This window comes from Chiloscyllium punctatum, chromosome 26 (assembly GCF_047496795.1).
Source record: "Chiloscyllium punctatum isolate Juve2018m chromosome 26, sChiPun1.3, whole genome shotgun sequence".
Lineage (NCBI taxonomy): Eukaryota > Metazoa > Chordata > Chondrichthyes > Orectolobiformes > Hemiscylliidae > Chiloscyllium > Chiloscyllium punctatum.
In genome coordinates, this window is record NC_092764.1 from 56,965,459 (window position 1) to 57,022,662 (window position 57,204).

Consider the following 57,204-nt stretch of genomic DNA (forward strand, 5'->3'; position numbering starts at 1 on the left):
TAGCTGGCATTAAATTGAACTGCGAGCAAGTTGGGATTACAAAGAAATATCTTGATGCATGCGTAATTTGATTAGCCTATTATTTAATTGAAGTAAAACGAAGATAAAAGATAACAGACAAATGAATTTATATGTTTCTTGTTTTAGTCAAAGTTAAAAATCACACAACATAGGTTATAGTCCAACAGGTTTAATTGGAAGCACTAGCTTTCGGAACACTGCTCCATCAGGTGGTTGTGGAGTATACAATTGTAAGACACAGAATTTATAACAAAAATTTAGTGTGATGTAACTGAAATTATACATTGAAAAATACCTTGATTGTTTGTTGTCTCTCATCTATTAGAGTGACCATGTTAGTTTCACTACTTTCATATGTAAATCACAAAATATTTTTTAAAAGTTACATTCTCAGGTTGACTTTAACAATTGATGTCAGCCCAGATAATGTGTTGAAGGTGTTAGCCCTTCTGTGTGCTGTTGTCTGTGCCATAATATTTAGATTGATTCGAATCTAAAAAAGTGAGTTAACAGAGTCTTACATGGATTCATGCAGTTTTTGAGCAAAGTACAATGTAACTCTGCAATGTACTCCACAACCACCTGATGAAGGAGCAGCACTCAGAAAGCTACTGCTTCCAATGGCTGATTTGATTTGTTCTAATAATCATTCCTGCTCTCCATTTATTCCAATGGCCACCAGTCTCTATTCCAATGAAAAAAGTTGACTTTCCCTACTCCTGAAATACTGGCAAAATAAGAGCTGAAATGTTGTTATCTTGACACAGGCTAATATTTAGATTCTGTTTCTTCAATACATTCTTCAAAGCTTGCAGCACTTGAAGAAAATATGTTTGAAGGTCTGAGTAATATTTTCATTTTGTGCAGTGACTTGCTGTTCAGTTTAATGCTTTTTGACTGTACACTTACATTTATCATGCTATTGACACATAGAACCCAACTTGTGTCTTTCCAGGGCACATGTACTCATGTTGACAACCCACTCTCACCTCTACGTCAAAAGGTTTTGCGTTCAAGTTCCACCCTAGAAATTGTAGCATGCAAATCTGGACTGGCAATCTAGAGCAATGATGCACTGCCTGAGGTGCAGTTTTTTGGAAGGGGCACGAAATTAAGGGTCTGATTAAGTCATGGTTAACCTGGACATAAAGATCCTATAATGCATTTTTCGGGGAGTTAACTCAGTGTCTGACCAATATTTATATTCCTAGCAACATTGTAAAGATAGATAGTCTGTTCATCACCTTGCTATTTGTGGGATTTTACTGTGTGAAAATTTCCTATATTAGATGCAACTACACTGCAAAATGACTGTAATATCATTTTTGGATGTCCTGAAATCATGAAAGTTATTATGTAAATGTAAGGTTTTTTTTGTGATCATCAATTCGTTCAAGAGGGAATGGCCAACATTGTGGCAGAAGCATTTGTAATGTCACCTGATCACATTAAAATATCTCAGAAGTGCCTTACAGTTGTACACTGAGCAGGATATTGGTGCCTGAGAACACAGCATAGTAAAAGAAATTGCAACTAAAGTAGACTTACTTTTTGATTTGATTTTTAAGTGACCTTAATATCCTCATTTACCCCAGAGCAAGTTGTCAAAGACATCATGTTCAATTTCTAATAAGAAAAATAAGGTGCTTTGAATGAAAACAATTGTATTTGTTCAGTGGAATGTAACATGGCAAATTCCAGCTTTATTTATTGGATAGTACTCTTTTGAAGTAGCAGGTACTTGCTTCTTGAACATTAGATTTGTGTGTCCTTTAGTTTCCATGGTTGTATTGTTATAGCTTCTGCAATGTTGATGTTACAATTTGCAGCAGAAAGATACCTGCTTAACAGAAATTTTATTCAAATTAAATCATTAGTTTAATATGAAAACTCTCTTCTTCCATAGCAGACATTTTCTATTGTTACACTTTGAGCTCAGAGTTTGGTTGATTTTAGTTTCTACCTGAGAGTCAGGATTTACATGTACTTGGAAAGGGAAGGACTGATTAGGGATAGTCAGCCTGGCTTTGTGCATGGGAAATTGTGTCTCACTAAGTTTATTGAGTTTTTTGAAGAAGTAACAAAGAGAATTGATGAGTGCAGAATGGTGGACATGATCTATATGGACCTCAGTAAGGTTTTTGACAAGATTCCTCATGGTAGACTGGTTAGCAAGGTTAGAGCAATTGGAATACAGGGAGAGCTAGCTATTTGGATACAGAACTGGCTTGAAGGTAGAAGACAGAGGGTGGTAGTGGAGAGTTGCTTTTCAGACTCGAGGCCTGTGACCAGTGGTGTGCCACAAAGGTCAGTTATGGGTCCACTGCTCTTTGTCATTTATGTAAATAATTTGGATGTGAACATAAGAGCTATGATTAGTAAGTTTGCAGATGACACCAAAATTTGAGGTGAGGTGGACCGCCAAGAAGGTTACTTCAGAGTACAGTTGAACCTTGGTCAGATGGGCCAGTGGGCCAAGGAGTGACAGATGGAGTTTAGTTCTTGAAAGTGGAATCTTAGGTAGATGGGATAGTGAAGAAGGCATTTGGTATGCTTTCCTTTGTTGGTCAGTGCATTGAGTATAGATGTTGGGAAGTCGCATTACAGCTACGTAGGAGGTTGGTTAGGCCAGTATTGGAGTACTGCGTGCAATTCTGGTCTCCCTGCTGTAGTTTATGAAACTTGAAAGGGTTCAGAAAAGATTTATAAGGATGTTGCCAAGGTTGGACGTTTTGAACTATAGAGAAAAGCTGAATAGGCTGGGGCTATTTTTCTCTGGAGTGTCAGAGGCTGAGGGGTGACCTTATAGAGGTTTATAAAATCATGAGGGACATGGTGAGGGTAAATAGACAAGGTTCTTTTTCCCCCCCCAAGGTGGGGGAGTCCAAAACTAGAGGGCATAGGTTTAAGGTGAGAGGGGAAAGATTTAAGAGGAATTGAAGGGGCAACATTTTCATGCAGACCATGGTGCATCTATGGAATGAGCTACCAGAGGAAGTAGTGGAGGCTGATACAATTACAACATTTAAATGGCATCTATATGGGTATATGAATAGGAAGGGTTTAGAGGGATATAGGCCAAATGCTGGAAAATAGGACTAGATTTATTTGGCTTGTCTGGTTGGCATGGATAAATTGGACTGAAACTTCTGTTTCCATGCTGTATATCTCTGTGACTCTGTCATGTGGAGACATGTGAAATTCCTTAATTTATTTTTATTCATTCAGGGGATGTGGGTGTTGTTGGTTGGGCCAGCATTCATTTCTCATCCTTGAGAAAATGCTGGTGAGCTGCCACTTTGAACTGCTGCAGTCTGTTGGTGTAGATGGACACACCGTGCCTTTAGCAAGGGAGTTGCAGGATTTTGACTCAGTGCTACTGAAGGGACAACAATATATTTCCAAGTTAGGATCTTGACAATAGTACACAGTGAAGAAAGTGAGGACTGCAGATGCTGGAGAGTAGAGTTGAAAGTGTGGCAGTGTGGGAAAGTGTAGCAGGTCAGACAGCATCCAAGGAGCAGGAGAGTCAATGTTTTGGGCATAAACCCTTTATCCGGAATGTTCTGAAATGTTAACTCTTCTCTTCAGATGCTGCCTGACCTGCTGTGCTTTTCCAATGCCATACTTTTTGTACATGGTGCACCTACTATGATGCACCATAGTACATGGTACTCCTGCTATGCATCTGTGGGGAGGAGGTGATGTGCCAATTAAGCTGGCTGCTTTGTCCTGGATGGTATCAAGCTTCTTGAGCATTGTTACACTTGTTGAGCAGGTAGGTAATATCCTATCACACTTCTGACTTGTGCCTTGTCGATGGTAGAAAGCTTTCAGGAATGGGTTGCAGGATTCCTAGCCTCTGACCTGCTTTTGTATCTGCAGTATTTATATGGCTTGTTCAGTTCAGTTAATGGTAGCCCCCAGGAATTTGAAAATGGAAGAATCAGCAATGGTAATACCATTGAATATTAAGGGACCATAGGTAGATCCTCTCTTGTTGGAGATGGTCATTGCTTTGCACTTGTTTGGCACAAATGTTACTTGACATTGGTCTGTCTTTAAAATTTCTGTGCCAATTTTACCAATTTAATTGGCGGCTTGATAGTGATTGATAGGTATGTCTCATATGTTTGAAAAATTGAATATTTTAAGATATGTATTTAGTTTATAGGAATAATGTTTGATTTCATCTGTTATAGATACATTACAGCCTGCAGCCTGTTTAAACAGCCTGGGATTTGACTAGAACAGTTTTGCTTAAGAAACATGTCTATCAACCTTCCATCCTAAGCTGTGTACTCTGAAAGCTACAAATTGCTTGTGTAAAGTCCACTTCTGATTTGAACAGCAAGGTGTGCTAACTCATCCTGATAGGATGAGCACTTTTTAAAAAAACACTTGTATCCATTTGAATGTTCATTATTCAAATATTTAATTCAAACAGGTTTCACTTAAAGTGCAAGAAATATACTCAGCTAAATAGATCTATAATTGGCAAGAGCTGTCATTTCTTTGTTTTTCCTTTGTAGGTATCAATCCAAATTAGACTTACTTGCACCTTTCATACTGGAGGATATCATAAAATACTTTCCATTCAAATAAGCACTTTTGAAGTTATGTGGGAAACGGCATCAGACTGTGTACAACAAGGATCCAAAACCGGTTGTGTTAATGTCTAGGTAACATGCATTTTTAATGATCTTTGGGTGTTAGGTGTTGACCAAGACACTGGAAAGAGCTTCCCTGTGCTTTGAAATAGTGCCATGGGATGTTTTTTCACGTTCTTTGTGGCTAAACAGAATCTTTGTTTGACATCTCATCAGACTGCTGGCAATTCTTTGTGGAGCAAGTGTTGGATTTTCAGGCTGCTAAACATTGAGCCATACCTGACCTCCAACTATAGATTTGATTTTGGTCAATTGAATGAAAATTTAGTTTTGAAATTTTCTCTTGCGGCCATTACTTCAAAGCAGAACTAGCATAAAGAAGAAAAGATGGTGCTTTGTATGCCTCGCTGCCCAAAGATAGTCATGTATCTACAGATTCTGGAAGTATCTCCCTCCACTTTCACAAATAAGTATCTAATCCACAAGTGTTTTGCAGCCTTTTTTAATATCATGGTTAAGTTTATTTCCCCCCCCAAAGGTAATCAATATTTATATAGTATTTTAAGTGATACATAGATCCAATACCACTGTTGGAATGAGGATTTATTTGGCGCATATTAAAGAATGATTATTCAAATATTCCATTCTATGCGTTGACCTTCTTAACTCTATATTCTAGAAATTTTTTGCTGCAGTTGATGTTTAAAGTCTGAAGTTGTGCAGCTTTGAAAGTGGATGGAAATCTAGTTCATCAACAAAAGTAAAATTTTATTTTCGATTTGCATTTGGTCAGCAAAGTGATGATCTCAACCCACTGAAAAAGTTCATTGATATCTGGCAACACGGACAATTTTTTTCAGAGAAAATGTCAAAATGTTAATTAGATTTTTTCAGGGTTAATGAAAACAAACATGAAAATTCTTCATGGTTCCATTCGAAGAAAAGCAAAGGATCCCTGGACCAATACCTGAAAAACCCATGTATTTAATCATCATTTTAACTTTAGTTTCCAGTTAGGCAATACCACAATGTGCATTAGTGAGCACTTGGTGCAGGGTAGGATGCTGACAGCAGAGATTTAGATGATTTCAAGTTTCTGGATGTTTGAAAATGAGAAGATGTTCAGGAGTGTGTTATTCCAGGCAAATCCAGAGGTATCAAAGGTATGGAAGATGGTTATTCACACTGTCAGCATGACAATACTAGTAAATGTTTGAACTTGTTCATAAAAGAAGACTTCTGCATCAATATTTCAGTGTTATTCTTAAATCCGTTAAAAGAAGATTTTTTTGCTTAGTGCAAGATAATCTGTTGGCTTTTAAAGACATTATAATTTACTAACATGAATGTTAATGATTGTTATCCATTTCAAGAGCAAGGTAACTTTGATCACACCACCTACCTGACCACAATATTCCATTGTGTACAGAATAGTCAATGTGTTGTACTTATAAATTGACATAGTTATCTCCACTGATCGTTATAAAGTTGAGTCATTAGGTCGTAAAGTCCTTGCTATTTCTGTGGTGTTCTTGCTGCTACCTTAGGAACAGCAGTGCTGTGTCTGGATTGCTACTGGAGATGGCTGTATGACATTTAGCACAGACATTATGTAAAGTCTAAACTTTGCATGATTGACAAATTATTGGCAGCACCTCTATACTTTGACTTTAGATTAGATTCCCTACAGTGTGGAAACAGACCCTTCGGCCCAACAACTCCACACCAACCCTCTGAAGGGAGGCCCACCCAATCCCATTTCTCTCTGACTATTGTACCTAATACTACGGGCCATTTAGTGTGGCCAGTTCACCTGACCTGCACATCTTTGGACTGTGGGAGGAAACCGGAGCACCCGGAGGAAACCCACGCAGACAATGTGCAAACTCCACGCAGTCACCCAAGACTGGAATTGAACCTGGGACCTTGGTGCTGTGAGGCAGCAGTGTTAACCACTGAGCCACCGTGCCACTCCTATCAAATAAAATTGATGAAGAAACCCTTTGCATCCATTTGATCCAATGCTGATGATACAAATATAGAACCAGTGTTGAAACTGAATTCAACAAGTTTGTCATTTAGATTTGAAAATACACCAGTTCTATTAAGTAACTAATTGCAGAGCATGTTTGAACCTAGCATAAATTCAGCAATCTATCTGCTCCATGTTTTATGGTGCATTGCACTTATGGAGCTGAAAATAACAATAGATTAATTGAAATAGGTGTATTCTATTGGTTGTTCTGGTATACAAATTGACCAATTAGCACAAGTATAATAGCTGGTATAATGAAGTAAAGCAATCACATATGTGAAAGCCTGACATAAAAATGGAAAATGCTGCACAAATAATGTGAACTGACACAGTGGGATTTGACATTTTGTGGGTTGTATTTCATCACACCTGAAATAGTTACTATTCTACACAGGCCAGGTGTTAGAATTAGAGGTAGGTGAGCACTTTGGGGACAGTGACCACAATTCGGTGACTTTTACTCCAGTGATGGAGAGGGATAAGTGTGAATTGCAGGGCAAGAGTTATAGCTGGGGACAAGGAAATTATGATGCGGTGAGGCACGACTTAGGAAGCATGGCTTGGAAAAGTAGGCTTCAAGGGAAGGGCGCAATTGATATGTGGACACTATTGAGTGTCCTTGATAAGTATGTACCTGTCAGGCAAGGAGGAAAGGATCGTGTGAGGGAGCCATGGTTTAATAAGGAATTGTTAAAGGGAAGAGGGCGGCCTATGTAAAGATGAGGCGTGAAGGTTCAATTGGGGCGATTGAGAGTTATAAGGTAGCCAGGAAGGATCTGAAGAGAGAGCTAAGAACAGCAAGGAGGGGACATGAAAAGTCCTTAGTTGGTAGGATTAAGGAAAACCCAAAGGCTTTCTATAGGTATGTCAGAATAAAAGAATGACTGACTAGGGTCGGAATAGTTAGTGGGAAGTTGCGTGTGGAGGCTGAAGAGATTGGGGAGACAATGAATGAATACTTTTCGTCAGTATTCATTCAGGAACAGGACATTGTTGCCGATGTCAATACTGAGTCACAATTAATTAGAATGGACGGCTTTGAGGTATGTAGGGAAGAGGTGTTGGAAATTCTGGAAAGGGTGAAAATAGATAAGTCCCTGGGCCTGATGGCATTTATCCTAGGAATCTCTGGGAAGCAAGGGAGGAGATTGCAGAGCCATTGGTCTTGATTTTTATGTCCTCATTGTCTACAGGAATAGTGCCAGAAGACTGGAGGATAGCAAATGTGGTTCCCTTGTTCAAGAAGGGAAGTAGGGATAACCCTAGTAACTATAGGCTGGTGAGTCTCACTTCTGTTGTGGGCAAAGTCTTAGAGAGAATTGTAAGGGATAGGATTTATGAACATCTGGATGGGTATAATGTGATCAAGGATAGTCAGCATGGTTTTGTGAAGGGCAGATCGTGCCTCACAAACCTTATTGAATTCTTTGAGAAAGTGACTAAGGAGGTGGACGAGGGTAAAGCGGTAGATGTGGTGTATATGGATTTTAGTAAGGCGTTTGATAAGGTTCCCCATGGTAGGCTACTGCAAAAAATACGGAGGTATGGCATTGAGGGTGAGTTGGAGGTTTGGATTAGGAATTGGCTGGCTGGAAGAAGACAGAGGGTAGTAGTTGATGGTAAAGGTTCATCTTGGAGTGCAGTTACTAGCGGTGTTCCACAAGGATCCGTTTTGGGACCATTGCTTTTGGTCATTTTTATAAAAGACCTAGAGGAGGGGCTAGAAGGTTGGGTGAGCCAGTTTGCGGACGATACGAAAGTCGGTGGAGTTGTTGACAGTGAGGAAGGATGTGTCAGGTTACAGTGGGATATAGATAAGCTGCAGAGCTGGCCAGAAAGGTGGCAAATGGAGTTCAATGTGGGTAAGTGTGAGGTGATTCACTTTGGTATGAGTAACAAAAAGATGGCGTACTGGGCTAATGATCGGATACTTGGTAGTGTGGATGAGCAGAGGGATCTTGGTGTCCATGTACACAGATCTCTGAAAGTTGCCACCCAGGTAAATAGTGCGGTGAAGAAGGCATATGGCATACTAGCTTTTATTGGTAGAGGAATTGAGTTCTGGAGTCCTGAGGTCATGTTGCAGTTGTATAAGACTCTGGTGCGGCCGCATCTGGAGTATTGTGTGCAGTTTTGGTCGCCATACTATAGGAAGGATGTGGAGGCACTGGAATGGGTGCAGAAGAGGTTTACCAAGATGTTGCCTGGTATGGTAGGAAGATCGTATGAGGAAAGGCTGAGGCACTTGGGGCTGTTTTCATTGGAGAAAAGAAGGTTTCGGGGTGACTTGATAGAGGTGTACAAGATGATTAGGGGTTTAGATAGGGTTGCCCATAAGAACCTTTTTCCACGTATGGAGTCAGCTATTACGAGGGGGCATAGCTTTAAATTAAGGGGTGGTAGGTATAGGACAGATGTTAGGGGTAGATTCTTTACTCAGCGAGTCGTGAGTTCATGGAATGCCCTGCCAGTAGCAGTGGTGGACTCTCCCTCTTTATGGGCATTTAAACGGGCATTGAATAGGCATATGGAGGGTAGTGGGCTAGTGTAGGTTAGGTGGGCTTGGATCGGCGCAACATCGAGGGCCAAAGGGCCTGTACTGCGCTGTATTTTTCTATGTTCTATCTATCTATCTTTACATTTTTCTTTTGTTTTAGTTGGATATAGTAATGAACTTGATTAATACTGACAAACACAATGTTTATTGTATATGTAGTACAAGGGATAAAACTTTCGTTTAACAGAAATGATTGTTATTAATAGCTGGAGCAATGGAGGAGATATGAATGAAGTCTTGCATGCATACAAATCTCTTAAGTTTGAAATTTGTCAGCTACATATGTCAACTTCATGTCTTACTTACATTAGTTCACTTTAATCTAGTTCACTTGAATCCCATGTATATTAGGCAAAATACTGTAACTGAAGAAGGGCTCATGCCCGAAACGTCGATTCTCCTGCTCCTTGGATGCTGCCTGACCACCTGCGCTTTTCCAGCAACACATTTTCAGCTCTGATCTCCAGCATCTGCAGTCCTCACTTTCTCCTAAAATACTGTAACTGCCTCTTTCTTTGCAAACTTCACACTTTTTAGTGAGGAATGTTAATGTACCATACTGTTCATTTCAGGGACCCATTACCAATTATCTCTTCTAGGTCAGGTGTAGTACATTGATTTTCAAAATGAAGTTCTGAATGTTCCAGGGCAACATTATTTGACCTCAGTCTGGCAAGAGTTTCCTTTCCTGCAACTGATCTTTCTTTTGCTATTTTGTGCTATGGACCCATGCCCTCTATCATTTCTGAATGGAGATCCTGTTTTATCATGCCACTGTATATTTGAAGGAAGTTTTCATTCAATCAGTACAAATATTTTAAATGCATTCACTGTTTCAAATGCATTCTTGCAAATTACAGCCCTTATTGATATATCCATCTTATAGCACAAATATATAAAGTGTGAAAACAGACATTCACTGAGCTTGCTTTAAATTCAGTATATTGGATTTAAAGTAACAAACTGGTCAAGTGTGACATAGTTCTGATTTATACAGAAGTATATATTGAGCAGCATACTGCTTGATTCATATGGAGCATTATCATTAAGGTTTCTTATGATTAAAAGAAGTTTGACGAAGTGACTTATTACAAAATTGTTTACTAGTGATGGAGCATACTCTGTAATATATCCTCTAATGTGAAAAATGGGTAAGTATGCCCTGAGTAATCTTGACCAGTTTTCAGTGACCCTTATTAACCCAAGTGCATTACACAGTGAGATAGTGTACAAGAGTCAGGGTATGGTCCGAAAGAACTTCTATTAAACACTTTATCAAAGGAAAAACAATATTTATCAGACTCTATTATTGTACCTTATTTAAACTCTGAACCTCTTCACAGGACTCTTCAGTAAGCAATTTTAAATCTCTAAGTAAACCGTCTCAAATCTACATGAGCTCCCTACTTCTGACAGGTGCTTCTGAGAATTTGCTACACTCAATCCACAGGTCCCCATCACTGTATTTGAACAATTTATCAAAAAAGACTGTAATACCTACTCAATAAGGTTGGGACATGTTGTCCCTGGGTTTTGAGGATTGGCTCAAAAGGTTGAAGGTTAGTTTCAGGATCTGCAGTCATTGATTTAGGCTTCTCCTCTGCTGAGTCTAGTCTTCAGGTTGTCTCATTGAGATGGTCTCTGGAGATGCCATTTGTAGAAGGTGCAAGAAGTAGAAAGTGCTGGTTGCCCCTTTAGTTCTCCTTTTCACGTCCTTCTCAAAGATTCTGTGACCCCCCCCCACATCCAATACCAGCATTGGGGCAGAAAGATCCAATGAGGTGACTATATATTTGGAGGCTGCAAAACATGGCCTTGAACCTTCAACTGTCAAGTGCTGTCCTTGTCACACTATGCCTCTGGCCTCCTCCTGAGCTTAGTGCCAGCAACTTTGCATAGCATTCTTCTGACAAAGGAGGTTCACTGGAACTAAAAACAACTGTAGATGCTGGAAATCTAAAACAAAAATAGAAATCACTGGAGAAACTGAGCAAGTCTGGCAGCAACTGTGGAGAGAAAGTAGAGCCAACATTTTGGGTCCAGTGACCCTTCAGAACTGTTCAATCATACAACCATAACAGCATAAACACTGATCAGCTTTATACTTGCTCAAACAGTCGGTTTCTGAATTGACACTAACCTTTCCTTTTGGGAGGAAGGAAGGGAAAGTTAGTAAGAGAGTTACCAGGTCAAAGTATTGATCAATTGTGAGAGAGAAATATTCTAAGGTCCAGTAGCCAGGTCACAGCCTGAGTTGTCCATGGAGACACACAAGAGTGTGGTGGTAATGAAATTTAAATTGTTAATTAAAATCTGGGAGTGAAAACTGAATAACAGTGACAATGATATTAACTTTGTTCTAAAATCCATGTGGTTTACTAATGTGGGAGGAAATCTGCCATCCTTACCTGGTCCAACCTATGTGTGAAACCAGACCAGAGCAATGTGGTTGACTTTTAATTGTTGTATGGAATGGCTTAATAAGCACTCAGTTGAAGGACAACTGAGGATAGGTAATGAACACTGGCTTTGCTAGTAATGCCAGTGCCGCATCAAAGAATTCTTAAACTTTATACTTAATTGATTTGATATATTGGCATTGTGTTAATGAGATCTCTTTTCATTTGGTCTTTAGAGTTATACAGCACAGGAACAAGCCATTTGGCCCAATTAATCCATGCTGATGTTTGTTTCACATGATCCTCTTCCCACTCTCCTTCATCCCATCAACAAGTACCTTCCTTTCTTTCTCACATGTTTAACCAGCTTCCCCTTATACAATTTTCCTCAAGTGTTCATACTTGGGCTAGAATCAACAATTTTGCAATTCTATCACCAAATACACTTACTTCCATTTTCCATATACTTGTTAACTCCATGTAAAAAATTGCTCTTCCTTTGTTCACCCAGTTATATGCAGTTCAAACCCAATTCCCAGTTAGTGTATTGTACAATTTGGCCCACACCAACAACTGTGTCTCGAATTGATGGGATAAAAATATCCATTCTGCTGGCTGAAAGGTGAACATTAAAAGACAAGTGACAGATGACAAAGTAAATCAGATCAGGTTTCGTATTATCGTTTTCTGTTTTTACCCTCCTTAACCACCCATTCCCTCACAAAACATTCACTGAAACCAATGCTAAACCTTTGCATTTTGCTGAAAGTTGCATCCAAAGCAGTTCCAATAGAGACTATATAATGGAATATAGTCGTCTTTTCTCTGGAAAGGAATCAGGATCATGGTCTAGCTGTTCTCCATCTGACATTTAAGGAACCTATTTTTTGGAATTAGTATGCATTCTGGAAATGAAAGAGTGGCATAGACATTCAAAACAGTTCCAAGCAACTTTCAACCTTAGAACAGTTAAAAAGAAAGAGGCTTCTATCTGAATAGAGAGCACATTTAATCCAAGATAGTTGACCCACCCAGTGCTCTCCCAGTGAGTATTTAAAATAGCTGAACTCTGATGTGCAGCAGGATTCAGAAGCAGCCAAATTGGATGTGTACAAAGGGTCACTGTCAAACTTTGACTGTTTTGGGTGGGGTTGATGAACAGGCAATGAATGAAAAACTGGCCTTGCTTAACATTGTAGAAAACATGAATTTAATATGAGATTGCTTCTTTATTGATATGTTGGGAAAAAGTAGCAGAAATTCAACTTGTAACAATCCTATAAAATAATTGATCTACCAGTTTTCCCCCTCTAACTCATTTCTCTCCCAGAATCTGAACTATGCATTTCACCACTATTTGCTCCCTCATGCAAGGCTTATAAAACCTAAGTTTAGGATCATTTACTCACCACTCTGGTTCTACTTTGATTTGTCGTTTACGGTGTTCAACTTTGATAGTTTCCTACACTGATGGACTTAGCTCTTTGTATTGATTTTTCAAGTAAGCATTTTTTTTAAAAAGTGCTGCAATTAACCTGACAGAGGATAAACCTTGAATAAAGCAAATGGGGAGGGGCAAATGGGGAGGGGGGGGGGCGTATATGCTCTGATAAATATGTGTTATTTTAAATTGACATTTTCAAAATAGGATAATTGCATTTTCTGTGCTATTTATAGCATTTGTTGCACCCAAACTTCATATCGAGAATTTCACAATTGTTGAATAAGTTTCTATAAACATTTAATTATTAGTAGAGCAAAGTTGTTGCTACTACAGCTATAATTAATGACCGTTATTGTATTGTGCTATTTTATCACGCCCTCCTGATGTTACATAGTTTGTTGCTATGGCTGCAGGAAAAACAGAAAATAACATCCCTTCAGCTCTTTAAAGGAACATTTTGTTATAGGAAGGCTATCGAAGGACTTTGTAACTAGATCTCCAGAACAAAAGCTGAAGGAACTCTGAGGTAAGAACACTAAATCCTCCCTAATTAACATGATAAATATTAATATCTATGTGTAGTAGGTGAGTAGTGTATGTATAGACTGAACAAGTAGGCAGAATTCATTTGTCTAGAGTTGCATATTACTGTCCTGAAAATTTAAAGATACTAAAATAGTTCAAGTAATTTACAACAGATTATGATCTATTCGCATTTTTATTCACCCCTTCTTTGAACGAACTGTTGTATTGCCTTAGTAATGTGCATCTTCTATTTATTTGACTTGTGGCCACCTATAGCTGACTGAAACTAAAACGTTCTTGGAGCTCCAGTCATTATTTCTAGAGGCTCTTCATAATTATTTTGTTGAAGGTTTTAGAGCTTTTAATTAAGTTGGGAAGAAATGCATTATACTGCACCTCATCATGCATTCAGAATTTCGAATAAGTTTCACAATTAATGGCTTATATCTACGCAGCCCTTCACGAAATAGCCAATTAAAAATAATGAGGAACCACAAACCACAAGTGATGATCAGATCATTTGCTGTTGGTGTAGCTATTTGTTGAAGAGATAGTGCTCACATTGACAAAGACAGGACAGTCAGTTTTTAAAATTATTCCGCAGCCTCTATTATATCAGACTGATCAAGGAGTTCAAGAGGTCATCCAGAAGACAGTACTTTCAATAATGCAACACTTCCCGAGTACTAAATTGAAGTGGCAGATGTACTCACATCTGTTTTACTATATTAAAGGTGCTACATAAATGCAAATTATTGTTGCACTAAATCTTTAATCCACAACCTTCCTGATATAGAAACAAAAGTGCTGCCAAGTTGATGCAGATTGGAATACTGGATCACAGCTGAACAATAATAACTAGTACATTCTTTTTTAGAGACATTTTCATGTTATTAAAACAAAAACGATATACAATTAAAATGAAGCATTCACTTGAAAAGAAAGATTTGCATTTTTATCAAGTCTATCATGACCATAGGACACCCTAAAGCACTTTACAACCAATGAAGTTATTTGTAGTCACTATTGTGATATGGGATACATGGCAGCCAATTTGAGCACAGCAAGTTCTTACACACAATGTCATGTGATCAATTCTATTTGTGTGTTGATGTTTGAGGAATGATGATGCTAAGTAGGAATATTCCCCTTGGTTTTCTTCAAAGTTGTGGCATGGGATCGTTTATGTCACATGGGAGCCATCTGACAGTGCAACACACACTCATTATTGTGTCAGTCTTGAATTTTGTGCCCTTAGGTCTTGGGGTGGTTCTTGAACCTATTATCCCCTGAGTCAAAGATAATCATGAATGACACTTAAATATTTTGATTGATATGGTATGTAAACATCAATGTTACTGGTGTGTCAGCCATACTACTTTGTCCTAGTAATTCAGGAGTACTTGGGAGCACCTTTGTTCAATTTGTTGATAGTTGACTTCTGCTACAGATCGATGTCGATGGTGATTTGGAGGCATCTGAACTTGGGAAAGGTTAGCACGAAATGTGCACAGAAATACATGAGACAATGTGCCCCAGGTTAGGCAACTTCAAATTGGTTACTGTTTAATCTATATAGACACTCCAATAGCCCCCTTCATGGTCAGAGGAACTTGGTTGGCTAACTGCAAGAGAAGAACGAATATGCAAATTCCTAAGGGATGGATATTTACGTTAACAATGGGTAGCAGGATAAAATGAATTTTACATTGTGAATTTCACATCATCCTCATTTGTAATCCTTTTCACCAGAATAATTCAGAGCCTTCAATTTAAGGGAGGGGCAGCTAGCTAGGGTTGGGATGGTATTGTGGATTAACAGGGAAACTAAATCTGATTTTTGTTCAATATAAATCACATTGCTGGTGAAATGCCAGCTTCAGGTTGGCTGTCCAGACTGTTAAAATATTTATTTATTGTATGAAATGGAAAAGGAGTTAGTGAAATGGATCATTTACATCCCCTGGGCCACTGTAAACATGACCAGGTTAGACGCTTCAAAGTAAGGTCTGATTCCTGTCAATTTTGAAAATGCATAATTTCTTCCAACATACACATTTGCTGCTTTTATCTATGATTCTTGCTGGAAATTAACATAACTGCTGCTACCGTACCCTGCTTCCCTAACTTTTGAGAATTTTTGATGCCAGCCTAGTTGTTAAGAAAACGAGGGATAGGTTGTTGGATGGGGTTCAGTAGAATCTAGTGTCTGAAGACCAATTATTTGTTTAGTATTTTCAGCTTTCCTTATTGTTGAATGATGTCACCATTAGCAACACAGAAAATGCTTGTTCTAATGGAGTTTGAGGCAAGTGGTTGAAATGGACCAGAATGTACAGGAACAGAACAGTAGGCCCAATTAGTCTGTCCCTCTATTCTTTGCATTAGCTTCCTTTACCCCGCTTCATCTAATCCTATCAGCAAAATATTTTATTCCTCTCTCCCTCCTGTATTTACCCAGTTTCCCCTTGAATGCATCCATGTTACAGTTCTTGTCCAAAGTAGTTTGCCTTGCAGTGTCAGAAATTTCAACAGTTCCCAAAGCTGTGTGTGTTGTGCTGGAAAAGCACAGCAGGTCAGGCAGCATTCGAGGAGCAGGCATAAGCTCTTCATTTGGATCTTCATCACAAATCTGACTGCCCCGGTTGACCCATTGTCTCAGCCTGCTCCTGCCCTAAAAAAAACTCTACTCTAATCTCCAGCATCTGCAGTCCTCACTTTCTCCTAGTTACCAAAGCTGCTGCTTTTGCTGAAAACTCATCACCTCTGACAGGTCAAGATGACTTTGAATATATTAAAGCAGGTTGACTAAACTGAGTGTGACAAATGAATTACAAATTAACTTCCTAAATTATAACAATGGCTACACTTCAACACTTCAGTTGATGAGTTTTTCTGGATGATGTGAGTGCATCGAGTGTTGTGCAGTGATTACCTGCCTGTCACCTTTTGCTTTCAGCTGTCACTGCTGTTTGAAAAAAAGAGAGCTGAGCGCGTCAGCCTCTCATATTGTCACATAGGCTTGCCGATGAAGAAGCTATGTAGTGCCTCCCAATGGTGACATGCACATAACTCAAGGATCCAGGCTAAACTACAAGGAGCTCCAAATGAGCCTGGTCCCTGGGTGCATAGTACAGACCAACCAGTGTGTATTACATGTTGATGCCCACAAACCAACCTCTGACTATGGATAAGTAACTTCACTGCCTTGTGGGCATGTTAGGAGAGAGGAAAACTAAGCAAGTTAAAGGCTGACAGAAAATCCAGAGTGGAGGCTTGTCGATGGTGACGTGTTGCCTATTGGGCAGCTTTTCAGCAGCTCCTATAGTAGAGTTGGGACCAAACAGCACTGTTTCATCCTCTCCTTTGGACAATACGAGCAACATTGAAAGGGGTGTTTAAATGTTTGGACAATTCCGGGTTTCCTCATTATCTGCCCAGACTTGCATCTTGGCGAGGACATTATAATTCCATTGGCAGCAATGTTCTCATCACTCCACTGGTTGTGATACTGCCCACCACCTGCTGTGCAGTAAGGTCATACATCAGAGTAGGAAACAAAATCACTCCAGGAAGAAAGGTTGAATTACGACCAGCACCTACCATTCCACAGTTAATCAAAATCGTCAAGGCATTCCTTTCAGACAATGCTAAAAATCAGAGGGTGAAGTCAATGAGCAACACCCCTTACAACTGCATAACTTACTGCATCTGGGGAAAGAGATCTGAGCAATGCTGATGAGTTTGCAGTTTATTGGTCACACAGCCCATTTCTGCAATGAAGTGGAGACCCGTCATGAACTACCAGCAGGTCCCCAACAAACACCATCTCGATGCTCCCAGAACTATCAGAATCATCTCAACAGACTGCTCAGTGCCGTGCCAATACTGGGTGAAACTCTGCAATAGCATCATGTATACAATCTCTCTTAAACCCTGCTCTCCAGTTGCTGAACTCCGGGGTTTGAGATTGATGTATGAAGGAATTTAAATAGCAACTGGCCCAGCAGCAGCCAGTTCACCCCCTTACAGATAAAGTCAGGAATGCTCATAGGTGAACTGAGCAAGCAGACGGAAAAGCAGGGGGAGCATTACCTCGATGCAACAGAAAACAATGTCCCTGAAGAAGTGCTCAGTGCCATTCCAGACTTTCCTGTCAAGGAGGGCCTGGATCGTGAGCCTTCCATCTTTAAGTTCAACAAGATCATTGAGCATCTTGCCAATGAGCAGTGCCAGAAGACGTTGACACTCCACCTAGAAACCTCAAAAATGGAAAATCAGCACTACTGCATTATCTGCACAAACTCATGTTTTTGCTGGAGGAAGGCATTTATGTGTCAAGACATTCTAGAAGGAAAATCTAGAAAAACCGGCACATGTTGTATGCTTTAAGGTGGAAGACCATTGCATTCGTTTCCAGGTATTGCTGTTTTTGTTTTATTGATTTCTTCCTTTGGGATGGGAGGTGCAAAAATAGTCGCCTTTTAAAGAACGATAGGGATCCTCAGTGACTATAGCAATCAGTGAGAGAGCTCCTTGTCTAGTGTTGTTGGTAGGTGATTGCTGTCAATGCTCAGACCAGTTTGCAGGTCCTGGCATCATATATTGACCTTGAGTCTCAGTGCAGCTTCAGAACTGGTAGAATGACAGTCAACATGATCTTCTCATTTCAGCAATGAGAGGGAAAGTAGTGTCAACTGTGCAGACAATGTCACCATCACAGATCTCAACAAAGACTTCAATCTTTAATGGAGATGGGCAGTTTAAACTAGTGTGAGGAAATAAGGTTACCCACAAGGACCTTTTAGACATCTCTTGCCCATCAGAGAATGCACAGTTATAATGAAATCTTATCAGAAGCTTTTGAGATTAGTTACCAAGTAAAGCAGGGGCTGCATCATGACGTTAACTCTCTCGGGCTGTTTTTCCCTGTGCTGCTGTGTATACTTTAGGTGTGTTAAATGAAGGTGTCAGCAAGTCAGAGCTGACTTAGTAAGACTGAGCGCCAATACCAAAGTATATAATGTCCAATCCATGAGTTGCTGTTTGTGACTGACATCGTGCTGGCACCTGACACTGAAGTTCACTTGCAGCTGCTTTTCGATAGGTTCTCCCAAGCCTGTGGGGAACCTGGACTGACTTTGTGCATTGGGAAGATCAAGATATGGATTAAAACATAAGAACTCCCCTTTCCATCAACATTAACAACCTTACTCTTGAGATCATTGATAGCTTCATGTATCTTGGATCAGTAATCGTCAGCAGTCACGAGATTTGAGTTCAAATCCCAATCTAGATCTTGAGTACAAACACAGTAAAGACTGACACCCTGGTCTGGTACTGATGGACTGTTTCAGAACCATACGTGGTGTCTATCTGAGGTTTTAAACCATGGTTCTACATGTCTGCCTGAATGGGTGTTAAAGATCCCATAGGACTATGTTTAGAAACAATAGGGGAGTTTTGCTTGTGTCCTCACTAATATCCCTTTATTACATGAACAAATTAACTGATCATTTTCACATTGTTGTGATAGTGTAGTTTGTTGTGCCCATATTGGCTGCTGCATTTCCTACATTATAACAGTAACACACTTCAAAAAGTATTTCATTGGTCACAAAGTGTCATGAGAGATTCAGCACTATGTAACTTCTGTCATCTTTGTCAATGATTACAAACATGATAAAAACAAATACATCTCTATTGCAGGACTCTTCTTTGGATTTCTGGTTGCATTGAACATAGATGCCTTGTAAAATACTGTAGATGTTGGAAACCTGAGGTTAAAAAAAATGCTGTGCTCAGCACAGCCAACAACATCTGCAGAAAGGAATAGGCTAATGTTTTAGTTCATCAATAAAGAATATATTTACAATCTGATTAGATCGTGCACACACAGGGAATGTTCTCCCACATGTTGAACTGAAATGTCTTCCAAATCACTTTGTTGGTTAAAGATGTGAATCTTCATTGTTCCCCAATACTGACAGCTCACAGCTAACTGTGCAAATACATGTGCAGCAGAGAAAATGTTTAAGTATGTTGTTCATATTCAGAGAAGATCCTGAATAAGCCAAAGATTTGGAGTAGGAGAACCTTTATCTTTATTTCTTTAATTATTCAGCTATTATCTGAAAGATGGCAGAAGGAGGCTCTGTTAGCACAGAAGCTCTACAGGAGTCGTTTAAAAAGTTTGCAGCATATGGTGACACCAAAGCAACTGGTAATGAAATGACTGGGAAAAATTGGGCCAAGCTGTGCAAAGAGTGCAAAATTATCGATGGCAAAGCAATTACCTCAACTGATGTGGACATTGTCTTTTCAAAAGTGAAGTAGGTACAAGATTTTTTTTTAACATAGAAATATTGCACATCCTGTAAAGAATAAATTGCCATCAAGTCATTAATTGAGGTGAAGTGAAGGTAGATTTCATGATTGCAATAGTCAACGTTTGGAGGTTTTTAAAGAATTTTGAAACCTCTACTTTTATTTAGGTCAAACAAGTGGAATCAAGTTCCATCAGAATGTTGCCTTACCTATTGTCAGCTTTTGCGAGTCCAGGTGAACTGGTGTGAGCTATCTCAATTCAACATTCAGTCCTTATTCCCCAACCCCCCCCCCCAAAATAAATTGCTCACTGTTCAACAACAACTGAGCTACCTCAGTCACATCATGCATCATGAATACTATATAGGCTAAGTGACACATTCAAAAGGCATCTTCATCCCATCTACATTTAGCCAAAAGGCACTTACTGTCAATGAATACGTCATGGCTAAGTATAGCTTCCCAGACCATTACTTGATGAATGATCTGGTTATTAATTTCTCTTCATCTTTGAAGTGATGACTGAGATATGCGTTTCAGTGCTTTTTTGTTTGTTCAGATTCACAGGATGTGCAATGTTTCTATTTTCAAGTTTGCAGAAGTTTATTTTCATTCTTCCAAAAAATATCTTATTTGTTAAATTAATGCACAGTGTTCTAAAACATTACAAATTTACTATTACAATGAATTACAACTTGCAGTGCACTTGACACTTATAATATACATTCCTTCTTAAGCATACAGTCCAAGTAGACACTTACACAAGTAACTTCATGAAATAAACTCTCCTTGAGTTTAAATAATCCTTCCCCCTCTCATTTAGAATACACACCAAAAAACAGGGAGTGACTGGATCAAGCAGGTCACCACACTGGCTGATCCACAAACCCCTGTTTCCTTCATCAATCTCAACCAATGGGAGTGAATGAGGAGAAATTGACCACCAATGGGAGAGTGGGAGATACTGGGAGCCCTCAGAGCAGGAAAGGTGGTGCTGAGATGAAACCAAGAAACCTGTGTTCCAGTTGCCGAAAGGGCATGTCTGCGTCAATTCCTGGAGGCTACAGGGCAAAACCATGGAATTAATTGGGATATAAGCGTGTGTGCTGAGAATGAGAATCCGAGAGCTTATCAGATCAAGCTATGGATTTGACTGTGTCTGTGAAGCCCTGCAAAGATATTCCTAATTCTGTTCAACAAATCTTAGAGTCATAGAGATGTACAGCATGGAAACAGACCCTTTGGTCCAACCTGTTACCAGGATTTAATATCTAAAGGAATGATGGCCATATTGCCCAGCTGAGGAGAGTAAGGGGATACTGAGGGATGCTGGGACCAGCCAAACTCTACTGTGGGAAAAGGTATTCTCTTCCCACAAGAAAGTACAGAAAGTCTAAAGTTGCTGGCAAAAGGGATTGGAGGAGAGTGCATCTGGAGTGTGACCTTGTATTGGGACAGGTGACCACGAGAGTAGTCCCGACTCTGCCTGTGGTTGGGATTGGTTTACTCCTCAACAATGATCTGGTGGGATCATAAAAAATAGATTTCCTATTCATCTCTGCAATACATTATGAGGTCAGGGAGACCCAACAGCTTTCAGAGAAAATTCCTGGTATTTTCCCTGTCACTATGAGACACAGCCAATGGCAGGACAAGATTAGTCTTTGGAGGCTGAGGTGGCTCTGCAAGCAGAAGACCCTTAGGTCTGGTTATCCAAAAACATTTTCAGGAGTCTAGAAGACCATAGAAGGAGAACAGAACTTCCTTGATAGCAGTACAGCAAGCTAACCTACTGTTACAAACGACGAGCTCAGACAGCTCAGACTAAAGCTGAGGCAGAAGCACTCCCTGAATGTTGCAACAGCTGACCTGCAAATGAGAAGTGGCCAGTGACCTGCCAGGTAGCGGTGCTGCTGAAAAATGGTCAGCAAATGTTTCAGTTTGCTCATGAAATCCCAATGGCTGGGAATGAGGGTACATTCAAACTCAAGCCCACATCAACTAGCATTTCTATTGGCCTCAGCTCTATAGGGACGATGGGAAGGCTTTGCAGAATCTGCCACATCTGCCAGGTTGTGGGAAAGCCCAAAACCTACAGTAATACCTTCTCTTTGGTTCCCCAGAACCTGGTATAGGAATCATATCAGCAAGGTGTCCGTGGACTGTGTGAGACCCCCCCCCCCCCCCCAATACAAAAAGGGGGCTACTGGTATAACCTTTCCATCATGGAGATGGATAACCATTTCCCAGAGGTGGTTCCCCTAAGAATCCTGTCTTCCAAAACGAGGTGAGAGAATTGACCGCTGATCTAGTATGATCTGTGCATTGAGATCATGGGCTCTAATTTCATGCCCAACATAGTCCAGGGTCATGGGTAACCATGACACAACCCAGTGAAGTCTTCAGCATATCAACCTCACCCATAGCAGATGCTGGAACAGTACCACCATGTCCTAAAAACAGGACATACTGCAATGAGTTGCCCATAACTGGGATAAAGAATCAGATTTTCTTCTATTCACCACCAGGGATTCACCACCAAAAACTCACCCAGTGAGACTTACTCCATTTGAATTAGCTTGTTGCACCAAGTGTGAGGGTCTCTGAAGCTCTCAAGGAGAAGATTTTAGATAAGGAGGAGGAGAAATCTTAGGTTCAAGTCCCACCTGCTCCAGAGGTGCATCATAACATCCCTGAACAGAAGAAGGAAGACTCCATGTTAGTATACACAGCAGAATTCCAAGAGTGACACAATCAAGTCTGTGAAGTGATCCTGGAACACTTGGAAAGCTGCCAAAAACAGTTGTGAATGTACAGACAAATCTGCCTGAGTCCTGAACCTTTCAGCCAGAAGACTAGAGTTTGTATTCCTGCCAACATCCAAAGAACCCTTTAAAGCCTATTGAGTAGCTCATGTAGTATAGAAAAAAGCTTGTTAGTCTGAGATCACAGACTAACAAAAAAAGACAGGCTGAATCATGTCAAAATGATAAAGCAGTCTGGATGTAGATTTGCTCACTGAGCTGGAAGGTCCATTTCCAGATGTTTCATCACCTTACGAGGTAACATCTTCAGTGGGCCACTGGGTAAAGCACTGTTGATAATTCCTGCTTTCTATGTATATGTTTGGGTTTCTTTGGGTTGGTGGTGATATTTCCTGCGGCGGCATAATTTATGGTGGTGATGACATTTCATGTGGTGATGTCATTTCCTGTTCTCCGGGGATGGGAAAAAGAACAGGAAATGACACCACCACTGGAAATGACATCACCAACCCAAAGAAATCCAAACATAGAAAGCAGGAATTATCAACAGTCCTTTGCCTAGAGGCCCACTGAAGATGTTACCTAGTAGTGTGACAAAACGTCTGGAAATGAACCTTCCAGCTCAGCGAGCAAACCTAAATCCAGAACCTCAACCTGAGCTACAAATATTCTCAAAGCCCACGATGATAAAGCAATACTATTGCCAAAAGGGGACAAGCAAGTAAGTCAGTCCTATTGACACCAACCTGAAGGACACTTCGTGATAGTGGGGATAAATTGGGGGGATACATGGGTGAGGGCCAGACTGAACTCCTGACCTCCCAGCCAACCAATACAGAAACACCAGCAAACTCAAATTCCATCCACACTCACATGTGGAGAGCAGCAAACAGACTTAGCAAGGCTGCTCCCTGCACATAAAGGGATATGCAGTAGTAAGCCATGCTGCATCATCCTCACTCTACATGATTTGGTTATGGGAGAGGTCTTTCCCATTAGGCAATATCCTGATTGGCTTGGCTGAGAAAAGCCAGTCCAGGTTTGTTCCATGCTGGAACACCATCGAATCAAGCCTAGTAGCAGTGACTGGAGCTTGTAAGTTGTACTCGTTCCCAAGCCAGATGCTCCACAAAGCTCTGCACTGACTGTTGAAAGATTAATGCAGTGACCAGAGTCAACACTTACTTGATATCCTGACTGTAAAATTGCATAGCGTAGGTAAAGTCAGCTACATTACCAAGGAATATGGAGATTTTCTTTGGGAGTACTGGCAATTTCCCTTGACTTCCCACAGGATGGAAGTCTCTGCCTTTCTAACTGCTGATAGTTATACCAGTGTTGAGTATTCCATTTGGACTCTCAGATGTGTAGGTATGATGGAATGTAACTTCTAAAGGTATAAAATAAACCAAGCAGATTGAATTATGATAACAAGGAGCAATGCATGCCTGCTCAACAGCTCCCTTCCCACACTCTGGATTATATCCCAACCTACAGAGGTATTTTTCTGTTTTTCCCTGTGAAAGTTACAAAGGGAAGGGTTAAAAGGTCAGTTTCAGCTGTACTGGAGTGTACTAGTAGAACTGAATGTTCTCATGCATATCAGCTTGGGTTCGAAAGTTAGAACAAATTGAAGGTCACAGTGGAAGAACTATCCTCTAATCACCCCTGTGTTGCATGTAAAGGTAACCTCTCATTTTGAATAGTACAAGTTGCCAAGCTAGCAGCTAGGACTCTCTCTCTCTCTCTTACTGTGAATGATAGAATGCAGTCAAAGCTGAAAGCAATCAAAGCTACAGAATCTCTAGCACTGTGCAAAAATTATAATATTCAACTATCTGCTCTTCACTAACAATTCCAAGGTTAATCTTTTCCTTTTACGATTTTGGGCTTACCTCTTTAGGTCTAATGAGTGCGTATGTTGTGTTACTATTTTTTGCACATGTAGTAATTAATAAACTCTCTTGTTAACTCAAGAAAGCCTGGTTAAATTGGCTGCTTTTAAAATGGAAGTTTATGTGATCGGAGGGAAAGGCAACCCACAAGGGAAGGGATCCTTTTCAAATCCACCATGCTACGACCCACCAAGGTGCTGATTGAACAGATAAAGGGAGCCAGTTCAGTTCCCCCCTGACCTGAGAGTTTAGGAATTTGGATTATCCCATGGAAACCTCGCCCAGATCTGGTTGTAACAATGTGCAAGCAATTCTAAGTTTGTGACAACCTAAGTGCCTTAAGTGAAGAATGTGATGCTGAAAAGAAATGTTATTAAGTTCTTAATTAGTCACGTTTGTTGAAAAAATTTTTTAAAAATAGATTGAGAAGTTAAACACAGCTACATTCCTTACATTTTACTCCTGGAGCTATTTTTGCAATAACTTGAATATGATTTTTTTTCTGTTTGTAACAACTTTGTAACCATTGTACCAATCAGAATTCACATGACCAATTGCTCCATCTGAACTGATGCATTTTAATTACATTTGTGCACAGAGCTAAGACAGCTCGAGTAATCACATTTGAAGAGTTTAAAAATGCACTGGCAGAGCTCGCTCCAAAAAGATTCAAAGGCAGAAGTAAAGAGGAAGCAATTGAGGCAGCCTACAAACTGATTGCTGGAAAAGATCCAACAAATGTTGGAGTGACGGTGAGTTAATCAGTGGTGAAGATAAGAATATCACATGACGAGACAACTCCCATATACCATAAAATTACCAGAAACAGGGTATTGTTCCTGAGAATTGGGAGTGTATCAAGGTACAAAAGGTATTTAGTAGGAAACTGTAAATGGATCCATAGGATAAAGAGGAATCTACGGACATGCCACCTTGTTCTAACTTTAGGAACTTGTAGGTATGGTCCTTGGATCTTTACAACCTATTGAATTTAAATAATTGATGAAAACATAGTTATAGTCCTTCCGTTATTTGCAAAACCAGCATCTGCGCTTGTCTAGAGTGCACCACCCTGCAACAACTTAAATAACAGGAATCCTCATTTGCTGTATGATATACAGATTATTCAATAAAATAACTATAGGTACTAATACCTACCAAAATCACCATTAGAAGAGTATACTACAGAAAATCGCACGTTCCCTCAGCCTGCTATTGTTAGTGCATCTCTCATTTATGATTTATTTTGTAATTTCTGAAGGTGAATTTGTTCTGAAAACATATGAAGAATGTCTCAATATTTCAAGCAAAAATTCACTCAAATCCCTAATCTATATTGGAATCCTCCTCGTCAAAACCAGACCTGTATTAATTAATAGAGTTTAATCCAAATTTTGCTGAAAAAGTAATGGCGAGTTCACAGCTTTTCATATTTTTAGAAAAATGTGATATACATTTCTAGCCTTTCTCTTTCCTGTAATCCAGTCTTTCCTTCAGCCTGTACAGATTTGACATTGAACTCATCACCTCGTCTGTTGTTCTATTCTCAATCTTTGTCCCATAATCATTATGTTAACTGAGATTCTTGTTGCTCCTATCCGTTCACACTTCAAGCAAGCTACAAAAGAAAAGTATTTTGTTATGAGACGATTGCTCACTTCTAAATGATTGAATATGAAGTCCAGGTTCATTCTTAAAAGCTGTTAGTAGGACACACTCTTGTAACAGTTTTGTTTAAAGAGTTCCTGGTTTTGAATATAAAGCTTATAATGAGAGACATTTGATTATAACAATTGTGGTGCTGAATGAATGGAAGGATTAACCTTGGTAGAGTGCTGATTTCACCTATACTCAAAGGTCAGTGCTCTGCAAAGGGCATACAATCTTGAATACATAGAATAGAATCCCTACATTGTGGAAACAGGCCATTTGGCCAAACAAGTCCATGCTGACCCTCCGAAGAGTAACCCACCAAGACCCATTCCCCTACCCTATTATTCTACATTTATACCTGATAAATGCACTTAACCTACACATCCCTGAACATTATGGGCAATTTTGCATGGCCAATTCACCATTGGATTGTGGAGGAAACCAGAGCACTCGGAGGACCCCCACACAGACATTAGAATATGCAAACTCCACACAGACAGTCGGCCGAGGCTGGAATTGAGCCTGGGTCCCTGGCACTATGAGGCAGCAGTGCTAGCCACTGAGCCACTTGCTGCCCTCCAAAATGTTTATATCACAAATCTGCTTATGGCTTTTGTTAAAAGCGCTTGCGATGGCTATGAATCAAACCCAGATCAACTGCTTGGAAGGCAGCTATGCTCGTCACAATACCACCATCGCACAGCTTAAAGCTCTGTGCCTGGATGGTCTCGAACCACCAACCTTTTAGCTTACAGCCAGATGCTGACCAGTTGAGCCACAGAAATTGGTATTGACCAATTATGCAGACAGTGCAGTATAATTGGAATTCCCAAGAACTAACAGCACTCAATAAGCTTGGCACTACCAACAACAAAGCAGCCTGTTAAGTGACACCTTCCCTCATTAAACCTGTATTCTCTCCACTATCCCTCAATGTGGCTGAGGTGTGTACCTTTCAATTCCCAAAACTCCAGCAGTCTATCCCAAACCCATTTTACTTTCTAGCACCCAGATGGATAAGGACAGCAGGTACATGGGAGTGCCCTGTCTCCAAATTCCCCTTCTAGTCATGTACTATTCTGGCTTGGAAATATATCACCTTCAGTTCTGAGGAAGGATAACCGGATCTAAAATGTTAACTCTGATTTCTCTCCACAGGTGCTGACAGACCTGCTGAGCTTTTCTAGCAATTTCTGATTTTATCTGAGTACCTGGTCAAAATTCTGGAAGTTCATCCTCTTATATCAGACTATCTGCAGCAGGTTAAAAGGCTGATCACTATGACCACCTTGGCAACCAATTAGGGTCAGGCAAGGAATACTAACATTGCCTGTTTGGTCTAGATCCGTTCATCAAATAAACATAAATTAGTGTGGCCGTGGCATTTGTTGATTGTTCTGTGCTTATGAATCATGTAATTTTATTAAAAAGGTTTTTGAGGTTTTGTCATGGCAGTTTCTGCAGAGTTTTACATCTTGTTTTTGTTTTTGTAGAAGTGTGTATTTGGATTTGGCACTTGAATGGGTAGTCATTTAACTCCAGCATAACTAGAGTCTGAACTTGCAATCAGAAACATGGACCTACTGTGACTTTGTCTTACAATGAAACTCTTTTCCTTCCTAGAAAGTAACAAAGGCTGGTGCTGTTGACAGATTAACAGATACGTCTAAATATACAGGCTCCCATAAAGAACGTTTTGATCAAGATGGCAAAGGCAAAGGGAAAGTTGGTCGAGAAGATATGATCGAAAAAACAGGCTACGTGGCAGCTTACAAAGGAGCTGGGACCTACAATGAGAAAGCAAAAGAGAAATAATGTCAAAAAAACATTTCTTGGTTTATTGTAAGCAAGGGTAAACCTTTTGGTTATTCCATCTGAAGACCTATTAAAAATAATTTAGTCATCCTTCTTTACAGGCTGAAGTTTTAAATTCAGAATAATTACTCTAACAATAAAAGGTATATTTTCCTGTATGAACGTACTAAATATTTTACTTTTTTTTTCTATAGACATTATCATATTTAAAATAACCACAATAACATCTGTGTTTAGGAATGAATACATACATATTTAATGAGTGGCCATATATCAGTAAAGTAAAAACATTAATTACACCATATAGAAGTTAATGTTCAAATGCCTAATGATATTGGAAACAGGATTTCATGCTATTTGAAAAGGGTATCTGTAATTTTAAACAAACTTTTACAAAACAGTTGCTTGAACATTATTTTCCAAACAAGACTTGTTAATTAGTCTATAAAGAAAAACAGATCATGCCATACAATTTTGATGCAATGTTCTTTTGACATTTCAGAAGCATATCTCCCTAAATTGTTCATTCTTGGTCTGTGATCTTGCAACCATTGTTTTAATGGGCAGTAAGTTGCAGGTGGAAAATGTGCAATACTATGTTGAGTTTCCTGTGCATGTCCAAAGCATTTTTAAAGACAGTTATTACCAGATACTTTGATATGGTGCAACATTTGATATTGATATGATCAGATTGTCAATCATTGTTGCTTTCATTGATTTTTATTGTTTAGTGATTGAAAGTAGGCTTAATGTTTGAAAATTAATTTGCAGAGTTCATTGCAGAGGCAGCTGTTGTGTTTTTTGCAGCTCAACTTTTCTTTGCCATCCAAAGTAACAATGTTGGGGTCAGTTTTAGCACAGGTTGTTCCAGGAAATAAATCTGTTTCAGAAAATTCCTCCGTTCAAAAGCAGCATGGCATTATGTTGAAACATGGCATTTGAGCCATCCAGTCAGTGGCATTGTTTGCCCTCCATATGAATGAAGCATGTTAGTTACTCACGCTGGCCAATGTACCTCCAATCCTTTTCTTCCAGGTTAAAAATAGTAACTGTGTCAAAACAGACAATATAGCAAATTATAGTGGGTCTCACCCCAATTTCGGGAATAAACACCAGGCCTAATGGTAGATGTCTTTTCTCTAGATTGGGGGATTTTCAAGACTAGGGGACATATTTTTCAGGTGAGGGGAGAGATTTAAAAGACATGGGCGAACTTTTTTTCCCACAGGGTGGTTCGTTTCTGGATTGAACTTCCTGAGGACGTGCTGGATGTAGGCACAATTACAACATTTAAAAGACATTTGGATAAGTACATGAATAGGAAAGGTTTGGAGGGGTATGGGCCAGGAGCAGGCAGGTGAGGCTAGCTTAATTTGAGATTATGTTCGGCATGCACTGGTTGGACTGAAGGGTTTGTGTGACTCTGTAACACCAAAAGTGGAATTTCACAAAATGATGCCTTAATCTATAGAATCCATAAGCCCATAGTAACCTTTCTATTTTATCTGTTCATAGAATGTGGGTGTCACTGGTAAGGCCAGTGTTTGTTTCCCACTATTAATTGTCTGTGAACTGGGGTTGAGTGGAGGTGGGGTGGAGGGAGTCACTGGACTAATCAAAGGTTAACCACATTGCTATATGGCTGGAGTCATGGCTAGGCTAGTCCAAGTAAGGACGGCAGATTTTGTTCACTAAAGGACAGTAGTGAAGCAGATGGTTTCTGTTTTTAACGACAATCAATTATAGTTGTAATAGTTGCCATCACTAACACAAGCTTTCATTTTCATTATTAACTGAATTTAAATTCTATCAGCTTCTGCATCCTCTGTACCCCCAGAGCATTTGCCTGTGGCTCTGCATTCCTCATTCAGTAACATTGCAACTACACCACCATCTTCCTCTTCGACATCCATTCAATAATGTAACCTGTGCTTTAGGGAGGTAACTACATTGCACCTGGGCTTGCTGTTTTGATAATGGTCATATTAATTTAAGCCTTTCCAACTCATAATGTGAGAGTACATAAGGCCAAACATTTTCAGTTAATAGTTTGGATAAGCACTTCCCTCTTCTTGAGGAATGCTTTTAGTCTGGGAAATGTTGAGCTTTGTTGGACTGTACCAAGTACTTTGTCCGCTGAGCGTGTACTTTGAAACCTATCACTATTTCATCACCTAACATGTATAAAAATTAGTCAAAATGGCATGCAGGTTATTGAAAACAATGGCTCTGCTTTTAACTTTCTTTATTCATCTTGTTTTGAGTTAAAGATTAATGTAGTCAAATATTAAGCGGGGCAAATAAAGCACAATGACAGTTTACCAATAATTCAAGTTTCTATTCATGTTTTGGTTAATTTTCTGTTAGTAACTGTAGTTATAAATAAATATTTTGTAATACATGATTGGTGACTTTTTACATTTTCTGTTTCAGTTGGAGAAAAGGATCGAACATAGGTTCAGTATTAGGGTGCAGGTACTTGAAGGTGAAAAGTACCACCAGAAACAACACTGTCAATACCTCCCATTCAGCCAGTAGTGTATGGGAAAATCATTGTCTCAAAACAAAGTAGAAGTACTTTCATCCTTGGAGTATAATTCAAGATTAAAATAAGCTGAAAACATTACTGATCACTAATAATGCATTGTGTGTTTTGGCTTCAATTAAAAAGCCAAGAGTTCTTTTGGGTGAAGCTCCCAAAAGAAATGTAAGTTACAATTGGGTCATAATTCTAGCAAGCAGTAAGTAGGCAGTCTGTGTGTATATGCATCTCTATGGAAACCAAAGATCCATGCAAACAATCAGGCAGCTGCTTTGAATAAAAGAGTCTATACCAAGCATAGTTTCAATGTAATTGCTGTTTGTAGGAAGTACATTGCTATGCCTTCAGATAGAAGATTAAAGGAATTTAGTTGACTTAGAGTTCAAGATGATACAATAAAGCTCAACAACTGACTATTTTTACTTTCACATGCTTTCTGATTTAGGATGCATTTGTTCAATAAATATTTGGAGCAGTGCCTGTTTTCATTAATATTGAGAACAGCATTTGAAACTACTAATGAACAATGCCTGAACAAGCAATTTTGTCAGTGGGAACATGAAACACACTCAATTATAATATAACTATTAATACGTTAACTGTTGTCCAGCATTTGATCTGCAAGTCATTAAGTCTGTTAACTCAGCTGTGAATCGCACAATACTTAAGCCAGATTGCCACATGAAAGTTGCAAAAATTGAGATATCCATGAATGAACGGAGTAACTTATGACACTGCTCAACTTTGCATACTGTAATTACACAGTCTGTTTTAATTTTAGGACTGGAAACTTGTCTTCAAGCTCAATGATAACTGACAAGATGAGTGAGTCAGCCAAGTCTGATTGTGTCCATTTTATTGCCAGGATTTGACAATTTGTGGCAAAGGTACTGGGGATTCTTTGACGCTCAAGGCTGGGAAGAAGGCTGACAGATCCAGCTGTTAACCTGTAACTAGTTCTGCACCCTACCCAATCCAAATTGGTCCCTTGGCCATCTCAGGAACTGGCCAGACAGGACAATCAAACAGCCATAGTTATATTTTAAAAATTAGCAATCCGGGAGGAAGCATGTAGGGAGTTATTTTACTATAGTGAACAGCATCTCTACCTCTGAAAGAGAAGCTCTGGGTTTGAGTCCCATACCAGGAGTTGAACGCCAGGAAATGTGCATTCATATCGTGGCCAAGCAGGAAGAGTATCAACCTGAAAATTCTTCCAATGGCCAGTGATGAGGGTCAGAGTCAGCCACACAATGGAAAGAAATCAGAATCTGTACCATTATTAGCCATACAGGCCAAAACAAAAATGTAAAAGTGCACATTGCACTCACAACTCTGAGTTATAGTTCACTCGGAGTTGTTAATGCAATGTGCACTTTTACATTTTTGTTTTGGCTAGTTTTCTGCCTGTTTGTCCAATGTAGTGTTTGATACGGTTCTTGCACGGTATTTTGTAAATGACGTTAGTTTTGCTTGTTGCCTGTATAGGGTCTTTCAAGTTCATTAGCTGCTGCTTTAGTGTGTTAGTGGGTTTGTGGGCTACCATGATGCCAAAGGTCTGAGTAGTCTGACAGTCATTTCTGAGATGACTTTGATGTAGAGGAGAGTGGCTAGGGTTTCTGGACGTGTTTCGTCAGCTTGTTTGGGTTTGTTGCTGAGAAATCGGTGGACTGTGTTCATTGGGTACCCATTCTTTTTGGATACACTGTATAGGCGATTTTCCTCTGTGTAGTTCCTCTGTGTTGCAGTGTTTGGTGGCTTGTTGAAATAATGTTCTGATGTAGCTTCGTTTGTGGCTGTTGGGATGATTGCTTCTGTAGTTCAATGTTTGTTTGGTCGGTATGTGTTGTTTTCCTGTAGACGCTGGTTTGAAGTTCCCCATTGGCTGTTCGCTCTACTGTGATATCTAGGAATGGCAGTTTGTTGTAGCTTTCCTCCTTTTTTAGTGAATTTTATGCCAGTAAGGGTATTATTGATGGTCTTGAAGGTTTCCTCTAATTTGTTTTGTTAGTGATGACAAAGGTGCCATCCATGTAGTGGACCCAGAATTTGGGTTGGATGTTTGGCAGAGCTGTTTGTTCGAATCTCTGCATTACTGACTCTGCTAAGAATCCTGATATCTGAGATCCCATGGGTGTTCCGCTGGTTTGTCTGTAGGTTTTGTTGTTGAAGGTGAAGTGGGTGGTAAGGCATAGGTCCACTAGCTTGATGATATTGTCCTTGCTGATGAAGTAGGTGGTGTTTGGTGTATGTGTCTTTGGGTCTTCTAATAGTGTAGTCAGTGTTTCCTTGGCTAGATTGATGTTGATTAATGTGAACAGGGCTGTTACATCAAAGGAGACCATTATTTTATCTTCTTCTATCTTGCTGTCTGTGGTCTCCAGGAATTCTTGGGTGGAGTGGATGGAGTGGCGTTAGTCTTCTACTAAGTGTTTTAGTCTTTCGTGTAGCTCCTTGGCCAGTCTGTAAGTTGGTGTTCCAGGTAGCGAGACTATGGGTCTGAGGGGGACTCCTGGTTTGTGAATTTTGGGTAATTCGTAGAAGCTTGACAGTCATTTTAAATCAGAGACTACATTGAAAAAGTGAATGCACTACTTGTAGATACCAACACTTACCAATAAGTGGCGATAGACCTGACTCCACAACTAGAGAACCGAATCACAGCACTACTCAAAAAACTTCAGAAATCTGGAGAAATAAATAAGACCAACTTTCAAAAAATGGTCAGATCCAACACACTACGCTTCTACGGATTACTCAAAACCACCCACTTCACCTTCACCAACAAAACCTACAGACAAACCAATGGAACACCCGTGGGCTCTCCAATATCAGGGTTCTTAGCAGAGACAGTAATGCAGAGACTCGAACAAACAGCTCTGCCAACCATCCAACCCAAACTCTGGGTCCGCTATGTCAATGATACCTTTGTTATCACTAAACAAAGCAAATTAGAAGAAACTTTCAAGACCATCAATAATACCCTTAGGTGGCATAAAATTCATTAAAGAGGAGGAAAACAACAACAAACTGCCATTCCTAGATCTCACACTACAGTGAACAGCCAATGGGCAACTTTAAACTAGCATCTACAGGAAACACCACATATGGACCAAACAGAAGCAATAATTCCAATAGCCACAAACGAAGCTGCATTAGAACATTATTTCAATGAGCCACCAAACACTGTAGCACAGAGGAACTATGCAGAGTAGAGGAAAATCACCTATACAGTATATCCAAAAAGAATGGGTACCCAATGAATGCAGTCCGCTGATTTCTCAGCGACAAACCCAAACAAGCAGACAAAACACATCCAGAAACCCTAGCCACTCTCCCCTACATCAAAGTAATCCTGGAAATGACCGTCAAACTACTCAGGTGGTAAAAACAATGACTACAGATGCTGGAAACCAGATTCTGGATTAGTGGTGCTGGAAGAGCACAGCAGTTCAGGCAGCATCCAAGGAGCTTCGAAATCAACATTTCGGGCAAAAGCCCATCATGAATAAAGGCAGTGAGCCTGAAGCGTGGAGAGATAAGCTAGAGGAGGGTGGGGGTGGGGAGAAAGTAGCATAGAGTACAATGGGGGAGGGGATGAAGGTGATATGTCAGGGAGGAGAGGGTGGAGTGGATAGGTGGAAAAGGAGATAGGCAGGTAGGACAAGTCCGGACAAGTCATGGGGACAGTGCTGAGCTGGAAGTTTAGAACTAGGGTGAGGTGGGGGAAGGGGAAATGAGGAAACTGTTGAAGTCCACATTGATGCCCTGGGGTTGAAGTGTTCCGAGGCGGAAGATGAGGCGTTCTTCCTCCAGGCGTCTGGTGGTGAGGGAGTGGCGGTGAAGGAGGCCCAGGACCTCCATGTCTTCGGCAGAGTGGGAGGGGGAGTTGAAGTGTTGGGCCACGGGGCGGTGTGGTTGATTGGTGCGGGTGTCCCGGAGATGTTCCCTAAAGCGCTCTGCTAGGAGGCGCCCAGTCTCCCCAATGTAGAGGAGACCGCATCGGGAGCAATGGATACAATAAATGATATTAGTGGATGTGCAGGTAAAACTTTGATGGATGTGGAAGGCTCCTTTAGGGCCTTGGATAGAGGAGAGGGTGGTGTGGACGCAGGTTTTACAGTTCCTGCGGTGGCAGGGGAAAGTGCCAGGATTGGAGGAGGGGTGTAGGCGGAAAGGTGTGGGGAGGGAAATATATCCCTGGTGGTGGGGTCTGTTTGGAGGTGGCGGAAATGTCGGCGGATGATTTGGTTTATGCGAAGGTTGGCAGGGTGGAAGGTGAGCACCAGGGGCGTTCTGTCCTTGTTATGGTTGGAGGGGTGGGGTCTGAGGGCAGAGGTGCGGGATGTAGACAAGATGCGTTGGAGGGCATCTTTAACCACGTGGGAAGGGAAATTGCGGTCTCTAAAGAAGGAGGCCATCTGGTGTGTTCTGTGGTGGAACTGGTCCTCCTGGGAGCAGATACGGCGGAGGCGGAGGAATTGGGAATACGGGATGGCATTTTTGCAAGAGGTAGGGTGGAAAGAGGTGTAATCCAGGTAGCTGTGGGAGTCGGTGGGTTTGTAAAAAATGTCAGTGTCAAGTCGGTCATCATTAATGGAGATGGAGAGGTCCAGGAAGGGGAGGGAGGTGTCAGAGATGGTCTGGGTAAATTTAAGGTCAGGGTGGAATGTGTTGGTGAAGTTGATGAATTGCTCAACCTCCTCGCGGGAGCACAAGGTGGCGCCAATGCAGTCATCAATGTAGCGGAGGAAGAGGTGGGGAGTGGTGCTGGTGTAATTACGGAAGATCAACTGCTCTACATAGCCAACAAAGAGACAGGCATAGCTGGGGCCCATACATGTGCCCATGGCTACCCCTTTGGTCTGGAGGAAGTGGGACAGACCTTTTGGCATCATGGTAGCCCACAAACCCACCAACACACTAAAACAGCAACTAATAAACTTGGAAGACCCTATACAGACAACAAGCAAAACTAGTGTCATTTACAAAATAGCGTGGAAGAACTATAACAAACACTACATTCGACAAACAGGCAGAAAACTAGCCATTAGGTTACATGAACATCAACTAGCCACAAAATGACATGACCCTCTCTATTAGTATCCTTACATACAGATAAGGAAGGACACCACTTCAACTGGGACAACACATCCATTCTAGGACAAGCCAAACAGAGACACGCACGAGAATTTCCAGAAGCATGGCATTCCAACCGGAACTCTTATCAACAAACACATTGACTTGGATCCCATTTACCATCCCCTGAGAAAAAGAGCAGGAAATGACATCACCAGAGGCAGTGATGCCACCAGAGGCAGTGATGCCACCACAGGAAATGACATAATCAATCGTATAAATAGAAAGCGGGAATCATCAGCAGTGCTTCGTCCAGAGGCTCACTAAAGATGTCACCTAGTATGGCGACTCAGTAAGCTCAGCAAGCAAACCTACATCCAGAACCACAACCTTAGCTACAAATCTTCTCAAAGCTTGTTAGTGAATCAAATTTCCTTTTACAACAATTGAAGATAATTTCATGGCCACCATTACTGAGATTAACTTTATTTTCCAAATTAATCAGTTCAATTTAGCTGCAATTGTCGGAACTGATATTATCACTACAGCATTCTTTCCCACTGCTTCCTCCCAGAATGAACAGAACCTCAGACCTACCACTCTCATTTATCATCTCTCTTAGCATCTATATATGAACCTAGTACTCGCCGCCACTTCTAATCTACACCTTTTTTTAAAAAGTGGTCCAATCCAAATTACCTTCCGTTGCTCCTATAAATCTTGCTCCCACATCTTGGTGCTCTTGCAATCTGCCATTATTAAATTCACGACTGCTACACCCTTATCCATCCTGCTCAAAATCTGGCCAACTATAAAATTGACTCCATTTTGCCAAGGGGGAATTAACTGAACTGTGCCACCAGACCTGTTAGCCACAGAGTGAAGTTGCTGGCACTGCCAGTGATGGTAAAGATTATTTCACCTCAGGGTAAATGTCCATTAACAACTATGCACACTCTGAATCTTATCCCCACATCACAGCCAATCAACAAGCCCCAACCTTATCACCCCCACTACAGATCATCACAATATCCTCTTGGTATCCTTCCTGGAATAAAGACGCCAGCAAAAAGAACCATTCATGACAGGTTTAGCCAAGAATATCTCCAATAATATGTACATTGTACATTCACTGACTTGTAGGTCCCTTTGAAGAGGAATTTCTGCTCTTTTGCTAGGCCAGAATCCTGCAAGAATTCCATTCCATTTTCCCAATTCTTCCACCTCTGTTGCATCTGCTCGGATGAGGAGACATTCAATTCCCAAACATCCCAGATATCCATTATTTTGAACAACATGCTTTTCCCCTCTCTGCCATCCAGACAGCCCTCCATCGCATCTTCTTCATTCCCCATCTCACTGCTCTAAACTCCAAACACCCCCCACCTCCGACTGCAACAAAGATACAGGGCCTCCCTTGTCCTCACCTATCACCCCAACAGTCTCCACATCCAAAACATTTCCGCCAACTCCAATTAGACCCCACCACCAAGAACATCTTTCCCTCCCCACCTCTGTTTGCCTTCCACAAGGACTGTTCCATTCGACAGTCCTTGGTTGGTGCCACTCTCCCCACCAAACCCCCTGAACCCCCAGGTACCTTCCCTGCAATTTGTAAAAGATGCAAAACCTGCTGGTACACCACCCTCCTCACTTCCATCCAGGGCACCAAACAGTCCTTCCAGGTGAGACAGAGGTTTACCTGCCTCTCCTCCAACCTCGTTTACTGTATCCCGTGCACCTGATGTGGCCTCTAAATCTGGGAGACGAAACGTAAACGAAGGGCATGTTTCGCTGAGCATCTCGGCTGGGCCCACAGAGGCCGCCCAGACCTCCCAGTCACCGCCCATTTTAATTCCCCTTCCCACTCCCTTTCCGACATGACCATCCTTGGCCTCCTCCATAGCTACAAATCAGACCACAAATTGGAGGAACAACACCTCATCTTCTATCTGGGAGATGAGGACTTAACAAGAGTTCACCAATTTCAAATAGCCTCCCTTCGCATCCCTCGACTCCCTTTCCAGCCCCTCCTCTTCCCTTCCATTCCACTTATCAACCCCTCCTTCCAGCTACCAACCAGGCCATACCCTCTACCTGTGTTCGCCTATCCCTACCTTACTACTCAGCACTGCTCCCCACCCAAAACCCTTCCCCCCACCTCCTTTATTTGCAGCTCTCCTTATACCTACCTCCAGCCCTGAAGAAGGGTTACATCTGAAACATTGACTTCTGCACCTCCTGATGCTGCCTGGCTTGCTGTGTTCTTCCAGCAAGGTAAAAATAATGAATCTGGATTAGGGTTCTTCCAGCATCCTGCTTGTCTAATTTGGAACACCTTGCCACAGAGAGTTCTGGGGTAGAGTCCTTGAGTATATTTAAGGCTGACATATACTCTTGGTCAGTAGAAGAATCAAAGCTTAATGACAAAGGGCAAGAAAGTGAATGTAAGGATTGTCAGATCAACCATTGTCATATTGAATGGTGGAGTAGGGTCAAGGGGCCAAATCGCCAACTCTTACTCTTATGTTTAGTGGTCATGTAGCATCATAAGTTGACTTCAAAAAAGGTCATGGTGATTTGATGGTGGGAAAGTTGATTGGTTGTGTGAAATAACACATCCGGTTGTAGAATAGGAAAAATATAAAAGAAACCCCATGTAGAATCACAGATTCCCTACAGTGTCGAAATGGGACATTCAGCCCAACAAGTCCACACTGACCCTCCGAAGACTATCCTATTCATACCCACCCCATCCCTGTAACTCAGCATTTCCCATGGCTAACCCACCTAACCTGCATATCTTTGGACTGTAGGAGGAAACTGGAGCACCCGGAGGAAATCCACGCTGACAAAGGGAGTATGGGCAAACTCCACGCAGACATTCCAGAGGCTGGGATCGAACCCAGGTCCCTGGTGCTGTGAGGCAGCAGTGCTAGTAACTGAGACACCATGCTACTGAAAATATATTAAAAAATGTAGATCCCCAGTCAGGCCTTGGGGTACAGTGGTAATGTCACTACATCTGAGCTAGGACACCCAGGTTCAAAGTCTCACTTGAGAGATATTTAAAAACGTTCTTGAATACATTGATTTAAATAAAAACAGCTGATTCTCCCTTTAGAGAGAGGTGGGTACTGCAGGAAATACAGTGCTTTATGTCCAACTCCATTTTGACTTAGCCCTTTCCCACTTCCTACCACCCTCAAATTTTAAAACATAGAACATAGCACAGTACAGGCCCTTTGACCCTCAATGTTATGCCAACCTGTGAAACCAATCTGAAGCCCATCTAACCTACACTATTCCATTCTCCTCCATATGCGTACTCAATGACCATTTAAATGCCCTTAAAGTTGGCAAGTCTACGACTGTTGCAGGCAGTGGGTTCCATGCCCCTACTATTCTCTAAGTAATGAAACTACCTCTGACATGTTGATAGTTCACATTGCCCATAATGGGCTTTGAATGTAAGCTTCTAATTTGTTTTATATTCATTTGTGAGATGAGTGTTGCTGGCTAGGCCAGCATTTATTGCTCTTCCCAATTGCCCAGAGGACATTTAACAGTCAGCCACATTGCTGTAGGTCTGGAATCACATGTAAGCCAGACTAGGTAAGGATGGCAGTTAACCTCCCTAAAGGATATTAATGAACCAGATGGATTTTTTTCCTAACAACTGATGATGGTAATTCATGGTCATCATTAGACTCTTAATTCCAGATTTTTATTGAATTCACATTCTTCCATCTGTTGTGGCAGGAATTGAACTTAGTCCCCACAATGTTACCTGGGTCTCTAGATTAACAGCCCATCAATAATACCACTAGGCTATCATATCTGCTTAGACTGGCTGCACGAATGATTACTGGTGATGGTTAATAGTTAAAAACAAAAATAAAATCAGTGATTTGACAATGTGAAAGTTGTTTGGTTCTATGTGATAACACTTTTGGATCTGAAAAAAGGAAAACAGATTCTCTAGGGCTCTTGTGATGCAGTGATAACGTTTCTCACCTCGGAACCAAGAGACCTGGGTTCACATCCCACCTGCTTCAGAGGTGTGTAATGACCTGTCTAGACACTGATTTAAAAGAATGCTGCCTATGACCATATTAATCTGAAGACTATTGGATCTCTGAGGTTAAGCAGATACAGCCCTGGTTAGGACCCAGATGGGATACCACCTGGGAATACCAGATGTAGTAGGCTTCACTCCACCATCTTAATTTTGATTTAGCCCTTCCTGCTCTCCCTAATCCCCCTCCTTATGTTTGATGGTTTGCATTTCCCATAATGGGCTCTGCATGTAAACCTCAAATTAGCTGCCTGAGTCATTATTGGTGGTAGTCATTAGTTTAAAAACAAATGGAGAAAGTCATGGTGATTTGGAGGTGGAAAAGTCATTTGGTTGTGTGTGATGACAATTCTATGGATATAGAAAATAAAGCAGATCCACAAGGGGGAGATTTCTCAGGGTGCTGTGGTATGTCTCTACCCTTGAAGCAAGGAGCCCAGGTTCGGGTCCCACCAGCTCCAGAATTGTGTAATAATATCTCTGAACAGGTTACTGCAAAATACACCTATTGCCCCAGGCTGTTGAGGGTCAGTAGTAGAGATAATCCTGACTCATCTTTGTGTCAGAAGCTTGTGGGTAAGAACATAAAATAGGTCATTCTGCTACCACATGCGTTTTGTTAACGCGAATTCACCATAAAACGATTGATGAATTGGGGATACTATCTTCAAAGCGTGAACTTTTTAAACGAGTGTTGGCTGTAACATGATTACATCTGTGACAAAGCTGCTCCTTTAACAAGGTTATGCGGTCCTTGGCTTTTTTTTTCAGGGAGGTCATGAACAACACAGACTCTGAAAAGTCTGGAGGTGAAGAGTTTTAGGGCCAAGTTGATAATAGCTAACAGAGACTTCCTCAGGCAGAAGGCTTTCAAGATTTTTTTTAAAAACTTGTACAATGAAAGGGGAATGGCTAGTTCTCCCAGCTCAGCTTTTCTCTGGTTTGTTTTTTTTTAGCAGTAGTGTGAACACAGGCAAGTGGACCCAAAGATGCAAGTCCAGGCAAGTACTCTCTCTCTCTCTGACTTTTATCCTGTAAGACCTTGTGTTTGATTTGTACCTTGGGGTGTTTATGGGGATTGTGGCAAGTATTTGGAACAGCATCATTAAGTTGGGATGATCTGTTGGGGTTTCTGAGAGGCTGTTATTCGGTATTCTGTTTTCTGTTGTTTGTGTTTCAGTCAGTAATCTTGTAAATAAACTCTGTTTCATTTAAAACAAAGTAGTTTGACCAGTTGGTTTCTCCAGGAATATCCACATTCCACCTGCTTGAAACAACTAGCAAAGTTAGGGTCTGGGCTACCTTCTTGAAATTTTTTGAGGGGGTCTGGCCTGGTTCATAACACATTGCCAACACTTTAAGCACTGTTTCTGATGTGCGATTTTTGTATAATGCAGGGTTGCACAAGAATGCAAGTATCATATTATAGATAGCTGTAAATCCAGATTGTATTTCTGTGGCATAGTGGTAGAATCCCTACCTCTAAGCCAGGGGACTTGGGTGTATAATGATATCTCTGAACAGGTTGATTAGGAAAAATAAAACAGATTCAGTGGGGGGAAAGATAAACATTTGGCTTTGTGTGATAGTACTTGTGGATATTTAAAAAAAGCACGAATAAAGCAGAACCTGGGGCTGAGGTAAGTGTAACTCGGTTGGCTAGATGGCTATTTGCAATACAGAGCGATGCCAACAGTGTACATTCAATTCCTGTGACCAGCTGAGGTTACCACGAAGAACTCTCCTCTTCAAACTTTCCACTTGCCTGAGGTGTTCTGATCCTTAACTTAAGCCAACAAAAAAATAAAAATGGTGTTTGTCCTAGGCTGGGACTAGCTGTGTATTCCACAAGTAATGGCTCTACTTTGGTGTTCAACAATAAATGATATTCCTTTTCGTCAAGCTTCCGGAGTCATTGCAGTTATGCAATGTTTGATCTATATTGATTTAAATTTATTTTTTAGTCAAACTCTTCAAATGTGAAATCTTCTCCTGCAGTTCTTTCTGTCAGTAGCTGGAAAAATAATCTTTTTGAAAAAAAATGATTGACTACTATGAGGATTTTAACAACAGACTGAGTCCTAATTGATAATGAGTGAGAGATAAGACTGTGTTGCATTGAACTGTATGAAATATTGGTGGCTTGGTGTGAGTAAGAGAGATCTTTTGAATGTACAAATACTAATCTTGACTACTGAAGTGAAGCCAGTGAATTTTTATTGGCAGAGTAACTATGTCCTTGAATTTACAGAATTGACCTTCCTGACCCTTCACACAGTATGTCTTCAGGTTTCTTGATCCCCTTTGGAGTCATGGCCGAAAGGCACATTTATCATTTCCTTTTAGCCTCCATCACTAAGACCTCTTTGCACTGCATCAAAAATCTGAGTGCCCTCGTTCTGGCCTTTTGCTCCATTTTCTGTCCACTACTTTCCACCAAAGTCTACATGAAACTATCCAGATGCCTGTTGTAGCATGAGTGCAGCTCCTGTTTAAAAGATTCAAGCTGCCTTTCAGAGATGCATCATACTAATCATCCTGCAATGCATGCTACCATTATGTAGATAAGCAAGCAGCATGAAATTGTGTGCTGTCTTCCTCAGTGAGAATAGGCAGAAGTCAAATCCACTTTGCAAAATCATCCCCCTCCCAAATTCCCATGTGCAACATTGGATCTAAGCAGATCTTTTCCCCTCTGTTGTGTCAACACATGACTTAGTTTTAAAGACTTTAAGTAAGTCTTCAGCCTTCTCTTTTCAAGACTGATATCCCATTCACTCTTTTATGATGAAACTTATCAGCGTCCTTCACTGGCCTGCCAACTACCACACGAGTTGTGCTATGCTAGGGAGCAACAGTTTTGGAAGTCAGCTAGATATAAAAACTCTGTCTTATTTACAACAATCTCTGCTCCAGTGCATTTAGCTTTTCATAACTGCTGAGTGAGCTGATTTAAAGACATGACTGGAGCACATCAAAATGAAAATATTAACAAATGAGTAACTCATTCCAGCAGAATAATGTCAAAATCTTAGAGTGGAAAGTGATAATGGGAAAAGGACGGCATCATAGTTATGGAAACGCCTTGCAGCACATCAGCTTTCAAGACTCACAATAGCTACAAGTCATTGATGACTGGAGACATTATTATTTATTACACAACTTTGATGTCACACTCATGTTGCCATGGCCACACCAGGACTTGTAATCTGAACGCTGCCCTTTAAAACATCGAGGGTGAAAAGGATCTTTCTGTAGTCGTTTTACGACATTAGGTGAGCCACCTCAGTAGTTTTAAGAGAAAAGAATGATTCCAGTTTATCTGTTTTAACATTAAAATTCTGAACTCAGTGTACTTTTACCCTCAGTAAGATCAAATTCGAAACTTCCTATTACACCACAGGACTGCAGGAGTTAAAGAGTAAAGCAGTCACAGCTATGTAGGAATCATGCATTTTATCCTAATACATTACTTATTTTAGGCATATTTATATATGAATTGTTACCTCATCAGGTGATTGTTGGTGATTGGAGCGTCGCTCCGAAAGCTAGTGTGCTTCCAATTAAACCTGTTGGACTATAACCTGGTGTTGTGTGAATTTTAACTTTGTACACCCCAGTCCAACACCGGCATCTCCAAAGCATGACTGATAAATATAGGTTTTGTGGGTGTCAGGTATGACATCAGCAAGTGGGTAATTTTCCCATTGACCTCAGCCAGATGACATGTAAAAATATACAACGACTTAATGTCAAGGCCAGCTTCTTTCTTCATCTTTTTTTTAAAAAAAGATCAGCTCTTATGCTTGTGCTTTATGCTTCTCATGAAAGTAGTATGGGCCAAACAAAACCAGGCTCCTATCAGTTTGATTCTCTTAATGACAACTCTCTCCAGATATCATTACTTTGCCTGAATTAAATATTATAAAAGATGAAAGAAAGACTTGCACAGCAGGGTCTTTCAAAATGCTTTGCAGTCCATGAAGTATTTTTCTATTAAAGGCCACTGTTACAATGCAGGAACATGGCAGTATATTTGCTTTGAGCAAACAAGAATAAATTAAATTATCAGATTATTTTTGTAGATAGCTGTTGATAAATGTTGGCCATGGTAAAGTGCAAACTTTCCAATTCATTTGAAAGATTGCTTCCACCTCATCAGCAGGTAGAAACTTGACTTGATCTCATATCTGAAAGATGGTTTCTCCAACCATACAGCACTCCCTCTGCACACAATACTAGATTTTAAGAACAGAAAGAACTGCAGATGCTGAAAGTTGGAAACAAAAACAGAAATTGCTGGAAAAACTCTTCTCATCTGAGAAAGGGTCACTAGAGACAGCATGCTAACTCTGATTTCTCTGCAACAGATGCTGCCAGACCTGCTGAGCTTTTCCAGCAATTTCTGTTTTTGTTCCATATTAGATTATGTTCTCAAACCTCCAGAATAGGGTTTGAATCCACAAATGTTGAAATCAGAAGTGAAAGTACCACCTTACAAAAAGAAAACAGTAATGCTACATCAATATGATAGCCATAAGTCTTTCCCAACATCTTCAATCATTATACTCAATCCTTTCTTCCCAGCATATGATAGAGGTCATTCCCTAAAAATTAAATCCTCTTTTCCAATTGTTCACAGGGCAACTTAAGCAACCTGTGGGACTTCAAAAATGGCAGGAACATCCAATAATATGGCAGCTTTGCATGACTCATTTAAAAAATTTGCTATGCACGGGGATACCGCCTCAACTGGTAATGAAATGAATGGGAAAAACTGGTCCAAACTCTGCAAAGACTGCAAAGTCATCGATGGCAAAACAGTAACTTCAACAGATGTGGACATTCTCTTTTCGAAAGTAAAGTAGGTACCAGGTATTGAGTAACAATATAATTTTGTTGAATTTATGCTTTCATGAAAGAAAATGTTTTAAGTTCAATAACTGAGATCGTTGATTCAGCTGTGCACAGCCCATGATTTTTGACACAGCGCATTCCCAATCTTAGCTGCACTATCAGGTAGAGAATGATTACTGTTCTGTCCTTTACCAGATTAGAGAATTTTTTTTATCCACTCAGTGGGTGTCACTGGCCAGGCCAGCATCTAATGCTCATCCCTAGTATGATGGAGTCGACTCACCAACTAATTGACAGCACTTCTGTACTATCTTTTCTAAATTCTTTCATGGGATGTTGGTGTTGCTGACAAGGACAACAATAATTTTCCATCCCTAATTGCCCTTGAGAAGGTAATGGTGAGCTGCCTTCTTGTATTGTTGTAGTCCATTTGGTGAGAGTACCCAGACAATGGTGTTTTATAGAAAGCTCCAGGGGGTTTTATGCAATGATCATGAATGAATGGAAATATCTTTCCAAGTCAGCATGGTGTGTAATTTAGAAAAACTTGCAAGTGCTGGTAGTCCTATCTTCTGCACTTTTCCTTCTAGATCCTGGGGTCATTAGTACAGGAAGTACTGTCAAAATGGTTTGGCAAGTTATTGAAGAGTTGTGGTTCTGTTCGCCGAGCTGGGAATTTGTGTTGCAGACGTTTCGTCCCCTGTCTAGGTGACATCCTCAGTGCTTGGGAGCCTCCTGTGATCTTTCCTCCGGCATTTATAGTGGTTTGTCTCTGGCTCTTCCGGTTGTCAGTTCCAGCTGTCCGCTGCAGTGGCCGGTATATTTGGTCCAGGTCGATGTGTTTGTTGATAGAATCTGTGGATGAGTGCCATGCCTCTAGGAATTCCCTAGAGTTGTTGAAGAGTATTTTGCATATTGTATGCACTACAGGCACAGTAATGAGGTGAGTCAATATGTTTAAGGTAGTGATGTGGTATCTATCAAGTGAACTGCTTTGCCTTGGATGATGATGATGGGCTTGTTAAGTGTTGTTGAATTTTAGTCTTTTAGGCAAGTGGGTATTATTCTATGATGCTCCAAGTTTGTGCCTCATGGCTGTATGAAATGTTCTGGGGACCTGGAAACTGAACCTCTCCTTGTATTCATATGGCTGATCCAGTTAAGTTTCTTGTTGCCAGGATATTGGTGGAGAGTTCAACAGTGGTGATCCTATTGAATGTCAAGGGACAATAGTCAGATTCTTTCTTGTTTGAGATGCTTATGGCCTGGCAATTGTGGGTGCAAATGTTACCTGTCACTTATCAACTCAAGATTGAATGTTGGCTGTGTCCTGATACACATGAGCACAGAATTAACTACCCATCTCGGGTTTTACGAAATAATGTGGTAGTGAGCCACCTTTTTGAACCACTGCAGTCTGTGGGATAAAGGTAGTTTCACAGTGCTGTTGGGAAGGGAGTTCCAGGACTTTAATAAAGAAACAATGAAAGAAGTGATGCATTTCCGAGTCAGGGTAATGTGTGACTTGCAGATAGATGGTGGTGTTTACATAAGCCTAATCTCATTGTCCCCTGCTGGATTTAGGAGTCAGGAGTTTGGAAGTGGATGTAGAAGAAGCTTTTCAGAAGTTCTGCATTGCATATTAATGATGGTACCCATGACTACACTGTGTACTGATGATGGAGGACATGTACGTTCAAAATGATGAATGAGGTGTCAATCAAGTCGCCTGTTTTATCCCAGATGCTGACAAACTTCTTGCGCGTTTTTGTGTAATTCTTTTGTGGATGTGGACATTATTGACTAGGCTAGCATTTACTTCCTACCTCTAGGTGATCTTGAGATCTCAAGGCTAATGATGCACATTACATCACAGTCGTGACTTGTAGATGATGGACAGTTTTTCCATTGGGAGTGTCAGGAGTTGAATCACTCAGAATTTCACCATAGCCTCTGGCCTGCTCTTGCAGCCATGGTATTTATGTATTGGATTTAGTTCAGTTTCTGGTCAGTAATGACCCCAGGATGTTGATTGTCGGGGATTTGGTCATGATAACACAATTGATTGCAAACAGGAGCTAATTAAACCCTTTTGTTTTGGCGATAGAGCAGAAATTGGCTGGTCTGCTTTTAATGGACAGGGTACACTTGGGTATTTTCCCCCAAACTCAGTGATAGCCAGAATTGCATCAGAATGGCTTATGTAGAGTGGCTAGCTCTGGAGCTTAAGTGTTCAGAACTAAAGCCTGGATGTTGTCTCAGCCCTCAGCCTTACACCTGGACATAGAGTGAATTGAATTGGATAAGTATTAAACATTTACAGTGCTGGGGAACTCAGGAAGAGGATAACATGGAACATCAGTTGGATTTTCTTGCTAATGTATAACGTAATCTTTTGCATTGGCGTGTTAGGCTGTCTGATCATTGAGAATGTTTGTAAAAACCTCCTACTCTTACTTATTTAATTGTGTACCAGCATTCATCAATGAACTCATGAGGACTGTAGAGTTTTGATTTGATCTGTTGATTATAGGATTGCTGGGCTCTGTCCATTGCATGCTATATCTCAACATGCATAGGATCCTTTATTGTACCTTCACGAAAGTGGTAATCCTTATAATGTAAAAGTGGTGCTGCTCCTGACATCTTGGTATACTCTTCTATACTCTTAAGTTAACCTCCTTTCCATTTCTTAGTCTTTCCACATTAATTCTGTTGGATTCATTGTCATTACGACATGCCACATAGGACTTTATCACAAATATTAGGGGTCATGGGGTTGGATGTAACGTCAGTCTGGATTGATTGATTAGCAGAGACAAAATTGACAGCAGGAATAAGATGGATATTTTGCAATTGGCATGGTGGCTCAGTGGTTAGCACTGCAACCTCACAGTAGTAGGGTCCCAGGTTCGATTCCAGCCTCGGGTGACTGTCTGTGTGGAGTTTGCACATTCTCCCTGTGTCTGCGTGGGTTTCCTTCGGGTGCTCCGGTTTCCTCCCACAGTCCAAAGATGTGCAGGTCAGGTGAATTGGCGGTAGTGTTCGGTGCATTGGTTAGAATGAAATGGGTCTGGGTGGGTTACTCTTCGGAGGGTCGGTGTGGAGTTGTTGGGCCGAAGGACCTGTTTCCACACTGTAGGGAATCTAATCTAATCTATGTGTCAGTGTTGGGCCCCAGCTATTTATAATCTATATCAGTGACTTAGATGAGGAGATTCTTTATAAGGTTTCCAAGTTTGTTGATCATACAAAATTAATTGGATAATCAAACTGTGAGGAAGATGCAAAAAGGCTGTAAAAGGGATAGAGATAGATTAAGGAGTGCACAATGACATGGCAGGTGGAATATAAAGTAGAGAAATATAAAGTTGTCCACTTTGATTGGAAAAATAAAAAGCACAATCCTTTACAAATAAGACAGCAAAATGTTGGTAACTGCAGGATGGGTGTCCAGAACCAGGGTTTACAGTTTAAGGATATGGGGTGAGCCCTTTAGGACTGAGATAAGGAAAAAATTCTTCACTCTGACAGTGGTGAACCTGTGAAATTCTTCACCACAGAAAGCAGTTGAGGCCAAAAGATTGAATGTTTTCAAGGTGTTTAATATAGTTCTTTGGGCTAAAGTGACCAAAAGGGATGGTGCGAAAGCAGAAACAGATTACGAGATGGATGATCAGTCACAATCATTTTGGATGGCAAAGCAGGCTCGAGGGCCAAAATGTGCTACTCCTGATTCTATTCCTGTGTTTCAGGGAGACCTGGGTGTTCAAATTACTAAAAATTAACATTCAGGTGCAGAATGCAATCTGCAAAGCAAACAGTATGTTTGCTTCATTGTACAGGGGATGGAGTATTAACACAAAGAAATCTAACTACAACTGTAGAACATAAAACAGTCCAGACCCTCGATGTTGTGCTGACCTTTTATCCTACTCTAAGATCAAACTAACCTACATACCCTTCATTTTACTATCAAAGAGTCGCTTAAATATCCCTAATGTATCTGACTCTACTACCACCACTGACAGTGCAGTCCACACACCCACCACTCTCTGTGTAAAGAACAAACCCCTGGCATCTCCCCTAAACCTTCCTCCGATCATCTTAAAATTATGCTTCTTTTTGATAGCCACTTCTGCCCTGGGAAAAAGTATCTGACTATTCACTCTATCTATGCCTCTCATCATCTTGTACACCTACTTAGGCCACACTGGGAGTCAGAGTGCAGTTTTGGTCTCATGCTATAGAAGGATATACTTGCCTTAGAGATTGTGCAACTAAGTTTCATTACACTAATTCCTGTGATGAAAGAATTATATTATGAGGAGACATTGAATAAATTAGAGCAACATTCTGCAGTGTTTAGAGGAAAGGGAGGTTATCTTATTCAAACATATATTTTTTAATTGACTTGAAAGGGTAGCTGCTGGGAGAAAATTTCCCAACTCCCACCACCCCAACACCTTAAATGGAGATCTTGGACTGCCCTCCCTCACCTCCCCATCCTACAATCTCTTGCAACAAGACTCACATGGGTAGGATCAGGTGAGGTCTTGTGCTGTAGGATTTCCTGTTCACCAGGCCTCCATTCAGAATGGCTGTGGGCAGGAAATTGAGAGGAAGAAAAGCTAAAGTTGCTCTTTAATTAAAATCTACAGGATGTTTGGGAAACTCATCACTTGCAATCTCTAAACAGCACCATTGCATGAAAAACATAGCAGGCTTCAATCTGGGCCAAGAAGATACCTAAAATGTGCTAGTGTTTGAATGCTTATACAAAGAATACAGGTAGCCTAATCTTTTATTTATTTCGAAGCTGAATAGAAGGAGTTTTAATCTACAGTCTTGTTTTAATTTCAGATCAAAGTCAGCTCGAGTAATCACCTTTCAAGAGTTTAAAATGGCACTGGCAGAACTTGCTCCAAAGAGATTTAAAGGCAAAAGTCAAGAGGAGGCACTGGCATCAATTTATGCCCTGATTGCTGGAAAAGATCCAACTAATGCTGGAGTGACAGTGAGCATTTCAAGTCTGAATCCAAATCTCTGGCCTGAAATTACATCATCTTCATTCTAATTTTTCACTAAAATTCCATTAGTTTCCTCATGTTTTCAGCTTTACAGAGTGGTTACGCCTCATTTTGAAATTCCTGATCTCCATGTGTCTTGTCTTGACCTGAACAAGACTGATACTGGTATACCTCATTCAGGCTGAGGAGGTGGTAGAGCCATGTCATCAATTGTCTTAATGTATTATCTCACAAAGTATGCATGGGTGCACTCAGATAATACACAAACACTTGAAACACATCCTCGCACACATGCACAATGTACTCGGGCAGTCGGAATTAACTGGGATTTCACTTGAGCACATACAAAGAAACAATGTTTGAAATTGTGCTTTGGTTAAGTGAGGAGATCTATGCTTGCTAAGTTTAACTCTGTAGATAAGTATAAAACTGAGTAACAATTGGCTCCAGTATTATCCTTTAATAACTGTCTCTCTGGAGCATAATAATAGACACCGGACAGTAAGGGTTGGTTAGACAGAATCCAGGCATATACTTTTCTAGTCAGAGTTTTATTTCAATTCACGTGTCACAAAACTTCAAGCACGTCAATTACTTGTACTAGGACAGGCAATAAATGCTGGTCAGTTAACGACACCCATGTCCAATGAAAGAATAAAAAAAACATATATAATATATATGCACTCAGTTAGCATCCAGTTATCCCTTAATTAACACACAACCATCATAAGTTCAGTAGTAACCTTTGGTCTCAGACATCCCTGACAATCCCAACATGGGTTGATGATAAATGATAGTCTGGCCCATTATAACTTTGAGATTGTATTTAGATTTAGCATTGCACTGAGTAATGACACGCCCTTCACATTGTCAAACTCACCACCAGAGTCAGCAAAACATTCCATCCAGGAGTTTGTTTCTTATGTATCCAGCCTGGCACCTACCTAATGTGAAGGCCAGAATATGACACACGCTTGCAGCTTGTTTTGCCTCCATGACTGATATCCTTTAGGTTGTCATATTTAATAGGATACAGGTCAAATACATCGACACAGCAGCAAAAGAGTTCCCTATTAGAGAGCAACCAGATTCTTCTGATTTTCTACCCTTTGCACATAGCAAGACAATTAACACCTATTTTGAGCATTAGACAAACTGTGAGCATACTTACCTTGGCAGCTTGTGCAGTGCATCTTTTGCACCTATGCAGTCATTGCTGGTGGAGGGGGTGAGGTTGCTTTGTTCCCGATGAGTGTTTTTGGTGTAGCACCTATAATTTTGAGCCTCTGACTTGCTGTTGTGACCATAGACTTTATATGGTTGGTCTTAGGTTTCTGATCAATGATAACCTGTGCATTATTGATAGTGGTGTATTTAACAATGGTAATGTCATTGAATATCAATGAGAAATGGTTTGATTCTCTCATGTTGTATGTAGTCATTGCCTGGCAATTTTGTGGCATGGTTGTTCCTTGCACATGCAGGCTAAGTCTGTAATTGTCCACATCTTATTGCACCCAGGCATGGTCAGCTTCAGTATCTGAACAGTTGCAAATAGAAACAGAACATTGCTTAATCATCAGCAAATATTTGCATTTCTGACTTTATGAACAAGGGAAAGCTATTAATGAAGCTGCTAATAGTTGGACTTAGGAGAGTGTTTTGATGAACTTGTGGAATAGTGTTTGGGGCTGATTTGACTGGCCTCCATCAACATTAGCATTGTGCAACATATGTCACAAACATTGACTTCAATTCTGTTTGTACTTTTCATTGTCACACTGAGTAAAATGCTGTCTTGATGTCAAGGGAAGTCACACTCGCCTCATCTCTGGAATTCAGCTTTTGTGTCTATGTTTGGATCAAGACTTTTACGGTGTCAGCACATGTATAGCCCTTAATGGATCACAAACTGAGCTTTGATGAGTGGATTATTGCTGAGTAAAAGGCACTCGATTCCACTGCCTTTCATAATTTTGCAGATTATTGAGAGTATACTGATGGAGTGGTAATTTGTTGGTTTGGATTTGTTCTGCTTTTTGTGGACACGACATACCTGAGCAAATTTCTACATTATTGGATAAATGGCAGTGTTGTAGCTGTACTGGTACAACTTGCCTAGGTGTATAGTTAGTTTAGGAGAACAAGACTGCAATAGTGCTGCTTGTATTTGTCAGAGAGTTCATTTCTGGAGCCTCAGTCCTAGATGGTCTGTCCAGTTACATTCTTCCACTTTTTTGTAGTGATTTGATACAAATAAGTGACTTGTTTTGCAGCTTCAGAGAGAAGTTAATAACCACACTGAAATCTTAAGTAGGCCAGATAGGGTGAAGATAGCAGATTTCCTTTTCTCAAAGATAATAATGAACCAGGTAAATTTTGATGTTAATCCAGTAGTTTCACAATCATTACAAAGATTTACTTTCTACATTTTCAAATCAACCTGCTCAGGGATTTTATTACACACCTCTGGAACAGGTGGGACCTGAACCTGGGCCTCCTGGCTCACATTTAGGGACACTACCACTGAACCCATCAGATCTCCGAAGACTTGCTTTTTATTCCAAATATAGTAATCAATTGCATTTGAATCTGGATTACTAGTCCAGTATTATTACCACAATGTTACCTTCCCCTTCAAGTGTTTTTCTGAATTTGCACAATTTTAATTTGATTAATAATCTTTATGTGAAACTTTATCAGAGTCGATTTGAAGGCACATCAAAGGCTTACTGTAGTTATGTTGTGTTATCACTTAGATTCATAGAGATGTACAGCATGGAAACAGACCCTTCGGTCCAACCCGTCCATGCCGACCAGATATCCCAACCCAATTTAGTCCCACCTGCCAGCATCCGGCCCATATCCCTCCAAACCCTTCCTACTCATCTACCCATCCATGATAAAAGACAATCCGAGACTTGTTTAACTAGACTTGTAAACATCCTCACCACACATCAGCACCAGTTTTGATATAGTATTTTTAAAGCTTCTTGCACTTGCATGGAAGCATTTCAGAGTAGATTTATTTTCTTTCACGTCCCTCAGTATCAGAGTCTGTCTTTGAGCTTTTATGCTTTCTCAGGGCTACAGTGTCTGAACTCAGCTACAGGTTACCTCTCCTCTGTCATCTCTTCAGTCTACTATCTGGTTATTCCCTGAGGTTGAAATAGTTTTCCAGTACTCCCTTAGTGCTTCTTGCCTCTCCTTTTGTTCCTATTGAATTAAAATCAAACCTATCTTTTTTTGTATTCATGCTTTCTATTCTGCTAGAACTGCAATTTCGATGACAGGGTGACAGGTAATTATTTATCTCCTGGAATTTATTCTCAAACACTGGAAGTGTAGCAGAAGTTTTGAGATAATCCTCACTATATGTGTTTTTACGGCCTTTTTTTATATCTATGTGAACTACCAAGATCTTGGACTTGACCACTTCAGTACCTCTTCTAATCTTCCCTCAAATACACACATACAATCCCTCCTTGCTTTTCTGGTACATTTGTTGCTTCAATCATTTACTACTTGCTGTGCATGAAATGTATTTTATCTCAGCACAACACATGCTCATTATTATAAAAATGACTGACTACGGTTTTTGTAAGCAAACCTGATATCTGTCTTTATCTACATTTTCAAGTAAAATAGAGCATACCATTTCTTCTTTTAGGTTGCATATAAAGGAGGTGGTGTTGACAGACTAACAGACACCTCCAAGTATACTGGAACCCACAAAGAACGCTTTGATGAAAGTGGCAAAGGCAAAGGGCTAAGTGGCAGGGAAGACCTGGCTGAAAATACAGGATATGTTGCGAATTACAAAGGAGCTGGAACGTATGATGAAAAAGTGCAAAAATAAGACTGCATAATGCTGCCTGAAACCATTTCCATTAAAGGACTCAATGATCTTTCGTTAATTTGCTCAAGGTCCTCTCCAGCATTTTCAATAAAATAATTAAATTACACCTGTATTTTAACTTTTAACAAACTACTTTCTGGGTAGTAAGTGCAACTCATGGTCTATAGTTGTAACTGTGAGAAGCAATTGCATGAATTGCTGAGTGACGATCTATCATCAAAAAAAGATAAACTTACAAGGAGAATTTTCATGTAAATTATCATCTTTACAAATTGACACCCAGCATGCAAGATTAAGTTTAACAGTAGCTTTAAAAAAAAGTTTGTCAGTGTGGTGTATGGTGTACCTCCCTGCCTTTCTAGGTCTATTATATCACAATTCCCTCTTATCTGCTGTGTAATTTGTTTGAAACCTTGCTGTGAAGTATGTTGATAATATATTTAAATATTGTATCTGTGCACAATTCTTGCTAGCAGTGGAGAATTGTTTGAGATAACTCACAGGAGCTTACAAAGAGAAACACTCCTGCAGTGATTAGAACAAGGTCAGCCACTTGGACCTTTTGGAATATGAGTTCCCTGTTTGGGGCTGTTAACCTGGTCTAATCAGGGAGCCCTGGCTGACAGATATAAACAGGAGTGTTCCAACTCTATTTTGATTTAGTGCCTACCTTCCCCGTCACTGTTTTGATCACACAGCATTGCCCTGTGGTTTGAAGGTGGTGGTGGAAATTTGAATAAAGATTCGTGCACCTTGTGTCTTTCACTGTGTCTCACATCTACACACACACACACACCATGGGTGCTGGGGAAAAATAAGCACTACCGCAGTTAGGCGGTAGTGTGGGGGTTTAAAAAAAAGAAAGAAAAAGAAAAAAAAATAAAATAAAAAAAAGAAGAAAAAATAAACAGGAGTGTTAAAGGTTCTAGTCACTCTGAGAACTGGTTCTGAAGAAGCTGGACCAGTGTCAAGTACTATGCACACATAAATACAGGGTAACTTGGTGATAGGATACCGGCATCTGTGGAGTCACTTCACCTCCCTGAAACTGCATGAAATTGACATTCAACTGATTTTTAGTAAAATAACGATTTATATTTTGCACTCCATATCAGTGATGTACATAGAATGACATATGAAATAAAGCAATAAGTCATTTGGTCAAACCAGTCCATGCCAGTGTTTAAGCTCCAGTTGAGTCATCTCCCACCTTTCCTGACTAAATCTACTATCATCGCTGTGGTTTCTGGGTAAACCAACACTGCTAATATGATATGGTCTGTGTGTTCCTGACATATAAGCCCTTGGAACATATGCCATAAAGACTGGCTTCTTGTTGAGATAGGTGACATGATGTATATTAACAACACGATATACATTGCTATAAGCTCTCCAGCTTCACCTGGGTTCTCTGCTTGGTGACAATGTCAAGCAAAGACCCAGGGGTGAAGTTTCCCAGACTCTGAACACTGTGGGTAATGGTGGGGCTGTTGTGAAATTTTTGATTAGATTACTTACAGTGTGGAAACAGGCCCTTTGGCCCAAATCCACACCGGCCTTCCGAAGAGCAACCCACCCAGACCCATACCCCTTCACCTAACACTATGGGCAATTTAGTATGGCCAATTCACCTAACCTGCACATTTTTGGACTGTGGGAGGAAACCCATGCAGACACGGGGAGAAATGTGCAAACTCCACACAGACAGTTGCCTGAGGCAGGGAATTGAACCCAGGTCTCTGGCGCTGTGAGGCAGCAGTGCTAACCACTGTGCCACCGTGCCCACAAGATAAGAAAGATAAGAACCTTGCAGGTGAATAGTGAAAGGCCTATTTGTATGCTTGCCATCTCATTATTACGTAATCTCACTTCACTTACACACGAGTTGCTAATTTTCCAGGCAATGGAGAGAATTTATACAATAGCAATTCCTGACAAAAAAATCTGAGTGAGTACATATAGCTTGCTGACATCTTTTGCAGACCTGCATCTTGACCAGCGTTTCCAATATCTCAGGGCATGATTAAAGGGCAGCAATAACCTGCATTCTTTGCCCATGCAGGTTGGCATCGGGCAAGCAACAATTTCTTCAAACGTTCATGGCACATCTTGGACTCACATATAATGTTGCATTTTGGAGTTCACTGACACTTTACATTGCAATGCTTCTGCCTGGTCTCTTTGTGTTCAGGGATAGGCATTAGACTTGAGCATCTCGGTGCATCTAGGGGCTCAGATCTTGCTCTATGAGCACTTTGCACCTACTTGATTACTCACAGGATGTCTACTTTACCCTTCCTTTTTGTGCATTGCTGGCTTGTTCAGAACTTACAGCCTTTCTGTACTTCTGTGTTGTCTTGCCTTTCAATGCAGACACAAAGCCAGGCGCCCTGCCAAGTTTTCCAGCAATGAGCAGTCAAGGAGGTGAACATATAGCAGGATGGTACTGTGATACAGCAATGTCTCACGTGCAGTATGTGACTAACGATTCCATACCCAACACACTGAATGTCAGGGTTAGGGGTTCTGTATCATTGCATTTCAGGGAGTGGGTAATGGTCAGTCCTGCAGGCCCTGTGCAACCAAGCTGGGGATTATCAATAAGTCAGTCAGGGAGCTACACAGAGAGCAATCAGGGGTGTGCTCAGTTATCACTCAGGGCTGTCCTTCCAAGTTGGAAACGTTGAGCATGTCTTGAATGCATTTGGCAGGGCGGATGGTGAGAGGATCTTTCCTTTTGTGGAGGAACTTTAAACTAGGACGCACAATTTAAGAACAAGGGGTCTCCCATTTAATATGGAGATGAAGAGAAAATGTTTCATTCAGAGGGTTGTTAGTCCGTGGAATTCTTTTCCCTAAAGAACAGTGGAGGCTGAATCATTGAATATCTTCAAGGCTGAGTTAGATTTTTGAGTTAAGGATTATGGAGGACAAACAGAAATGTGATCTTCAGGCTGCAGATGAGCCATGGTGTTATGAAATGGTGGAGCAGGTTTGAGGGGCTTAATGAACTAGTCTATCTCTAGTTCTTGTGTTCTAGCAACCATTCTGCCACTTGCCCCTAACTCAACATTCTCTGACCTTATTCATTCGTTTCTTATGGGCCATCTTATTAAAAATGCAGATAATTACATCTACAGTATTACTGTTGTCTGTGTTTATGCTTACTCCAGTGCTTCATGTAGAACCATATGACCAGATTCTCCACTTACCTAAAATATAAGTAGTACATAGGTGGGTGATTAAGTTATAGAAATAAGGAACATTTCATGGGTTGTTCTAAAATTGATTATTTCAGAAGCTGACACTGATGCTAGCAAACTCATCAGATTTTCAATGGGAGATGAATGAAAAAAATAGAATTATTCCTGATTGGGAGTGATCTGTGCTGCAAGTGCATTTTGGTGCTAGTTGAGGATAATATTTGTTTTTCAGGTGATTTCCCTCTATAGTTAAAATAAGTTCCTGACACTCACTGCCCAGATGCTCACATTAAGAATGGCATTTAAATCAAGTATTAGGAAAAAGGTAGGCATTGTGTAAACATGATCCATGTATCACTGCCTCAGGAAGAATGAGATGGGAAGAAAACTAGAGGGGAAAACAAAACTGTTAAATGAGCAAAATGAATATGTTCACTGAGATTATAAGCTAAGGAATCACCAGCAGAATTATGGGAAAACTATAGTAAAGTGGGATTACTTGGATAGCTG

The 57,204-nt window shown here is 40.5% G+C and overlaps 2 protein-coding genes across 3 annotated transcripts; both read left to right on the top strand.

Annotated features, from left to right (window-relative positions):
• Nucleotides 1-13,342: 13,342 nt before the first annotated feature.
• Nucleotides 13,343-30,362, top strand: LOC140453083 (tubulin polymerization-promoting protein family member 3-like). Of its 2 annotated transcripts, none has more exons than XM_072547473.1 (4): nt 13,343-13,592; nt 19,716-19,923; nt 25,177-25,330; nt 27,855-30,362. In XM_072547473.1, exons 2-4 carry the CDS (start codon nt 19,730-19,732, stop codon nt 28,044-28,046), a joined length of 540 nt encoding a protein of 179 aa, XP_072403574.1. In that variant the 5' UTR covers nt 13,343-13,592; nt 19,716-19,729; the 3' UTR covers nt 28,047-30,362. The 2 variants fall into 2 exon arrangements, with proteins under 2 accessions (XP_072403574.1, XP_072403575.1); XM_072547474.1 differs by lacking the exon at nt 13,343-13,592 and adding an exon at nt 17,410-18,011.
• Nucleotides 30,363-44,418: 14,056 nt separating this feature from the next.
• LOC140496175 (tubulin polymerization-promoting protein family member 3-like) lies at nt 44,419-53,491 on the top strand. Its single transcript, XM_072595688.1, has 3 exons — nt 44,419-44,609; nt 49,466-49,619; nt 53,303-53,491. Exons 1-3 carry the CDS (start codon nt 44,419-44,421, stop codon nt 53,489-53,491), a joined length of 534 nt encoding a protein of 177 aa, XP_072451789.1.
• Nucleotides 53,492-57,204: the final 3,713 nt, after the last annotated feature.

What these genes read in the sequence shown, in the direction of transcription:
- LOC140453083 (XM_072547473.1), top strand. Translation starts at nt 19,730, where the DNA reads ATGGCAGAAGGAGGCTCTGTTAGCACAGAAGCTCTACAGGAGTCGTTT. An exon ending in ATTGTCTTTTCAAAAGTGAA is followed by an intron (nt 19,924 to 25,176) that starts GTAGGTACAAGA and finishes ATTTGTGCACAG; the next exon opens with AGCTAAGACAGCTCGAGTAA. An exon ending in CAACAAATGTTGGAGTGACG is followed by an intron (nt 25,331 to 27,854) that starts GTGAGTTAATCA and finishes TTTCCTTCCTAG; the next exon opens with AAAGTAACAAAGGCTGGTGC.
- LOC140496175 (XM_072595688.1), top strand. Translation starts at nt 44,419, where the DNA reads ATGGCAGGAACATCCAATAATATGGCAGCTTTGCATGACTCATTTAAA. An exon ending in ATTCTCTTTTCGAAAGTAAA is followed by an intron (nt 44,610 to 49,465) that starts GTAGGTACCAGG and finishes TTTTAATTTCAG; the next exon opens with ATCAAAGTCAGCTCGAGTAA. An exon ending in CAACTAATGCTGGAGTGACA is followed by an intron (nt 49,620 to 53,302) that starts GTGAGCATTTCA and finishes TTCTTCTTTTAG; the next exon opens with GTTGCATATAAAGGAGGTGG.